Below are 60,084 nucleotides of genomic sequence, written 5' to 3' on the forward strand. Positions count from 1 at the left end.
CCATCGCTCTGCGTGCTGCCTTCAGGGAGTTCACTGCTGAAATACAGCACCTCCTCATTCAACAAATCTTTCTGTCCAAGGGTCAGCACTCACCCCCAAACATCTCTGAATGACTTTGTTAACCAGTAACCTTGCGTGTTCAGTGGATACGCAGCGTTTTTAGAAACCTCCAGACTGAATGCACTGTTTACCAACCTGTCAACTTTGAGGTTTTCCTCCCTGTGGGACAAAAATACAAGTTTAAGGTCAAGAGAACAGCATTTTTTGAAGTTGTGTTATTTGAAAGAGCAGAACCCTGTGGGACATCCTGGCATTGAGACAGTAAACAAACAGAAGGATAATGAAGAGATCACTTTCCACAAGCATTTATTGGAATGTTTTGTCTTCTTTTGGTTCATCTTTTTGTTTTAGCTTACGCTACCTATAAAGAGTATTCAGAGGTTTTGCTGTTTTATTGCTTTCAAGACTGAATCATGGTAGTTTAATTAAGCTTTGTTGACAATAATTTACAAAAAAAAACAATTTCATATTGAAGTGAAAACAGATGTCTACAAAGTAATATCAGTTGTCTAAAATGTAAAAGGGAAAATAAGTGATTGCAGAAATATTCATCCACTTCAAATCAGGATTTATGCATCTTTGGCCACCACTACAGCATTAGAGCCCATGTGGATAGGGCTCAACCAGTCTTCCACATTTGGACATTTACACCATTCTCTTTAGCAAAACTGCTAAAGCTCTGTCAGACTGCATGGGGATTGTGAGTGAACAGCTCTTTTCAAGTCCAACCACAAGTTCTCAATTGGATTGAGGTCTGGGCTCTGACTCATTTTTGGCCTCATCAGACCAAAGAACCTTCTTAGTTGACTTAAGAGTCTCCCACATGCCTTCTGGTGAACTATAGTCAAGATTTAATCTGAGCTTTTTTCCACGGAGGCTTTTTCTTTGCCACTCTCCCATAAAGCCTCAGCAAAGGAACAGGCTACAGTTGTTTGCACAGTCTCTCCCATCTCAGCCTCTGAAGCTCGCAACTCCTTCAGATTAGTCATAGGTGTTTTGGTGGCCTCCCTCACTAGTCTCTTTGTTCAGTTTTTGAGAACGTCCTGCTCCTCGCAGATTTACTCACTGGTCACATTACTTCCATTTCTTAATGATGGATTTAATTATACTCCAAGTGATATTTAATGACTTCTAAATATTCTTGTATCCATTCCCTGACTTATGATTTTCAATAGCCTTTCGACAGAGTTACTTGGAGTGTTTTTGTGTTTTATGGTGTATTTATAGCCAGGAGTGCTGATTCACCAGTGAATGTACCTTCCAGATTCAGGTGTTGATATACTATAACCACTTTAGACACATTTACTGCTCTCACAGGATCTCCCTTTCACTAACTGTATGACTTGCAGCAACAGTTGGCTGCACTTCTGTTGATTTAGGTGAGTCGGTGAAGGTTGTGAATCACTTCTTTTACGTTTTATATTTTAAAGTAGTCGACATTACTTTGCAGGAATCATTTTTGTACTTTGACATGAAAGGTTCTTTTTCTGTAAATTATTGTCAAAAACTTTATATTGACCATAACTCTGTGTTGAAAAGCAATAAAAGGAGAAAACATTCAAAGGGGTGAGTACTTTTTATAGGTTCTGTATTTTCTGCTTTCCACCTACTTGCATGCTTTTTCTGTTTTATATAAAGCACTATATAAGCACTTTGAATTGAATTGTTGGAATGATGGATTTTAAGTATATACTTGCAAAAGTAAACTTACATAAGAGCACATCTGATCTAAACCACTGTCACAACCCAGGAGCAATCAAATTTACAGCTTGTTAAATTGGCAAGCACACTATACAGACTGCTTGAAGTCATTCAGTGTTTGATTTACATTTTTGCATTGTTGTTTAAGCAATACCAATAAAAAAAAGCTGCTGTGAACACAATGCTTTCTTGTGGATGCAAGCTGCTGTTGAACACCGGGGCTTTTGATCTCATCTGAGGCAGATCCCAAAAAACAGCTCCCACTTTTGTCAGAGGCTTCAAGGAGACATCAGTTGTTGTATTTGATGCACACTGATACATGCTGCCAGTACGGGAAGGTCTATGTGTGGAAAGAGAAGAAATAGGTTCAAATATGTATTTATTTGAACAAACAATTTAAAACAAGCAGCATTATTAGTCTAGAAAGTCCACTACCTAATGCAATGCAACCAACAGAGCTAAAAAATATTCTCCTGCAAAAGCAGCAGAGTGGTTAGTAACCCAGACACAGAGCTGCCTTCAAGCAGTGGCTTTTTAGAGGCTCGTTTTTCAGCTGTCACCTTCCAGTGGTCCAAAAGATTGCCCAGAACAAGTCACACTGTCCAGCGCTATCTGGCCCACACTGAACACAGAGGTAAAGCACAGCCTGTCTCCAGAGAACAACGGCTCATAACTCAAAAATATTGGTGTCCTTGTCAATAAAATCACACATAAAGAAGATTGGGCTTAAATGAATGTGCTCTCCAGAGGAATATCTTGTCAGGTGAGGCTCAGTGCTCCTCTCTACCTCAGGAATGTGTCGGCACAGTTCTTACTCACCCTTCCCCCGCTTCCAAACCCTGCCATTGTGAGAGCTTTTCAAAAAGTCACTCCTTTCACAGTGAGGGATGTCTGGTGTCAACCCATTCTTCATCGAAGGCTGAAAGTAGGATATACATGCAGGTAGAGATTTCTTGCTAAGAAATGTATGTATGTATGTATGCGTTTGGAGTGGAACCTCCTGGCTATAATACACATAACAGCTCTGTGAAGTTAATTTGATAATCTATTATTATGTGGTTTGCAATGATCTTAGGGGTGAACAAAGAGAGCGAAATAGATATACATATTTAACTAAATGCAAAGGCAATTTTTTCTCTAATTGTAGTTGCAAATTGTATTTCAAACGCTTTTATGAGAACTAGTTTCAAGGGCTTTTGAAATGCTTCAGAGATACTCTGGCCCTAATAAAGAATGCGGTTTACTCCAGAGGTTTAGACAAAAATGAGGAAATTACAGCAGAGACTCATCAAATAATGAACACAAATCCCTTATTAGGCGAAAATCACAGGAAACTCCTTTATTTCATTTGCACGTTTTTGCCTCCCCCGGAGTTTTCCTTCAAAGCTTTAGAAGTAGATTAAATATTATGTCTGTTATGTCAATAAGACATCTAAAATGTGATGGTTTTACTATTATTCCTATTTCGTTGATCTCAGTAGATCTGGTAATACTTTCTCTTATATTTGCTCCCATTTCTGTGTTGATCTGTTCTTATTTTTAATATGTGGTAATAAATCCGCGCCACATGGCAGGGTGTGGCAGATTTTTATGACTGAAAAATGGGTGGTCCTACTCAGGTGCAGGCGTGTTATTGGTTGGTGCAGTCTTCTAAAACACCAATACCTGAATCAGGTGGAGAAAAAAGTCAGAGAGAAGCCTGATAGCACCCTGTCAGTTGCACCTTCGGTCCCTGGTGAAGACTGCTTTGAGCATTTTTGTTGATTGATGTGTTCTGCATTCACAGAGACACTGAGGAACTACAGGAGCAAATAAGGTGAGTAATGCATTTTAAGCAAGGTAAGGTGTTCATATATGCATGGAAAATTTAATAGATTTGTCTGAAGCGGCAACTATACCATAAGTAATAGTTTGTACAAAAGCACTTGTAGTGAATTTATTCAAATTATTAGCCCACCTAGAGAAATCATATGCTTGTAAACAGTATTAAAATTCAGCAGAATCAACCGAGATTTTCGGGAACAGGATGGTAGCAGTTGTGTGGGGAAAAAAATGTGCAAGCATAAGTGCATGAAAGTATGTCTATCTGCAAGCTTCAGGTGTGGGGAGTAAGCTAAATGTTGTGTTTCCCCAAGAGCAGGGCTCTGAGGCGGACAGATAGCGAGGCAGGCCGTGGTGTCTGGTGGCGGTGGTGGGCTCGAGGAGGGCTGTGGTGGGGTTGCATCACTGATGACTAAACAGTCATTCAGCTCAGGCCTGTGATAACGTGCCAGGACGCAGGATTCCAACGGCAGCCTGAAACCCTGGAGCCACAGAGCAGGGCAGGCCTGGTCTCGCTCAGGCTCAGGCTCAAACTTAAACTCAAGAAAAGGGAGAGGCCGACATCCAATTCCTCCTGCACTCATTGCCACCCCCTCAGCCTTGGAGGCTTCCTCATAAATCATATAGTCCCAACTGCCTGCACCAGGTTGGCCTCTATCCTGAAGCTTAACATTGAAAGTGAAGCTTAAGGCTTTCCTTAATGTAACTTAGCACCAAATGTTCCTTCAGAAACATCGTGATTGTGGTATATTACTTTTGGGAAACTGTGAAGAATCGGAGAGAGAAAGGGAATCTGAGAAGTTGAAGAAGGCTGTGTTCTGTTCTGACATTGTGCATTTGTGTCTTTAATTTCAGACACTGCAAGATTATTCCATGTGTTCTATCCTTCATTCCACCGGAGTCTGTATCTGCATTTAACCAGATTTCAGTGGTGTGAAGTGTAAGAGACATGGAAATACAACATCACAAGCTCTCGGCGATCAAGTCAAAAGTCAAGGAAGTAACTGAGTTTGTTCCTGCAGTTCTATACTTTTTTTCTACATTCTACTATATATTGTATGCATTGTTTCTGTAGCATATGTCGTGTATTTTCATCGATAAGGACTGCGCTGAAAACTGAGTGATATGAATAAATTTTCTGACCTTGTGCCCAGTGTTTCTTTTTTTCTAAAAGTGCAGCATCTCAAATCATTACAGAGCCATTATACCACCCACATCCGAGTTTCTGTGGTTCTCAGCCCCAGAGCAGGATTTTTTTTCATTAGCCAACATGGAGAATTTAAGACTCAGCCCACACAAACAACCTTTACTGTTTGGCAAATGAAGCTTATTAACAATTTAAAACATGCCCTCGCAGTAGCCCACACAATAATGCCATTAAACATGCTTCTCCCTGCTAGAGAGAGATGCATCTCCACTACTCCCAGCACACTTCTCTAAAGGAGTGCACATCAAAGGCGAACATAATAGTCGTTGCTGTTTTACTTTTCCATACCTCGACGTTGCTACTGTTTCAGCATTTTGTACAGATTCCATATGCAGGCAAGGCTTTTTAGTTTTTTTGTAAAGGTCAAACTCTTTGACTGCAGGGTTTTGCAAGCAGAACTGGTCTGGATAGAGCTTTTAAGTTCAGTGGAATTTTAAATAAAACAGAGCGTTGCATCTGGAGGTTTGTCAGCGTGCCTCTTGACCGCAGGGGTCTGTTTGGTTCCTGACAATCAATCCCCTTCAGAGAATGTTCAAAATGTGAAATAATAATAATACAACAGAGCAAAGCAACATATTTTTGGCCCATGGTTATGCATGTGGGTACACTCATATGAATATAAATGCACCCCCTTGTTCTCAGTGACTTCAAATAGATTTTCCCCCTCAATGGCCTCTGAAAGTATTTTAGTTACTTAACACTGTCAGGCTTTTGTGAACCACTCAGACAGCAAAAACGTATAGTAAGGAGTAGAGGCCACGTCCAAGCACAGACAAAATATCCCTGCATATGTTGTGCACTGCAGTTGTGTCTATGAAATGCTAGTCTATTGATGTTTACACCGTATCTAATTTTTATTCACAGCAACTTAGTGAAAATTTGCTGTGATAGTTTGCCTTTTCTAATATCTGTCGAATTAAGCTACTGCTAAAATGTGGTGCTGTGATAATTAATCAATTTACCAAACAGTCAGAGGTCCAAAATTTTGATAACTGAAGTGCTGTTGCATTCTTTGTTTGAGTGAAGTGTAATAGAAAATGATTTTTGTTAGTAATCATAAAATACTGATTAATAAGAAAGAAAAACAATAGTTTAGCTCCACTATATTTTCACTAACACTTGTACACAGAGCATTGACTCTTTCATAATAGCACAAATATCTTTTCCATGGTGATGAGCTGCTACAAAAAAAAGTTGCATTGTTTACACTTTAGCAAATTCTAGATCATTTTTAAAATTTGAAAACAAACTGCTGCGACTGTGAGCAGCTTGTACTGAACAGCTGATATGAAGGTCTGCAAACTCTTCTTCATCTTTCTGCTCCTGAGTTCAACGCTTGGAGAGGACACAGGTGAGAGGAAATGTTCCTACAGCAGGTGCATGTACATCAGCACAATAGGGGAAAAACCGAGTTAAAAAAAACAAACACCTCACTGTGACTCTGAATTTTGCTGATTGCCCTGCTGTGAAATGTGGATGATTCAGTTTCTATTCTCAGCAGCTGAGCAGTCTAATAAGACAGTTTCACGCCACACAAGTAGCGCTTGCTAATTGAAAGCACAGCCATGCTGCAAAATTGTTTTATTGTGTCAGCAGCGTGCTTCATTAGGGAGAATCTACAGCGTACTGCACGGTCATGCCTTTATGTGACAGCTGAGTACAAGCTAAAGTCCTGTTACCTGTTTAAAAAAAAACAACTGGTGTTCTTCCTGGAGTTTGTGCACCACTTTCATCAGTCTGTGCTTCGGCTGTTTAGTAGCGGACGACATCGGCGTCCATCAGCTGCAGCGTTTAGTGGAGATGCTGACGTCCACTGAGTGTGAAGACCTCCTGCTTGCTCTGTCTCATGCTGAAGAGAACATCTTCCAGCATCTTGAGCGTCTATCGCCAGAAAAAATCAACTAGATCTCGCGCCTCGAGTCAAGAGACACACCTCTCCGACTGCAGGTTAGGGCCCCTTATCAAGTGAAATGCAATCTCAGCTGAGACCACTTAAGACAGCATAAATCACACGTTGGATGTACACCACCTGTCAAAAGTTTTAGGACTCTTTCTCATTCAAATGAATGAGAAAGAGTCCTAAAACTTTTGACAGGGGGTCTATACATTGAAACACAGGTTCATATAGATACATAAGAGCAGAAGAGATCTGTCCATTGCACAAAAATGCATTTAATTTTCTGGTGAAGCTACAATAAGGCCTCAACAGTCATTATGAAAGTAATTCAGTGGGCTTCTTACAGGGTTTTTAGTACAAAATGTACTCTTCATGCTACTATCACTCACCTCAGCAAGAAAACACATCACAAAAATGAAACACTTTGCTAAAAAAATAGTGTAATATTGGCAGATTTTCAACCTCTCAGACTACTGTTTCCTCATATTAGGTGCGCGTATGTTGTCTATGCTTACCGTAACTGAAATTACTGTCTTAGGTAACAATTAAAGTAATCAATAACTTTTTCTTAATGTACATAAGGACATCCTAGTATTGCTAGAGGATGATCTTCGGAATACTCAATCTTTGAGAGTTACAGACAAGACACTGCAAAGACAAGAGACCTCAATGGCAGAAAAACACAGAACACTTTGAGCTGTAATAAGGTAGAAATGAAGGAAAAGTCCACCCTGAGACTTGTCCGTTTCTCACACGTCCAGCTCAGCTTGGAGAGTTTCCGGCAGGGAGCTGACTGTCAGAGACCTGTCTTTCTGAGGACCATATGTTTTGTGTTTACTAGATAGTGAGACTCAGTGCCGAACAGCCCTGACAGACTGGCTGCTGAGGTACGGCAAGGAGACCTACTACGACAGGCTTTCTCGCGCCTTGCAGCACATCGGCAGAACAGACATCGCCATTGGTGAGAATTAAGTGGAGACAGAAAGAACACATGCCTCCTGTAGCAATGAATGGTTTCCGCATAAATTGAATCATTTTGAGTGGTGCTATTAATGTGGTTGCTTTCACAAAAAAAAAAAAAAAACTCGCTTTTTATGTACACTACAGTGCTGTTGATAGCAGCAAATCCCTGTGAGCAGACATCACAGCATGTCCCTTGACAAAAGGAAATTGGAACAAAGCCTAAATTGGTTACATGGTGGTGCATTTTCAGAATGGGTTTATTTTGGTCAAGAAGGCCTCCTCAAGACTTTAACAACAGTGTATAATTGCTTCATTACTTTGAGATTTGTTTTAATTGGAACTTCAAAAGTGGCATATTTTGCACACTGCCAGTCTTTGGCATGTGTTGCAGTCCAGTGTGCACACAACTCCACAGCCGAGTGGCGTTGGATAGAAGGAGGTGTAAATGATCTGACAGAGGACTCAGTGGAGCTGACACCAGCCACAGAACAAACCATCTGCTCCTTTCATCAGCAGCTTCCGAGGGAAAAAAACAAAAGACAAGGAAAGGATGGGAAAAAGATGAGTTGTAAGACAAGAGTCTGGAAGAGGAGTGGGGAGGGGGACAGTGATGTCTTTGGTGAAAAAAACCCAAACTGTGGTTGCACTGTGCAACAATTATCGTACACTTGATTGCAGTTCTGAAGAGATTTAATCATACGGAGAAACTTGAGAGGTTCGTCTTGTTGTATTCTAAGCTGAAGGACAGCAGTTGCTATACTGCTAGAATTAATTAGGTTCAGGGAAAGAAAACAACTCTTAAATTCACGTTTACATCCTTTTACAGGATGGAATACATGAATATGTAGCAATTTACTATAAGGGATATAATGTTAGATTGAGCCTGTGCTTTTTTATTTTTATTTTTTACAGAAGTGGGAAAGAACATCAATCAGGACAAAGCCTTGAGTCTGAAACGCTACGTTGAAGGTTACCACAAATATGTCAGCTCTTTAAACCTTCCTTCGGTAAAATCAGACACACAGGACCAGCAGCGTGCACACCAGCGGGTCAGAACAAGAAAAGGTATGATTGTTTATCCCTAAAGCGCCACATAGTCACTTCAGTTTGGCTCATAGCAAAATAGAAAAAATGATGGAGAACTGAGTCCTCGCATGTGTGTCCATAGAAACCCAAATATCTTTTGGCTATTGATGTCAAGAGGCTATTTTTGGGTTATACCTCTGGAGACTGTCTGAATGACAAATGATATAATGTTTCACTGAACCCTGAATCTATTAAGTGTTTAGATGAGATGCTGGATTAGATTTGGTGGCCGTGGGCATGCTTCCAGCTCATTATTTCTCAACATCAACACTCTCACTATACAAGGGATTATTTCCCAGGACAGTTAGAAATTCAAAAATGTAATTATCACCTGTCCATTTTTTCCCCGTCTCCCGGGTGCCTCATTCAAGCTAAAACTTGACAAAAATGCTCCCGTAGTCCTTTGAGATGGTAAGTGTGTCTGTCCTGTTTGTGTGTGTGTGTGTGTGTGTGTGTGTGTGTTAGTGAGGGATCTGACATGGCGTGACCTGGATCTCATTGTGGAGCGACCTGCTGTACCTCCGTACCAGAAGGGACCTCTGGACGTAGCTCTTCCGGTCTTGTATGGCTTTCTGCTGGGCTTTGGAGGCGCCTTGCTTGCCGGCGTATCTTTCCACGTCATCATTGTCCACATTTCTTGTAGAAGGCAGCAGATCACTCCACGATCACTAGCAGTTCCAGTCGTAAAGTCACGGTCGGAGCTGTGAGGCTGGGAGATGCAGCTTTTGGGATGTCAGATTAGGTCTTTAGATTATCCAGGAAGGCATAAAAATTAAACTGACATAAAAAATAAATTTAAAAAAGCCTAAACAGATCTGTCATTTTTTCTTTTGGTGGCATTTAAAGAAGGTTTTAAAAGCCCTAAATCTTCCGGTCTCTTTATCCACAGTGATCACCGGAACCGACACAAGAATTCAATATCGATTTAACCACACTGCTGCTAATTATTACAAATATGACAAGATTAATGTTGTTTCAGATAAAATTATTATCCATGCTGTGTATTGCTGACTGGTAAGCATTATTGTCTTGCCAGTAGGAAGATGACTAGTAGTGTGACAGATGCGTTGGAACCCAGCCCTCACACCAAAGGTTGTTCCGGTGTTACTGTGATAGTGATGCCACTTTCCATTTCCCCTCCAAGTGACGGCAATGTGCCCGTCTGGCATCGAGGAACAACTAATTATCCAGCCTGGCGCCTGCTTCCCCGGAGCCTGCCGATACCTCCACAGGCAATCCAAAAGACTAATAACAATGACAATGCTAGCAGACAATGGAGCGCTCTCGCTTGTGATGGCAGCTTCTGGTGGGTGACAGAAGCCAAACAGAAAACACAGAGCTATATTTTTTGAAGGTGTAAAGTTGGGGACGATTTGTTAGCAAGCTGAAATAACTTGATGTATGAGATGCTACAGCAGAAGTTGGTCCATAAATTGGCGTCGGAAAACCAAACAGAATAAAAATGTCCATATTAGAAAATTCAAATTAACTTTGTTGACATGTGCAAGCTTTAATTAAGAAAAGCATTTGCTCACAACGGGATTATTTTCACATACTCTGCTGAGACAAACAGTTTCATAATAGCAAGACAGAAAACACGCTCATGGCACTGAAGTACTTTCGAGCTTCTTGTTCTCGGTTTCTTACACCATCCCTACTTTCTTCGTCATAATTGAACTAATTACTTCATTATACAAATCTGGCCTAATGTGCTTCAGGAGGCAGACAGCTTGGATTAACAGTGGCACTAAGCAGCAATTACAGACTATTAGTTCATAAATCAACATTTAAACAAATTATAGTGCCAAGCAGAACTGTTTGAGCAAAGCTCTGAAAGACCAAAAGAGCATGGATTTGAGTTTTGACTTATTACTGCAGTAGAGAACCAAAATAAACTTACAGCGCTGTGAGTTTCTCACTTTCTATTACTGTAAAATGAAAATCTTATTACTATACAGTGCTTGATTTGGATTTTGAAGAGGAAAATCTTTGAATTTCTGATATGTAAAACCAATAATACACAGTAATGACATTTCGTAACAGTTTGTCTTTCACGCCGTGCGTCTTTAGACAACTCTGAGTTTCACCTTGACCACTAAGCTTCCCAGGTGGCACAGCAGAAGTCTTCACGACAAAACTTCCTCTGTCCTTCAGTTTTCCCCTGCTGGCTGTTAGGATCCTGCAGGTGCTGACTATGACAGGTTCACCTGCTGTGGGCTCACCCGTATTTCTGTAACCAGTGGAGAGGAAAGCCAGAGTTCTGTATGCCTGAATGACTCACAGAAACAACATGCCACATGGGGCCTGCATCATGGTTGTGACACTCCTTAGCATAGCCAAGGTCCCACCAGGAAACTTTTCTTATGGGTAAGAAAACTAAAGATGCAACTCAGACTTGTGGAGGCACACTGTATAGCGACAGTAATATGGACCCCAGTGTACAATTTCATATCCCATAAAGCAGGGCCTGATCATGTGATTGTCTTCAGCCTCATCCTTTAAAATGCTTTTCTTTCACAGAGATCTGAAGAATAGGGCCACCGTCATTTCAAGCCATTCTCATGCAAAGGGATGAAACAATAACAGACGGCATGGATGAAAAGAGAAAGAACCTGACATGAAATTGACATTTACAGCCGAGGCAAAGCCGATGTGTGATGGTACGCTTTCCAGGCATACCCATTCTCATGTAAAATAGAGCATTTTCATTTTTTTTCATTCCTGTCGTTTCTTTGGGTCATTAAATAGTTTGTGGAGCAGCAGCTTATCACACTGGATTCTCCCAGGAGGACGCATCTGTCTTCTGTCATTGTCTCGGCTCGGCATAAGGAGTCAAGTGTTTGTCTGGATGGAAATGTAGATGGACTGGATGTAATGCGTGCCAAGGGGGCGCTCAGACGGAGGGGCCGTGTCCTTGATGTGCTGAGGCTGAGCGTTCTGCACCGCGGCCTCTGGGGTGTGCTTAGTGTCACTAAAGGCTTTAACTTCCCCTCCCTCCATTTGCATCTTCATTCATCTGCGGGGCCACTGAGGTGCCACAGTCCCCACTCAACCATCACTCTCCCTTTGCTCAATATATATGGATCACAGGAAACAAGATCACAACACCAGCTCTTTTAAAGTCATACTTTTTTTTAATCGCCTCGGCTCCAGCTTTTCACAACTTTGTCTTTCATGGTTTCCTTGGGGGAAACTGAGACTTCTTCAAAGTTTTTGGTGCTGATCAGTCATGAGCAGCTCTGTGGGTTTACACATAAAACCACATTGCCATCCTGTGGTCATGACAGGTCATTACAGCAGGCAATACACAGGATTTTTTTGCACAAAACAACCCTACTCCTGAGCAGTTTGAAATATTTGCAATACATGTGTGTGTTTTAATAGGAGAAGATCATTTGAAAAGTAATGATATTGAAATTTGTTTTATAATGACACTGCATATTGTGTTTATTGCTTTACCCCTAGCAGCTGTGGAGAGGCAGTTACACTTTGAAGAGCTGCAGTTGCGTTCAGTTCAAATGCGAGAGCGCTGTGAGTAGACAGCCATAATGCGGTGCAGTTAGACAGATGTTTTTAGTGAGCCAGACACACTGAATCACTGAGCAGCATTGTTGTCACCATAATGGGAAAATGCTTCGTACGCCTAAACACGGTAAACGGTCAAAGCTGTGATGTGTTGGGTAACAAAAGAAAACTTCACTTGCAAATCTACTTTATATGTTTGTGCTTTTCTTTTCAAACTGCAGTTAACATATGAAGAGCGAAGTAAAAAGACAGAATACAATCATGTTTGGATATATCTACTGTATATAATGGAGCACTGTGTGTTGAAAATTAAAGCAGTTCAATACTGCAATATATATTTAAAAATGTAATGCAGGTAATTAAAGACAGATCAATATCATATTTCCTCATATCTTTTCTCTTTAATATCACTACACACTGCATGAGCAATAGGCTTCGTGTCAATCTTTATGCATCAAATGGATGAATCTAGTTTAATTTGATGAATCACCACTGATTTTAAATCCTCCTGATGAAAACAGAGAGCTAAACAAATGTAGAAAAGAGCTTCGAGTAATGGCTGCTCACTTGTCAGTTTGTTGTAATTAAAGCAGGACATTTCAAACTCTGCTTCAGACAGGTGTGTTTCCTCAGTGTCAGCGTCAGACAGATTTACCCATGAGACATTAGGACGGAGACAGAGAAATCCCAAAGCGGTCTGAGGGATTCGTCTGAAATTCAAACTCAGCCTTTTCCACTTTATTTCCTTTATTTTTTAGCTTCTGAACATGGCGTTTATGTCGAACTGCATGAGGCGCTTTCATGTGGAACTCATTGAAATAGCAACATGCAAATGCTTGTGTTAATGATTCTAATACATTATGAAGCTGAAGCAAGGAGCTATTTCATCAGTGTGTGTGGTAATTGGTCTCAGACTGCTTAATGTGATAGACATTTGGAGACACTCAGACATGGATGGTCTGTGTCTTTAAAGCCAAGTGTCAGCTGAGGAACACAGTTTGCCGATCAGTTCTTTGAGTTTGACTTTTACACTGTGTGCCAGAGAGCAACAATGCATCTCAGTTGGCTTTTTTAGACTCCTCGAGTAATTGTTAATTCATATTAATTCATTATTTATGATTTATTTCATGGGGAAATTAACTGGAAACAGCTATCCAACGCAAGTATAATAGTGTTTACAGTGAATGCTAATTTGGAATACCCATCATGAGTAGAGGAGGTTTAGACAATGGAACAAAGAGAAAATAAACTTGATATGCAGTAGAATAATCACTCGTCAAACAACTGTGATTCTTAACAAACAAAAAAACAACAACATGTTAACATGGAGGATAAAGCGGTGTATAGAGAATGGATGGATGGATGGATGTTAACATGGGAGACATCAGGGCTGCTGTGGATGTAACTATGCATTCACATTCTGTCATTTTCGGCACAGAGATCTTGGCCTGGGAGCTTATCATGCATCTCTCAAAATTAATAAAGTAATTGTGCACAAGCTATTAAATTATGATTGTGTAATAACACTCACAACACCCCTGATGACATGCTGCAAAGCATCATGCGGCTTCTTCCCATGCTGTAGTGTTCTAATGAGTTCCCCTAGCATTGCACCACACTGCGTTGTTTTGCATTGTCTTGTCTAATTTCCCCACTGATACTGAACGGCTCAGTGAGGAGCTAGTATCTATAGTCATCACTCTGTGTTTTTTATCTAATGAGAAGACAGGAGCGCAAACAGTACCTGCCACTCTGTTTAATGAGTTGATGGGACGATAAAACACCTCACTCGCATGCCTGTCCAACACAGTAGCTGCAAATCTAGCCTCGTCTTGATGGCATGTTTAGAAGGAAGGTCAAATTTGTTTGTCTCTCTGAAGCTTTATCTTCTTGTTTCAGGTTTGCTTTACGATACTGCTGATGAAATTTAAATCAGTTCCTTCGCCAGCAAAAATACAGACATCTCTGAGCTTTTGTGCAGCCTTCAAACTCTGCTGTTTGTAGTTTGTATCATGTCCTAAAGGTCACTGTCTTCTGAAAATAATTAAAAGTGTGATTACTTTCAATGCAATAATGGTAGCGTGTAATGAAATAATTCATTCATCTGCAAGTTCTAAAGAGAAAAACAAAAATGGCAAGCAGGTTGAGCGGTATTTTCCATCAGACATGGGGTTGTGGCTTAATTCCACTATAAATAATTAACCATCCTTCATTCAGAGATGCAGACTCAATAATTTTATGCCTTAATTAATCACAAGAGAATGTTCCATTGTTGGTGCATTTAATAGCTGCTCAACTACTGGAATGAGACAATGCGTAGCATTAATTAATACCAGCTATCAGTGGTCAGATTTGCTCTATGCAACCCAGTAAACAAACCCTGTCCAAAGGCAATTTGCTGACATTACACAATCAAGATTTATGGTTGCCTAGCTGGAAACAGTTTGTAAATGAAGCAGAGTGGATCCCCAAACATAGCTCTGTAAAATGCATGCAAAGCACCAACTGCTGCCGCTTGATCAATGTCAAACACCCATTATTTAAATTTCCTGAAGTGATTTTTGCCACTGCTCTGTCATCCTCGTTCTCTCAGATGAGTCTTATAAGCCCGCAGCCCATTCGAGAAACAGTCTTTTAATAAAACTTGGCTGTGCGCTTCAATTTTAAATCTTGCTTCAGAAAGGTCAGAGCTAAACATTTTCTCAGGGAACGCTCTTCATAAAAGCAGGCGAGTGCTAAATGACAAGGTCCCATGACTCAATGAGAACATACCCTCTGACACCATGCAATTAGTCTCAATAGTATGAAACCACTGGGCGTGTAAACAAATTTAATACATAAATCTCTTGGTCTCAAATTTCTAAAAGGGACCTTGTTAATTAAACCATCATGGTCAATGAATGTGCAAGGGGTGTAAAATTAATTTTTGTGTGAACTTGCAATTACAGCATTGAGAAGCTAGTCTATTATAACAGTATCTCATTTGAAAAAGGATTTAGCTAGAGGTATTTCATAATTCAATGCAATCATCATTTGACCTCCAAAAAGGTTAGGCGTTTTTTCTACCTATAGCTTCAGTGATAAGAGGTAATTGTATGGCACAATATCAAGAGGGTTAAATTAAAAAGAAAAAGAGGCCAAAGCCTATGGTAAATTTAGATAAATTGAAAACTAATATAGTCCAACACAATGGCACAATACAGGGCTCAAAATATCCCAAGTATAAATGTAATTAAGGCAGGGAGAGGTGAAAACACCGAGCAGTAACAAAAGGTTGCCCAGAATTGATGGGTGTCTATAGGCCAGATGTGAGCCAGCGGCTGCAGAGTGTTACTGCTGTTAAATGCCTCAAACAGTGAAAAATGCCCCTGAGCAAGGCACGGCAGCCAGACAACTTCCCAAGTGCTCTACCTATTTTTTCATTGTAATGTCTAAATGACAGTATGTCTCCAAGTATTTACTCAATAAACTAATGTTCTTCTTTTCATGTATATATCAATACACTTTAGTGAATAATACAGTATGTGTGTCGAGGATCATCAGTTCAACTGCAATGGTGGATTACCACAGGGAATGAGAGCGCTAACAATGTTGGAATGTAACATAGGTATTTTTTAACAAGTACTGTTGCAATCCATGCTGGTGAAATCCTCTTTACATGAGTAAATCTGATTAGAGCAGGTCATCAAGAACAGAGTGACCATGCAAAAAAGAGAGTAGTGAAGAAGGCCACCAAGACACCTATGACTAATCTGAAGGAGCTACGAGCTTTAATGGCTGAGATGGGAGACTGTACGACATCCAAAGCTTTAAGGTAGAGTGAGGAGAGAATGCTAATGTTGAAAGCTCATATTAATCTCAATTAGAGTTCATCAGAAGGCCTGTGAGTGACCCTGAGGCCAATTGAAAGAAGAACGAACATTTTTCAGATTAGGCACTGCGCATTATCAAAACATGCCTTCCCCGCCATGAAGCATGATGGTGGCAGCAACATGATTAAGGGATGTTTCTCAGCAGCAGGTCCTGGAAAGCTTGTAAAGGTAGAGGTTACAATGAATGTCGTCAGGACAACCTGATGCAGTCTACAAGACAACTGCAATTTGGGAGAACATTTGTTTTCCAGAAAGACAATGATGAAAAGCACACAGCCAAAGCTATGCAGAAACTGTTTAAGACAACAAGGTAAATATTTCGGAGGGACTGAGTCAAAGCCAGTTCAATCGATAATTTGTGGCTGAACTTGAAAAGGGTTGTTCACTCCCAATCCCAGTGACAGTTTTACAAAGAAGAATGGGGTAAAATTGCAATATGTTGTATGCTCATTGTAATGCTGTATTCCCTAGACATCTGTTTGTTCCAAAATATAAACACAAATGTTCCTCCTACTTTTTATGTAGTTTTCTTATCGTCACTTCGTTATGATCTGTATCTTTCCGATGTTGACAAAGTGCACACTACAGGGGAGCCACGGGGAACTTGGCCCCTTTTAATGAAACATGACTTGTGAAATTTTGGGTCTTTGAAACCCTGATAGCGTATTATTTTTGTCATGCATTTCTATTCATCTGTATCCTCATCAGCATGTATGACGTTCAAAATTAGGCTAGTTTGCTGTTTTTGTAATCACCATCAAAGCATGGTGGTGCAAAATCACAAACTTCACTTATGTTAACTCAAAGGATAGGAAAAAGACTAAATGTGTTGATGCCAAACATTAACAAACCTAGCTCTCCGTGGAGCTAACAGATGCAGAGAAGCTACATCTGTTTTATTATTATACTGATACTAACGGGAACAATGAGAACTAAAAAGTCAAATGATTTAAATAGAGTGCATCTGTTGTTTTTGAAAATAACAAAGTCATAAAAGTTATTAATCCTGAAAGCCATGGTGTAGTGCGCACACCGAGTGTTGATAAATAGCTCATGACCATTTTAAAATTATTCATTGCATATTCACAAAATGCTGCAAAATTATTATCTCATCATTCCCTTAATTTTAACCTTTTTGTCACAGCAGTGGCCATTTGTATCTTCATGTGCATAATGACGTACTGTACTGGTACATAGCTGATATATAAAAAGATGGCAAATGTGGAGGACTTAATGATATATTAAGGGCTCTAAGAGAAACTTTCTTTTTTGTAGTTGTAGAAAACTCCTGTTTCTTCTGCGCACTGCATTTAGGAGGCGCAGTTTACAATAACAATAGCCCACTTAACGCGTGTTTCAGTATGCACAGTGAAGTTGCAACTAGAACACAGCTTGAAATGTAGGACAGAGTGACATAATGGCTCATAACCATGTGCCAAACGGTGGTCAGACTAATTCTCTCAATCAGAATATCTCTCTAATACACATTAATCAAGTCAAGTCCAAGCGGTCGGCCGGGAACACAATGAGGGAGAGAAGAAAGAGAAGGAATAAGCTGCAGGTGATGAAATGAAACACAAACACACGCAGACACTCACACACATTAAGTGATGACAGACTTTCCCAGGGCTCCAAATTAAAGCTGATGGCCATAGAAACCTTGTAATCACTTGTGGTGCCAATTTGCTGCAGAGACGAAGAGGAGCAGAGGAGCAGATGTGTGCCAGCATACCTTAGGATGATTTCTTAATAGCTTCATAAATCCATTCATGCGTCACAGGCATACCAACACCACTGACAGCCTGCTGCTAGGCTAGACACAACAGGCCTTTAAGCACCTGCTACACAAACACAAGTTAGTTGGCCCGCATATCTCTCTTCCTTACACTTTTGATTGGTGCAACTGGCATCAATTAAGAGTGTTATTTTGGTTGCTGTAGCTTAATTCTGCCTCGTGGAAAACTATAGAGACAGTGAAGACAACAAAGCCATGAAACTGCTGATACTATGTAATCTTCCTCTCATTTATGTTTAGCCCTTTTGCAGTGTCTCGCCTCCACAGGGACCTCGGCAGACTGTTCAGCTGGTTGTACCTCACAGCTGTGGCCATGCACACTCTCAGTTAATTACAGGAGCACCTCTGTATGACTGCGCAGTCAGCAGGTTCACTCCACAGTTATTGTCAGAGGTAGGCAAACCGAGCCTCCGAGTTCCCCTCATTAGCTGCTCAGCACTTAGCTGTTGTTGGGGTCTCTTGCGCTGGTATGTACCACCCCCTGTCAGCGGAGTGAAGTACTGACTACTGTGCTTAACCACAAAACAAAAAGCTTTATTTGGATAACAGATGTAAGATCAAGCACAGAATATATTTTGGTAACAAAACATGTTCATAAATTACAGTAACATTCAAGATTATTGCTAGCATCTTCGGTACGTTTCTTCAGCTCATCTTCACTGCAGCAATCAAAACATCTCCTGAAAAAGTAAAATTAGTCTCAGAAAGAGAATACTTTATTTTATGATGACAAAAAATAACTGTCATTTTGTATCATCTTGTGAAGACAAACCACTGTGTACCTGTTCCAGATCCTTCTCCTCATTAATGTTAAAAGCAAGTCCCTGCTTTGCTTCCTCAGCCTGCAGCCAACAAAGTCAAGTCACATATAAGTCAAACAGGCGTGTGCACAAGGTGATGGTATGAACACTGACACAACACAGAATAAAAACAGTGGTAGAACAATACGCTCTGCTTTAACTGTGTTTCAGCATTAATTCTGAGGTGCTCTTCAAAGTCCAAGAGGATTGCACTACTAGTTACAGTCTGTAGAGACCTAAAATGTTTGCAAGTCATGCCTAGATAAATGAAACCTCCAGATTTGAAATTATTTTGAGTATAGAACATTTTTTAAATAGCTCCTTTTCCCCCAGTGTCAACATGGTGACACATACATAACCTGTTTTATTTATTCTTTCTTTTAAATGTGGGCTGTTTTTCTGCTTTGTTGCTCATATTAACTGTGTTCCAAATCCTACTGAGGGCACTGTTTTCCTGTCAGATGCCTGAAAAGGCTGCCAGCACTCATGAAGCAATGAGAAACATTAGGCAGAACAAAAGAGACTAAATCAGACACACACAGCACACAACACGCGGCGTGACCTTGGTGGAACTTCCAATTTTGTTTGTTGTGCCGCTTACTGTGTCACAAAACCCTGTGTGACATTTCTGTTTACCCTTGTTGAACCAGATAAGGTGACAAAAGCTGCGCTAAAAGGAGGAATTTTTCACTTAGAAAATGAATCTAGTTTTCCTCCTCCTCTTAATCTCTCCCTATATCCCTAACCTTAGCGCGTTTAAACAGCGTGTGTTTGTGTGTGATGTTATGAAAAGGATTTGTATGATAAGGCTATTTTATGCAGTGGGGCCTACCTTTGAGGAGACTCGCCTCTCTCCAGAGGTCTGCTGAGCAAACAGAATGGCATCGTGGACAGAAAGGAAAAGATTACTGCGGGCAATATTGCCGTCATCAAAAGCTCCTCCAGCCTCCAGTTCCTCACACACCTGGGCTGCAGGCGGCAAGACAACAAATATTGCGCAAGGACATGTTAAACGTAGTGATTTTACCCAATGCTCATGTGGTATTACAATGACAATATTATAAGTTAAGAGAAGATTTAAAGTATTCAGGCACATTAAATTACAATTATCGCAGATTGTTGCTTTATTTCACTGGGAGAAGGAGGACACATGCAAAATAAGAAAAGTGTTTGCACATGTAATGTCTAACTAGCAGCTGTACCGGCGTCCTTCACAGACCTAATGTGCTCAGTGCTGTATGAATGACTTCATCTATGTTGCCATGCCAACTGTTCAGGAGAGCCAACAAATGTGAATGCACTTGGGTCATTTAAGATTTTACCTTGAACATTAGCCAGGTATAGTTTAATGCCCAGCGTCTCGTAGCTCGAGCTCATCTGTGTGGGAAATAAAAGAAAAAAGACTGTTCATGGGCATTTTGGGATAATTACAAACCCACATTGTTAAAGGCACACTAGGGTTTAACTCTCAGATCACACAGCAGTTTGCCAGATCTGTTTGAATATTAGATTTGCACAAAACAACAGCTTATGATTCAAATAAAATATCTGATTGAGATCAGTAGCTCTTTTTCTTTTTTTGGTCAATTTCTCTTATACATTTCTTTTGCACTTTATCTTTCTCCGTTTCTTTTCCATGAAAATGTCAACTCTAGAAAGGTAATATTATTGAATTATACTTTGATTATGCTTGTGTCAGCTGCAAGATGTCAGTTTCACTGCTATGAACCAGTGTCAGTAAACCTCTTCCAACTAACATTAACTGTCCACTTAAAACGTCAGCTTCTCTGCAATGGTACTGAAATTTAAATAAATTTGCTTGGTAACCAAGCAGCATATGGTAGAGCACAGAAATTTATGACATAATAGTTTCACTTATGGTAGTCTAATTCTAGCTGCTAAATGTTGCTACATGTTATGATATCTACATTTCATTTTATATTACTAATATACTGTCATTGTTAAATGGATAATACCGAATGTTTTATACATTTCAATTGTGTGAATGAAGATAACGAAGATACTATTGACATTATCAAATAATAGTGTTTCAGTCTCTTTGTTTCTTAAACTCTCAGTGGAAAATTGGAAATCTTCAACTTTTCTTCTGCTTTTTCTTCTATTATTAGTAAATAAAATAAAAAAGATTTTCTTTTAAATCTAAAATAATGTTTTCATGCTCACAAAGAACCCAAATTAAGAGTTTGTTTGTGCCTTTAAGTGACAGATATAAAATGAATCTTTTATGGGTACAAAGTGTACAATACAGAACCTAAAAACATTCAGTGAAGAACTACTAGCGTTTAAGCCTTAATCTAGTCAAAAAAAAAAGTTAATGACCTTTATCAATACTTTAATGCCCATCAAGTCTATGAAGCAAACCCCTGCCAAGTCGAGGATGAGGGTGTGGAAGGGCATAGGCTGCATCTCCAGGCTGACAGCAGTGGGACTTGGTGGCTCTGGTTCAGGCGACTGCTCCCCCAGCTCAATGTCACTGCAGTGGAAGTTGACATAGCTCGTGGGAGGCTCAGTTTTGTTGGCACTGCCGTTGTTCATATCGAAGTCATTTTGCAGCTCAAGCTGAGATATGGTCTAGATTAGGAGAAAATGCATACAGAAAGAGTCACAGGTTGTGTTTTCAGTATATCACCCTTAACTGAATGAGAAATATCGACAGTAGAATGACCCACGCGCTAAACGTCATATGTACTTGATCCCACCTGAGACTTCATGGTAACCAAACAGCTGAGTTTCCTCCTTCTTGTCTCTTTGCCCTTCTTCTCCCCTTTCGCTTTGTCCTTCTGCTCTTTTTCTAAAAACTTCCGCCTGGCCAGGATAATCTTGGCAGGGTCCAGCCCAGTCTAACCACAAACAAGTCTATGTAAACATCAAAATTCCACATGAAAACCTGGTTAACCTTGCCAGGAGTGCGAATTCTTTCAGCGTACCTTTCTGATGATCCTCTGGCGAAATATTTCAGCATTTGCAAAATAGAGTGGTGAGCAATAGTTCACTATTTTCACGCCTGTTATAGAAATGACCTGTGGAGTTATTACAAAAAAAATAGATGAAATTCCCCTTATTAAAGAAAAAACACACCGAGACATGTGCTCATCATACCTTACTGTACACCTTTGGGTTTTTGTAGATGTCTGTATCTATTACTTGGACCATTGCTGAACCATTACGACTACAAGGAACACATTGTTAAAATGAGTAACACACTTTCAAATCTTGATCCAAAAATGCCACATATTGCGCACAGTGTACTCACAACTGCGTCTTGAATATCACTACTAGGATGGAAAAGCCCACTCCGATAGCAACTCCATAAGGCAAGCTAAGAAAGAACGTGGCCAAGAATGACACAACCCACACACACTAGAAGAGAAGGAACAATAGAATAAGAAGAAAACATGGGGAAAAAAACACATTGCAGTGTGCTTCAATATTGCATCTAAACCTTTGACTTACACAGTCCAGTTTGCTCTTCTTCCATAAGTAGTAGGGATCAGAGAGCTGCAGGAGTGTGTTCTTCAGGTTGACTGCAATCAAAGCTCCCAGCACTGACTTGGGACACAAGGACAACATGGGTTATTAATCATGCCTCGATTTTACACTCACCTCTGTTTAAATGTTTTGCAGAATTTTTGATATCATATTGTTAAATGTACCTACTTTTGGAAGCGGTTTCAGGTAGGCTCCCAATGCGAGCATGGTGACCATTACAACCAGCATCACACATAGACTGGAAAACTACATGAGGGTAGCAACAGAGGAGGTAGTTAGTGGTTTCAGTTGTTTTCTCACAGTCTAAGCTGCTTTTCTTCATGAAATTTAAAGAAAATGGCAGTTAAAGTAACCACACAGGGTTATACTGGCTCAGAATAGGCTTTTGTGGATTGACGATACAGAAATCAACGCATTTTCTAATTATTTCTGACCATTTGATAAACAAAAATGTCTACAATATTTGAGCAAATGAAACTTCCCTAAACTAAGCCTGGTTAAAAATATAGATTTATTCTCAATTCATATCATTTTAGCACTGGTGATTTTCTTTCAGTGCTAGCCTAAACCTATTTTGAGAGTATCTAAAACCTCTTTGGGAGGACACCAAAAAGTCCTATATCCATGAAAAACCTTGCTACAGCGCCCACCTGTGATGTTCCTCCAGCACTGTCGACAGCCAGCGTCACAGACAGAGCACAGCAGATCACATGGATCTTAAAGAAGGACCCGAGGAAATTGCTGCAGCCCAGAGCCAACATTTCCTACACGAGAACATGCATTCAGTATTGACAAAGGAAGTAAAATAGACACGTTAAATGTGTACAACAGTTTTTCTACCTGGTTGGGATCCACATCATAGCCATGCTTGGCTGCCAGTGTCCTGCCCATAGCTAAGTTGATGACATACCCCACTATCGCCAAAGAGAAGGCTGTACTCAACATGTCGTCCCACTGACTCACAGTTGGAAGGATTGGTGCTGGAAATCTGGAAAACAGAGACAAGCAACAAATCTAAAATAAATAGTAAAAAATGGATTGGATTAGTGACTTCAATGACTGTAGCACCCATTCATTCTGAATATTCATGCTTTACCCTAAAGGGATTTCTCCCACTATGTCCATGTGATAGATCTCAGGAAGATGCAGAGGGCCTGAGATGGCTGTGGCCACCACCACCTGTGAAAAAATGGAATAGAAATCAGACACCACTATCAAACCTACACTGTCCATTAGCTCACATGTACAACCTACAAAAAGTGAATACATCTCCGTCAAAGTGAGATTTTTGGCCATAGAGAGGTGACAAACCAACTACTTACGATGATGATCTCCATAGGAATGGGGAAGGGAAGCTTGTGGCGATATCGGGCACTCAGCTCCTTCACTACAATCAGAACTCCACTGCTGACCAGAGCAAACACTAAGGAGGCTATGTTGGTTTTAGGAAGGCCGCGTACAATATCTATCAGAGTCTGTGTTAAAAGATCAAAAGACATATCTTATGCACAAATCATTTTATCAAAATATCTTGATGTTTTTCTTCAATTACAATGAGTCACTTACATATATGACAGCCAGTGGGCCGCTATAAGGTGGCACGCTGATGCCGAAGATGTACTTAAGCACTGAGATGAGGATCTGCAACCCAGCAGCAGTCATGAAGCCTCTGACAAAGGACTCTGACAGATAGATGGCTACAAACCCAAACTGCATGAAGCCAAGACCAATCTGCACAGACATAAATCATTTTCAATGTGTCACCTTTAAACTGTACCTCACATTGCTTTCAAGTTTCACTTTTAAAGCCTGAGCTTTTTGTGGTACAAATACCTGTATGATTGCAGTGAGGCAGGCCAGAGTTCCAGATATGGCCAGGCGAGCCTCATTCATCCTGTCTGTGTCCACTATTGTAGCATTAACAGTGGCATTGAAGTGACTGAAGTCCGACTCCGGGGCCAGCTGAAGACATACGATCCCCACCATTATGCTGAGGACAGCAAAAGTACCTGGACATAGAAAGCAGTGTGTCACATCTATTTTCCTTGCTATACTGCAAAGTGGGCAAAGTCAAGGCGGAGTGCAGCCCTGCGCAGCATTGGCAACTTATCATTGTCATCATACAAAATTGCTGCAGATAAATCACTCTGATTTACCTGGGACCATCTGGTGAGCAGTGCCCATGAAGAAATATGGGATGAGAGGGAAGAAAGAAGAATAGAGACCATTGACAGGAGGGAGGTTTGCCAAGAGGGCAAATGCCATGCCTGGAAAGAACAGAAGCTGTCAACTAAATCATGAAAAAAATAATACAAAACTATGTTATACAGTGCAGCAACTAGTATTAGTCAGAGGTTATACAGACGCATCGGAGTGGAGAGGATTGACTGACCTTGGGGAACCTGGATGGTACCGGCGCTGACCCCGCTGATGACATCACACAGCAGGTTTTCTTTCACTTTGTATTTGGGAAGCCAACGCAGTACAGGCAGATGTCTGAATAACAAGCCCTTCAGCCTTGGCACAGAGCATCTGACAGAAACAAACAAGAGGAAATCTTTGAAGAGCTCCAGGTTTCTACGTGTTTCTTTGTACAAAGTTCACAAAACAAATCTAAACTTTGAATTGAGTCGTAGCTGCAGCTCTCTGCACCGTACTGATCACAGCAGAAAGCTTGTCAGAGGTAGAGTTTGTACGACAGGAAGACGTGTTGTTCATGCTGACTGTGTGGCTCGATTTCACTTCTGTACCTGAAGAGCTTCTTTACTTTTTCTCCAACAGGGAACTGCCGACTCTTCTTGTCAAACTCACTGTCAAACTCTGGGAGATTGTATGCCGGCCTGTTAATCACATAACGTGGGCGTTCCTGGTGCATGGCTACAACATATTAAAACATATTAAAACCACTGAAAATTCACCTCAATACTCAAGGTGCAATTTGAAGAACTAAAAAATAAATAAAACACATCCCGTTATGTACTGTTTCATATTTCCAATCAATATCATGTAAACTTAGCAACAAACTTCATTGCACATTTGATTTTTCACATTGAAACAAAATTTGAAAATTAACTGACTTGAGCATTTTGATACAGTTATGGAAACAAAGGCATTTATAGGTTTGTTCTTATTCTGTTTTACATCTAAGGGGCAAACCTGAAGTGCAAGGTTCTTATCTAACCTTGAAAGATGAAGGAGCAGCTAACAGGTCTGGGGACTGCTAATATATTTAATCAACACCAAGTAAACAAAAGCACATGCACACGTTCACTCTATCGTAAGTAATCTTAAACAGCATGCAGCACAAAAATGAAACGATTACTTTCCATGTAATGTCTCCAGTGTAACAATAGCAATAGAACAGCAATCAAAACGTTGCTATTGTTGTGTTTGGAATGAACAGGTGGTCAAACAGCTGCCACACTGTTGCAATTTAATTAACTCTTAGCAAATTAATCTAAAAGAACTAAAGTACAAGAAACTGCAATAGATTAAAAAAATATTGAGTTGAAAGTATTTTTCACTGTCAACATTAAAGCATCTGTTCCACATGTGAATTAAAATTCTATTCCTACCAGTTGATGCATGCATTTTCCAAGGTTACTGATGAAATAATCTAAATCAAGTTGCAAGAAGTCAACACATCCCTTCCAGTGCCAGTACTGTTCAGAGGCACTGACTCAGTCTTAAAGTTAGACAAATATTAAGTCAAAAGTAAAAAAAGATGGTACCGTACCTAACAGTTGAGGCACAACACCTGCACGGATTGGGCTCAGATGTGTACGCTGCCCACTTGTTTGATTTCTTATCAAGCTTTCTAAAGAGTCTCTACACCTTCTGGGTGGAGCTTAGGATGACAAACCTTAGTGCATGTAGACTTACAGGAAAACCCCTTAGCGCAAAGAGATAATGAATGCATCTTTAATGGTTCAGTTTCTAGATACATGGAGCATCCACACATTCATTCACTCGTCAACAAAAATACAATTTTACATTTTATGGCAAAGGACAGACGTAAGCTACAGCAGGAACTAAACCAATTACAAAGCCTAGTTTAGCTTGACTGACAAAATTCAACTTTGTGGGAAAAAATGCATATAAACAGTGTACCATAACATTATAAAGGGTGAGACAGAAATGGGTAAAACATGATTTTGTTCCATTGCATCAGAATCTGTGCAAAACAATGGCATCAACATCATAGACTAAAGTGCAAATATTTATTAAATACATTTGTGTTTTCTCCAAAAGGGGAATGTAATATTCAAATGGACTATTGATAGGGAAAGCAAGTCTCCCTCTGGTGGAACAAAAGATGCAAAGCATAAATTCCAAATGAATGTTTTTTTCTTCAGGCATGGCAGACAAGTCAAACACTTTCTCGTCACTTTTTGTGAAGAAAACAGTATGAAGGATTTTATCTGAGTGCATTAACATCTCTCAAAAGAATGCTTAGAGTGCAGCTATTCACATGAGTGACTATTCTGAAAAAACTGTTTTTAAATTGCCAAACTGATGATGATGGGGGCTAAAAGCCGTTAGGGGATATTGCAGCAATGCCAATCTGGAGATGTGAGTATTGTGCAGTTTGGCTCTCCAACTATTAAAAAGCTCATTTAGATGCAAGCATACAAGCACTCCCAACAAACACTGTCAACCTGCTATGAAAATGGATTCAGGTAGAAAGTTTTGGTTTTGGTTTGAAGGATTTTCACTTTCATTTGAACAACTAATCACTGGATTAAAGTCCTGTTATAGTGGGGATTTCCTTTCACATACTGTTTGAAGATGAAATCTGTCTGAAAAACCACCATCTGCTTATCTCTTCACAAAGGGCCTTCAGCAACTCCTTTAAAAGCAGTTCCAGTCTTCAGAGGTTTTGATTCATGACTTTTTGCACAACTATAATATGTAGGTCTTTTAAAGTAGGAGAACAGGTTACAAGACAAATAATGAGCTTGTTAAGCAAGTGCAACAAGTGCAGCTCCATGTGGTTAAAGTCAGATGACTGTTTAATCTAGCCATGTCTGCTTCTCCTCCTCTTTGTTACAAAAGCTCATTGACCAGCTCCTGCTGGCCGCCTAAAACCCCTTAAAGTCCATTGCAGTCTATGAAGTCAGTACTGACTAGAAATCACTGAGGATGCTGATGTCTGCAAACTCCTGGCGGTATCTGTATGAGTACAAGGCCAAGAGAAAAGACCATTTGAGGGTCAGGAAGCTCCATACACAGGAGAGGTAGAGGCTCCTTGGATCAGTGATAGCTGTGGGACAGAATAAAGGAAGTGATTAGTATTTATATTAGAAGCATCCAAACCAGTCCAAACCAATGCTGGACATTAATTATTTTAAGCTAAGAACAGCAGAGATAGCATTACATTGCTCCTGCGTGATGGCCAGAGTTAGAAAGGTAATGAAGGCAGCCACAGCCAGAACTGAGAAGAGGACTCCAACAGCGATGAAGAACTTGAGACCTTTGAGCCAGGTGCGCCAGTAGTCCTGCAGGTACATGATGTGTGTCACAAGAGCCCAGAGGGCTAAAACTCCTGTCAAGAGAAAAACACAGACATTTTAATTGAGTGTATTTTTAAAAAGTCGTACACAGCCTTGAGAGTACATCCAAGTAGCTGCACTTTCCCATTCAGAAGTCCAATACATGTAGAGCTGCAACTACCAATTAGTTCTATCATTCACCTATAAAACATCAGAGACTACTGACAATATTTTAGAATTTCCAAACTCTCAAGTTTCCCCTAAACAACGCCAGAAACCTGAAAACAAAAATGTTACTATTGTAGTATAATATTAACAGATTAACTCCAAATAAACATCCATCCGCTACAAAATTAAAGCCACAGACTGATGACCTTAATAACACTGATTACGTCTTTACAATGGCACCTGTCAATAGGTGGGGTATATAAGGAAGCAAGTGAGCAGTCAGTTTTTCCAAACTGATGTGTTTTTTTTCCTTTATCAGCATGAAAACCCACCATGAAGGTCTAACTGGTATGTAAAATTCACTGAGAGTAGCATTATCTAGGTAAAAGTATAAGCAAAACAGTGATGCTGTAAGAGCTACAAATCTGGTTATGTGCATACGTGTGACCCAGAGAAGTGTTAATCCAGTTCACATGTATCAAAACTCCATTCAAACAAATAATAAAACCGCTTTGGAAAATTTCAGTACCTGAATGACAATAAATAGGGAAAGAGGGAGCACAACATACAGCATTTTTATGATGTGGTTATGGAGGTTACCGAAGCAGGCCTGCATTAGGATTAGGAAGTCTGAAACAACCGATCCAATATCACGTGAAAAAGAGAAATTAAGTTTGAAAATTGCAATAAATGTAGGTTTGTGTTAATATACCTGACAGGCCTCCCATGGCCGCCGTCCATGGCTGTTTATAAGCGATGTTCCAGACCAAGAAAGCCGAAAGTCCAACCAGAGCACCAAAGGTAGCATATCCTATGCTAACGTATATCCTGCTGCTTCCCATTGTAAACACAGCTACTAACGTTAGAGACGGTCTAGTGAGATAAACGCGTATTTCTGTCAATAGATGTGAAGCTACATCAACAGCTTACCGCCACATTACGTAATATCCTAAGCGAAACTAAAACGGCCAAATGAAATCCCCTTCAGACGAGCAGCCTGGAGTAAAACGACAAATATCACTGTTAGCAAGACTAGCTCTCGAAATAGCTCAATAATATCAACTTGTGCGCAATTTACGTCTCTTAAACAGCGCTGACACAGTTTAAATGTCTAGCTAACACTAGCTCTCGCTGCTAACAAGTAGCATCAAAATAAGTGTTTATCTGACAGACGCCGCAAAGATAACAAGCTGTGAGCGAGAAACACAACCACGGCGGATTACGGTCTTCAGCAGCCGACCAAAACACTCCTTTAAAGACGACTTTTCTTCGGTTTTAATGGTCTGTAAGAATCACACAGTTACAAAACACAGACGTAGAAAAGACTTGACGCTGCGATTTGGAGAAAACGAATCTTTTGGGTGTATTTTTAGCCATTTAAAACCACAAAGTTATCTATCATTTTTTCTTTAAATATCTTCGTACAGAGCAAAGCCCCAACTCACCGACATGCTGCCCCTAGTGGAGCCAAGAGGAACAGACATTTCACAGCTCCTCTCTGCAGGTACAGTAAGTTGAATTACATTTACAGCACTGCATGGGTGTGGATTTAGTTTGATCACTGGAGGACACATTTGAGGTCCTTCCTCAGGACATTTTGAGCATCAAACGTTTTATTTCCTTCTCTCTGGTGAATTTTAATGCCGAAATGTGTCCCTTCTCTACATCATTTTATAGTGGAAATAACTTTATTAATGTTAATGAAAGCATAAAATTCAGGCACCATAAATGTTTCAAAATATAGGAGCGTCTCTGTTTTTAAGCATTTGTCCTTCCGGTTTTTCTCACTTATTATTATCCCTGTCGAGTCAGCATACACACAGGAATGAATTACTTCATTGCCCTATTTTTGTAATTATCTTTTTTCACATCAGAGAATGAGCAATTAATGCTGTTTCATTTATAGCCCCCTGGATTTTGAAAGCCGTTATGTATTTCATCAAGTTTTCTGCTCATTTTCATAACTTTCTGTAAATTCTGAACATATCACACATATCTGTGTTCAATGCACTCAAGAAAATAAACCTGTCACTGTCAAAGGCATTTTTGCATCTATAAGTAACATAGTGGTTCTGACTACTGACAGGGCTGTATCCCCTCTGAAAACTATGCCTATGCAGTATTGTGTTGAAGTTGAACACACTAAAAGTAACATTTGGATGCGAACAAAATTATGCCTTTTTTATTTTTTATTTATCTTCATACAAAGTGAGGTAAATAGAGAAAAACTAAATAAAATCAATATCGGATGTGAAAACCCTTTGCTTTTTAAACATCATCACTTCTCCTATAGGTACACTTGCTCACATGTTATTTTTTAAGGTACTTGACAGGCAGGTTGGATCTTGACTCACAGGCCAGACCATCTGTTGCAATGGACTCCTTGTTCTTCTTACAGAAAACGGTTTGTTATGGTTGTATTTCTGGGCTGTTTTAATGCTGCAGAATCAATTTTGGAATTGATCAGATGCCTCCTTGAGTGTGGTGCATCATGAATACAAATCTAAAGCATGGAAAAGTTTTGCACAGCGCTGTGCACGAGGTACATTTGGACTAAATGAAGGCCATTGAGTGTTTGGTGGGAACTTTTTTGATGCTTTTTTTATGAGTTGCAAACCTCTAAACAAAAATGGTGTGTGTTAATGTTGTCAGGCAAAGACTTTCAAAAAAAATCCCCTTACGACATAGACACTTTAATTCATAACTGCCAGCTTGTTGGGAATAAAGGCGGCAATAGTTATAATTCTACGGAAGAGACGCATTAAAATAAGACCTTGACTGGATGGGGCAGGCTTGAAGTGAGATTCCCTCAGGAAAGAATATTATTGTTTACTTGGAGCAATATTTGCAGTCTGACTATAAATGAAGCATAAGAATGCATTATGTAGAGAATTGAAATCTGTGCCCCAAAGCTGAGCTTCAAAGCGTTCCCCTCGCTGTCTGCGGATGTGATTCAGACAGTGTTGTTTGTCACAGAAGAAAACCACAAAATACATTTGTATGTGTGAAACGAAAGCTGTGAACTGAAAGCTGTTGCGTATATTCTGATGCCGTGTTCCAACGCTCACATACACTGCTGTGTGTCAGCGCTGCCCTCGGGCACTCTGTTCATGACCAATCAGAAAGATACAGGAAGCTGTGTCCAGTAACACTCCCCACATCTCACACAGACAACCCTGACTGAGAAATCATCTTTAGACATATGAAAGAGGGCTGGAAGAAGAGAGCAGGAAACAAACAAAAAAGAGAGTTGAAGTCATTGAACTGAAGAATCTTACAAGAGCACACCGGCGGTGAGTTACTCATAATTCATCAGAATATTGCAACCAACTTGCAGATTTTCAGGTTGATTCTACGGTTTAGAAATATGAATATATATTTTTATACCTTTGGGTGAAAATGTTATTTTATTAATAGTATGATATGTAATTCAGCATAACTAGTTGGATGTGCATGACAACATTTTAAGAGCAGTTTTTGATTGACGGAGACAATATTTCATCACAGTTGTTCCAAATTTGAAGGCAAAGCTACTAATTCTGTCTCTGTATTCTGAATTCAAGTTATTTGTTGCTTTTTAGTATTTATAACTGAATTAATCTGGCAGATAGAGAGACATGTGGCTGTGTGGCAGGGGGTGCACGTGAAATGACGTGGCTGACAAATTCGAGGCTTTGTGAGATGTAGACTTTATTGTCTCCATCTTCTGTCTGTTTCATTTTCTGCTTCAGTCCTCGTTTGACCATGGGGTCAAACAGATGAAATATGTCTTCCCCTGTCATTGCTAACTAGCTAGAAGTAAGGAAGGAAAAAGTGTGTGTGCATGCATGTGTGTGTGTGCGAGTGTGTGTGTGTGTGTGTGTGTGTGCGCGCTTCACCAGACAAGCACAACAAAGACAGTTGAAAAAGTACATTCCATGGGCGTAGATGTGTTGCAGGAAATCCCACTCCCATTCCCAAAGGATCTAAATAGAAACACACACACACACACACACACACACACACACACACACACACACACACACACACACACACACACACACACACACACACACACACACACACACACACACACACACACACACACACACACACACACACACACACACAAGTAAATATAGAAAGAAAACAGACAGACAGAGATAGACACAACACACAAAACAGCTTTATTGGTTAGGTGCGAAACATGCATCTCTGAACCCTAAAATTTTATAGCGTTTTCTGATATTTGAGTAGATTCTTCCAGTTCGTGCATCCTGTACAAAAATCAGCTCGGCTCATAGATCTCTTTATGTATTTATTTCGTGCATTCTCAGGAGTCAGTAGCAAATTTGACTGTTAAGTTTTACACCCGGCACACATGTACATGCAGGGCATCTGGGTTCTCAATAGAGGGCAGCATTTATTTTCAAAATACCAGACTGACATGTGAAAAGAACTTCACGCAACATTACTGAAGAGTTCAAGGAGTCAACAGCCTAATTTTGGTCTCTTCTGTGACATTCTGACTTCTGTGACTGATGATTATAGCTGCATGATGTTCCCTGAACATGAAACAAGGTCACCCAAACCTGCAGCCCAGTTAATGAGCTTTGATTTAAATCCCAGGGCACAAAGCAATTACAATCCATGAATTTTCTGGTTTTCTATAATCAGTCCTGAGATTATCTCCACCCACTGAAGATGAACCTTTGAGAAAACCATCGGCTGCGTTAGTGTATTTTGTATTCGGTACAAAACAAACAGAAATCCCCTGAAACAGTCCCATTTTTCATAATGATTTGAAGTTGTGCTCAGAAGACATTCAAAACAGTCGCTTTGACAGATACTATCAAACACGCTGTTGCAATATGCCCTTCCTTATCAGCTGAACTATTGTGTTTATTTTCCCCGAGGAGGTCATAAGAAGCAAAACTGGATTCCTTCATTGTGAACATTCTTAACTTGGCATCACAGAGCTCCCGTGAGGCATTTGGAAAAGACAGAGAAGGACACAGTATAGCCAGAGCACTACTTTTAGTATGGTTTGATCTGACTGCGTGCCTACTTTTAACACTGGCTTTTGGGTGAGCTGCAACTGGAGCATCCTCATGACTCCACAGAGGACTATACGTGGTAAGAAGTTGTTATTGTTTTATTTTCTGCACGATTGCAGTAAATATGGATCAGAGTACCTTTCATAAGATTGGGATAATTAGCCATCTGTTGTGTAACTGAAATGAAGAAAGGCTCATTCATTCACTCAGCACACACTAATGGAGTGAGGCTCAAAGAAAAAAGCAGTAATGTCTAAAGCAGAGGTGAGCAACAGGTGCTGGACTTTTAATGATAACATGCACAAGAGACTGTTTTAATACACTGCCCATCTACAACTTTCCATCTTGAGGAACGACCCAACCAAAGCAAGGAAAGCAGAGCAGAATAGTTGTTCTTGTCAGTGTGTGTCTTGTGGAAAACCTTGGCAAACTCACTCAGACACAGAGGTCAGTACAGGAAGGGCAGCCCTGCACTGGAACAATAGCTGGGATTTAAACAATTCTTGCGTAATGTTTCCAGCCTGCAGGACACAGTTGACTGTGATCCAGTTATAACTGGCGGTGCATGAGAAATTAAGTTAAATAGAGGGGTCCCTTGTCCTTGTTTAATAGTCGGTGTATCTACATCAGTTTGTTTTGCTTTAAGTTACTGATAAGAGAAAAAACATGACATAAATTTGATTACATAAATGAATGCTGTTTATTCTATGTTTCACACAGATACTGTTCAAGCCATCTTCTCTATGGAAAACTTGGTCAAATCCATCTTTTCTCCACCAAGACGGTGTACACCAGAGATGGAGGGAGTAAGTCATCTGCATTTATAAAACGATACAATGGCACCATAGCTCTGAACCACAGGTAATAGGTCTGGACTGCAGACACAGAAAACCCTGAGACCACCCAAAGATTGTGAAATGCATTCACTCTGCAGTGCACCTGTCAGGAGTTTTACGATTCCATAAACCAGTAATGAGTGTGTAACAGCTAAACATCTGTGAAAAGGATGAACACCTGCGATCGGACTGAGGACTGGACAAAAGTACTGCTGAGAGACCTCAAGTGCTGTTTTCAACCTAAATTGCTTTCTGCCCTTGAAGCAGTTTATCTGTGCCTACAGGCTTGCTTGAGCCAGACAGCTGGACAGCCTGATAAGTGTGTATGCAGAGTTGTATTGCTTATGTAGGCTGTTCTGTACAAACTAGATCGTACAGTTCCTGCTGTAGAACATTATGCCTCTTTTAATGAACCCATAATTAATCCCTAACCCCGTCCTATGAACCTACAGTGCCAGGTAAACAGGTAGTGTACAATCCTGGGAGCCTGTTGAGAGTGTTTGTGGGGAATTGAAATTATTTTTATCACAGGGGTGAACTTTAGGCTGTTTTTCCACAAATACATAAAGTATTAAATCCAAATATTTTTTTAGGTCAAACTTTATCACCTTTGAATGCTACATCTACCATCTGTCAAGGAGCCTGTGGACGCTTGCCTATTCACTAATTTAGGGTACCTATTCTCACAAATCAATTAAATGCATATTTGCAAGAACAAATATCAAATTTATTGATTTAGATTGACCTTTTAAGTTGCAAGCATTATGTTGATGAGTTGTATTGACATAATTATGTTGATAACTGCATCAACTTAATAATGTTTGCGACTCCAATTTCTGTTGATGTGTTAAAAAGTAAATTCAAGTTGTAGTAACTTAAAATGGCACTTAGAAAGTGCATAAATTGTTTGCTAAATGTGCCAGGGGTGTTGTGCTATTTATTTGAATTTCCATGATGATCCCAAAATGAAAAACCTAAGATATATGAGCATTTTAACTTTTAAAAAAAGGTGTTTATCCTGCTAATTATTCAAGAAGTGGTCATTAAAAACGCCTTGGATTGTTAAGGAAGGGCTGATTCTCCTAACTCAATAGTTGAACACCATTTAATTTGAAGTTGTCTGAACTCAAAAAGGTTAGTTCAAACTGTGAATTTAAATGTTTGTGTTGAGCCCAAACGTGTTATTCGGACGTGTGTCTGTCTGTCTGTGTGAAGGCTGTCCACATACACGGTGCAAGCCAGTGTCAAGACTAATAAATCCAGTATCGGTAATGAAGTAGTAAAAACGTCAAAAGAAGCTCTTAAGCAGTTCCTTGCCAAAGCCAAAGTGCGCACACACGCAGCTGAGCAACAAAGTGCGCCTGTGCTGGGAGGGATGACTGAACATGACACAGTCGGTCCTCACTGAGCCTCACACAGCCTCAGAGTTCGGATGTAGGGACCGTATTCACGATCCTGTCTGGATTTAGGGGACAACATGCGGAGTCCAGAGCTGGCAGTGGGGCTGAGCCGAGTCGTGGTTGTGCAGCAATGAGCGGGTTACGGATCGACGCAGACAAAAATGCCCGGAGTTACCGAGTCCGTGCGCAGATCTTCTGACTGGGAAACTTGTTTGTCGGTTGTTTTGATCTGAGGCAAGATGCATCTTTTTCGGAGTCACAATTACCAAGTGTTCCCGGACCGGTACTCATGGGAGACGCCGACCATACGGGGCATCAGCTGGGTATGCTGCTTTATGTTTATTTACTGAGGAGAAATACCTGCCGGTGTTGTGTGGTGGTGCCACATACAGATCACGAGCAGATAGGAGGAGATTTAAATGATGATAATAATGATCATCATTCACCACTGTCGTTCCTGTTTCTCTTTAAAGAAAGGAGATTATCTATGTAGCTCACAAAAGTGGCAGGTCTTGGGCTTTAACACAAGCCCTCCAGGATGTCACTTGCTTCCTGTCAGTGTCTTAAACTAATCTGAATTCACTACTACAGAGGCTGTTCAGCTTCTAAAAGACTATAATCATAATTTACTCTGCAATTGGGTGTCTAGTAAATGCCTGACACATTGAGGCTTAATAGTCCTAAAAGCCCCAGATTTTGTTAAAGAGACAAGCACCCAGCATACAAGGAAATGCACTGAAATGCATTTTGTGCTGAAAAAGAGCAAAGTTGTGGGGAAAGTAAAAGGAACAGCATTTGTCAGAGGCAAGGTAAAGTGTGCCAATGTGGAAAACAGCTTTAGTTGTCTCTCTCCACTTCCTGTCACTAGTGGTGAAAAGTAGACAACTGCATTTAAAAAAAGTACTGTAGCTAAGAACAGTTTGAGGTTTTTGACTTTTACTTTTATACCTCTACAACGAATGTCACAGAAAAATACTGTGCAATTTACTACACTGTTTAGGGTAAACTGGGGTTAGACCATCTTAAGAAAAAGTTAAGTTTTCTACACCAGAAGTATGCTCAAGTGAATTAATGTAGAGCAAAACTGGATCAAAATGGCCTACAACTTTTTTTTTATAAAACAAAATGTAAATTCCTTTTAAAGGGTTAGCTCAGGGTTGGTCATTTTTTCCTATCTCAACTTGTTACTTATGAATAATGTCAGCTTTATTTTTAATCAGTCATTAATATTTAAAGTCCTGACATAAATATAATGTCACATCACGAATCACCAGGGAGCCGAGAGTTCCATTTAGCTTGCTAGCACCACAGTAAGCTAATTTAGCAACATTATTAGCTGAAAAGTCAGCTAGTTAGCCATTTAAACATATATAAGAATACATGTTCTGCTGCTGGTTAGCTTTTATGGCACTGTATTATATGACAGTGTGCATAATTTAACAGAAATCTAACACTAGCAGGACTAAAATATTGAAAATCATTGCTGTCAATGTCAAGCTTCTTACCTCGTATCATGGAGGTGTCTTATATTACTAAAAAGGATTTGTTGTTTTGTGTTCAGATTTTCTGAACAATATTCCATATGACTCTTATGTTAGTACGATGTTAATTCTTTAAAAACACAGAATTATTTTGTTCTTTAAAATTCTTACATCAACATAACTCAAAACCACTTAATGGTTTCAGTGCTATTTTATCATTAGGAAGACCACTATCGTCCAAAAAATGCTAGAAATGAACAGCAAATGTCACTAGTGGTCAGGAGGGAATATATGTGGTTTACTCCACACATTTGTGTCACAGTTACTTGCTCCAAAATTTAGATTTTTGCATTCAAACATATAAAGACCTAATAAAAGACATGTTTTATTCATGAGCCTGCATCACAGTATATACAAGTGTAGGTGAAATGAGTTGTCCGTACATCAGTCAGTCCACAGGCAATAAATCTGACATGTTGATAAATGGAAGTGGATTTTTTTGCAGAAATGCTACAAAAATACTCCAGTTTCATGATTGCAGCCTCTGTAATGCAACATTTCCTCTGTTATTTTAATAGTTTGAGTAGTTGTTTGTAAGGTTTTGAGCTTAAGCACAACCAACATTGTGATGGTGCAACTTTAGACTGACATTTCCCACCGTTTTCTGAATTTTTATCCTCTAAACAATCAATCACTTAATCAGCGTGTTGATGCTTCATGAAAGTAGTCAGAAGTTGTGGCCCAGGACACCATAGTTAAACATTAGCTCCCCCTTAACCAGCCAGAGCAGTAACATGCTGCTTAAACATAAATACATAAGTCTAAAAATATTCAGTAACATTTAATAGTCACAGGAGACTTTTTCCTGCATAAAGTATTTTTTTCTGATTATACCTGCTTTACTAAAATAACATTTTTAATGCAGGGGCTTTACTTTTCATGGAGTGTCATTGTGTAGTATTGGTGCCTCTCATCTCCACTCGGGCACAGTTTTGGTCCCCCAAAACAGCACTTTACAGATATTTCAAGACTGATTCCAAGTTGACTAGAGCAGATTTTTCTATTGTGTTACCAGCTCAGGACGCAGGAAGGTAACAAAGCGCAAAGTTTTTTTTTCTTCCTTATTAAACTCAGGTTATAAATAGTGTATTGTTTATTGTTCACCTCCCCTGCAACACCCCAGCTCAGTTTACAGAAGAGTTTGTAGAAGAATGTGCAAAGGGAAGGTTTTTTGTTCCCCAGGCCACAGGAAGACACATATTACTGCTGAAACTCATTGGTTCTAAATTTACTTGACGTTTAGGAATCACTGGGTCAAAGACAACAGTAAATCTCAAGAGACTGTATCCTGAATGTCCTGTAGTAGTCCATGTAGTTCAGGTTGAATGCATGCTAAATCTTCCTAATCATAAAATGAATGAATGCACTTCATACACATGATTTTCTTTTCTGTGGGGAACATTGTTTGTATTGCACTGTATACCGAGACGCTTCCTTTTGTAACTGCACACTACATATCGTGCTTGGTGTTGCTTAACCTCTTACCATTTACCCACCAACACATGGGCTGAGTGAAAATGCTGCTGCTTTATTTTTAATGGCATCAGCCCTGATTATACGTTATTTGAAAGCGCAAAGCCTCATGATTCTAACGGTGTAAACAAACGGATACCATTACCACAGCTATAGTAGCAGCAGCAGCAGTTCCTACTTTGTAACTGAATCATGTACACAGCAAAACTGTAGCTGCTTACCTTTTTTGTCATTTATAAGGGTAAAAACATGTTGAGCAGCACAAGATTTTCACTGTACGAGTCCAACAGACAAAATCGTTTCAAGCTTTTAGTCTTTTTTTGAACAAAATTGATGGAGAATGTTAAGGAGTTGCAGTTCATTTTTCCCTGAAGGGTGTCCAGTGTCTCTGTTCATTGTGGTGTGTTATCAGCAGTACGTCCAATTAAACAGGCCCTGAGGCATAAGATGATTCCTTGTCTGTGCACGAGGCAGATAACTCCAACAGAAGCAAAGCTGAGCTCATTTTATTGTCATCATTAGGAGATGCCAGGGCAGCATCCCTCCTGTCCTTCTTGCTTTTGCAAGCAATACTGACACACGGAGACAAAGAAAAACAAAACTCCTCGCATACTTAAAGATTCCTCACTGTGTCTGTCTACAGACCTGGTTACTCTGCATTCTTTGTTATATTGTCACTTCAGTTGAGTCATATCTGCTAAAACTTTATAGAGTCAATCAATTATCCTTCAATTAGGAATAAACTCCTGACTGATGACAGGTTGATGTTTCTTTAGTCCCACGCAGACTTAAAGTGGCAGCTAATGAATTTTTTCAAGTTAAAGAATTGGCAGTCTGCTGTTCAGGTTATGATCATGTGATGTAGTTGGCTGTGCAGCAGGTCAGGCAGAACATGCCACAAAGTCTGTCTGCAGGAGTGGAGACACAGATGTGTATCAGTGATGTGACAACTTTATCACAACTTCCTGATCAATACAGCTACTACTGTATGTGTGAGGGTCAGCTGTGTCATGTGATTACTTTGCATATTTTAGATGTTTTTACAAGCAGTTCATGCAATCCACCAGCACTGCACAAAGACAGAAACCCGTGTAATATACTGGTGCCCATATATCATCTAGTAAAACTGTTATCCTTGCAGCATGAGAAATATGAGGAAAATTGAAATGTGGCATCTATAAATCAGTTTTCCTTCATTTTTTGGGGCCCAGACACAACACTGAGTTCTCCTAATCTGCCAGATCTGGTGAGAAATATTTAATCATAACTGCCTTGCAAAGGCCTTTATAGGGCTATGATTTAAATTCACTGAAAGCACTTATCTTGGGAATGCAGGAACACAACAGTAGCTACACGATGGTAATAAAAACATAAAAACCAAGCAACAAAAAGGAAGTCCAACTTCGGCCAAAGTGCAGACGTAGGAATGTTGAATATTTGTACGTGGTCGGAGATGTAAGTTGTGGATGATCTGATTGCAAGTAAGTACAAGAGTCTCCAAATAACGTGCGATTAATCCAACAGTAGGTATCTGCGGTGGCGGCAGCACTTTTTTTCTTTAGTAATCTGGATTTTCAAAAGCCTTTTCATAAGAAAGGATAGTTCGTAGTTCAGAGCAACTGTTTCACTTAACAAAACGTGAGGCAACAGGCCGTGTACTTTCTGTGTTCTCTTTCCACCCACTTCATTACACTCACTTGATGCCCACCCACATCATAGTGGAGACAATGGTAACACATCACAGATTCAGATAATGTGTTTGTTTTGACCTTCATCCAATGAAAAGAAAATAATTATTCTTTCTATCTAGACGGTCCAGCTTGGTTCTGTTTATTTGGTGCAACCACTGCAAGATTATCATCATCGACCAGTTCAGCTAGTTTCTGTGGAATACAGTTCCAAAGCAATTTATCTGCTTTATTTCAGAGGGTTTTTGATATGGAGAAATGACTCAGTGGGAATAAAGTCTCTCTTTTTGTTTCTTCTAGACTCCACTGCCAGAGGCCCTGAATTCAAAGGACACTATGAAGCAGGTGTGTATGCCAGAAATGCTTTGCTACATCACCTCCCCACAGCCAAAAGTAATCCAGTGTTCTCCCTGGTGTTTTTAAACTCTTGCTGAACATAAGGAGAGCAGCAATGTCAGAGAGCTTTATGTCTAAAACAGGTGCCTGCTGTAATCTGCCGAAATATAACTTTATTAGAAACTTTGCAAAAGTGCATAATCAGGTTCGTAAACATCGATCACGCTTCTCTTCATGTCCGTCACTCTGACCACACACTGACACTCGTTGGCAAAGCCTTTGGAAGTTTTCTCTTTCCTGGTGGCTCTAAGCTGTACTGACCTCTGCTATTATCAAAAGTTGCAGTGCTTGCATCCTTTCAAACTGCTGAACTTGTTCATCTGTTGTTATAATATCCTGCATTACTACTCAAGCGAGTCTTAAAAAAACACATTCCTAGCAGGGTCAAGCAGTCATAAGGAGTCTAAAGGGCACTCCAAGGCCCACAGTTAATTGACCCTCCCCACCCTCCTGAGCCCTACCTCACCCAGTCCAGGCCCCTCGTGCTGCTTTATCTCAGCGTCTTCAACTGCATGGCAAGGAGAGAGCTTTAAAACACTGATAACATGGTTTGACATGGAAAGTGTCTCCTGTTTAGGTTCAGTGGTCTCCCTCTGATGGGGGAGGTAGAGAGCAGGAGAGAACTTGTAACTCAGAAGTAATCATTGTCTGTGAATTTTTTTTTTTTTTTTTTGTGCGCTGAAACGACACGATGGGGGAAGGGAGTAACTGAGTCTGCAGGAGGCAGGTGTTGCTAACCTCTTGGAGCTTTGTGTTGTTGCTTAGCAAGTGCTGGCTCCCAGTCGTAAAAGTCACTAATGAGCATCATACATTATGATAGCACTGTACAAGATAGATTGTTTTTAATAAGCTACTGTAAGTCAGTACAGCAAAGTAGAATTCAACATTGAAACAAAGCTTAAATGGTTACTGGCATTGATCACAGTTAAAAAAAAAAAAACTTTTTATGTCGCATGAAGTACTAAAAGGTTCATACTTTCTGTTTGTAAAACATATTGCATACTTTTCACATGTCTTTGCCTGGTGTGGCTATAAGTTGAACACATGCTATAGATTGTGTACTGTAAATTTTTGTTCTTAAAGCAACTTTCCCACGCACATCACATAGGTTCACATAAAGTTCTGTTCTGATGCAACTGGAAGGATCTGACTTTTGATGCCAAAAGACCTTATCACAGGTTTGGAAATTTCTCCTCTCTAGTGGTATGTTACAGGATGGAAGTGCTGCCCGCAGAAGTGTGGTTTTGTGTTAAAGCAAAAGGGAAAAAAGTCAGTCCATAGAGCTGCATTAAGCTGCTTCCCATAAAACATCGCCCACCAAGGTCACAGACAGAGTAAGAAACAAAGAGATGTCTCATCTACAGAGGAGACACACAGTGGATAACTGCACTCATCATCATCATTTCATGCCTTTTTCTTGCCGATGAAAAAGACATGAAATTGCTGCACCCTTTAAAAGCAGTTTCATCCAGGATCAAATAAAAGTTAAAGAGGATATGACTGAAAAGATAACAGACATGTATTCTTCCTAGTGACTCTGCTGAAGCATCTGTCCTGCTGAACAGTTTATGAGCAAACTATAGAACAGCTGCTTTGGCTTTTGCATAAGAAAAGTTGGGTGTAGTAATTTAGGACCATAGATAAAGATTATATATGTTTGACAATTTTAGTGTTCTCCAATACAAAATTGAGTAGTACATCTTGCGTCATAAGACATTTTTCAAATATAGGCTGTAGACTGTAAAATGGGTTCAGCAGCAGAATGCACCCCACTCATAAAACAGGTTATAGCTGGCTGTCCAAACCCTACAGATGGTCCATACATCAGTGCTGGTTGCTGCACAGTGTGTGTTGTGGCCTGCTGTACTTTGTGTCATTGACTGGTGCACCTGTGAGAAACATGTTTGCTCTGTAATTTGACTCACTTGGAGCTCTCACCTGTGGATTATAGCTCCTAGATAACCTGATTAGATGCCCTACATGGAGACAATCTACCACACAGACTCCAGCACAGGCAGCCTGCAGCAGAGTGAATTGCATAAACAGTCTATATTTTTCCATTTTCTGCATGTTTACATGATTGTCAGTTTCAGCAGCCAGGGGTTGACCTCGCAGTGAAATATGGCATCTGATATTGTTTTGCTAAGGACTGGCTTAGGTAATGGAAAATCACCTCATCAAGAAAATAGGTTTTGGAGCTGACATCCCTGAGAATGTGACTATAGGAGTCCCAGGGGGAAATGGGCCCCTGGGAATACTGGTGACCTCGAGACAGCATAACTCCAGCAGGGCACAGCAGACGCCACAGGGCACATTTACTCCACTGATGTCAGGTCTGGGAAGAGGCCAATGTGGGAATGATAGGTTGAAGTGTGTTTCTGTACAGTGTTACCCAGAGTAGTCATTTATAATTGGGCATTATTATTAACATCCTTACAATCATTTGTTTTGGCCACCATTGAGGTGAAAGAGCAATGGCTGTGCTGGCATCATCAAGCCCTGGGGTCATTAGAAAGTTTCAGCAGGCGTTTTTACATCCTGAGGGAGCTGCAGCAGATAAGAGGGTGCAAAGTGTTTGATTTCTGTCACTGGCCTCCTTAAACTCCACTCATCATCAAAGTACATGGGAAATGGTCATTGCTGGGCTATGTGTGCGCCTCTCAAGACCACCACCTTAGGCAAACAACAGCATCTTGGAGGGAATCCAAAGCACAAACAGGCGACAGCTTGAGTCACTCATGTGATCACAAGACACTCAGGAGGTGCTTGTGGGGAGTCGACGAGGGAGGAGCAACACTGCTGCCAGTCATTAAGAGAGTGAATATTGTTGAGCGGCAGTTTAATCCAAATTGTTTTTGAAATGCGAGCAGAGAATCAAGCGTGAAAAGGCCTGAAAATGGGACAGCCACATCACTGCGACAAACAAAGCGCATTCTTGTTACATAAGCTTTGCTTCTGCATCAGTGGCTGACAGGGTTTTGCTCCACTGTCTGCACCCTTTTTTGGCTTTAAAACTAACCTCAGTGAGTCGTGGCTTGTGCATGTGTGCTTGTATTACTCATGCTGTGGACACATAGCAGTCACATTTTTGGCCCTCACCTCAAATTAAGAAACACAAAGCATTACATTAATTGCTAAATTAAAGTAGGGGGACGTGCTGCTGTAGCATAAAGCTGCATTTAGGCTACATTTAGGTTTACAGTAAGTCTCTTAGGAATGAACGCAAGTCAGTGTTATGTCCTCTGAAGTGATGTAAACCTAACTCTCAGTGTGCGTGTGTGAGGGGCTGAGAATGAGGGGCGAAAGTATGAAGAAAGGTTCAAAGGAAGTACGTTGGGGGTGGCCAGAAAGTGAAAGTTTGTTGTCGCTGCGTGCCAGTCGGAGAGTTAGATGTAGAGGCTGGGAACTCAGTGAGGTGTGGGAGAACCATTTTTAACACATTCTCACCTCCCCACAAACCCACACACACATTAAATTCCAACGCCTACATAAACCTCCCCTCACGCTGCTGACGTACACGCCAACAGTGCCATCGCATGCAATCTCCAGACTGAGGTTAAATGCAGTGAAAACTGTCTCCCTCTCCTTCACTTACACGCAAACATTTGTCTGAACATTTGTTTCTTTTGCTGACTTCTGTTTGTCGCCATCACAGAAGTTGGCTAAGCAAGACCATCTGTGTTACCTAGAATAGAAATAGAAGAGAATAGAGTTGCTTTATTGTATTGCACAGTGTACAATGAAATTCAGAAGCAGTCCTGTTTGTGCGTTTACGCAGTTAGACAGCAGTTTAAAAAATAGTAGTAGAATTATAAATGTGCATATATAAACATAGTAAGATATTGTAAAAATAATAGGTTTAAGTGTAACCTATGAAAACAGTGAGATACCTTTTGTTATATGAATAGCTTATTTGTTGTATTAGCAACACTTTAGAAACAGCGGTTTTCTAACGGATGTTGCACTTATGGATATTGCACATCACTGTCATTTGCATGTAAACATATGTGCAGATTCAGTGTATGAATATAAGGGTTCATATACATATATTACAGATTGTGTACATGTAACAGTAACAGAGTGTAGTGCTGATGGCCACTCAGGTTCATACAGTTAGTGTCAGTGTCTGGCAGAGTTCAGTTCTCTTGTGTATCAAGAGAGAAAGCTATTTAATCGCTCTAGAGGGAACACAACACAAAATGTGACAGTATTGATTAAGCTGCTTAACCTTCTGTCTTCTCTGTTTATTCAGTTTCTTTCAGATCGTGTTGTGAAGGCAGCAAGATCAGTATACAGTGTCATGATCGAGAAGAACCCTGGTCTGATCCGAGACAGAAAGTATCACCTCAAAACATACAGGTACGTACACTGGTGCTATTATTTTCTCTCATCTCAAAATGTGACGGTGTCTACAAACTAAATACACTGATGTGTTCAATTTCTCTCACAGACAGTGTTGCTCTGGTAAGGAACTCGTTGACTGGTTGATGAAACAAAACGAATGTCTCCAATCCAGAAGTCAGGCAGTTGGAATGTGGCAGGTCTTGGTGGATGAAGGAATCCTTGTTCATGGTAAGAAGTGAAGAGTAAAATTCTGAAGAACTGAGTGAAGGGAAGGACACATTAACATACCAGTCATCCTGTTTTGGATGAAGATTGTGGAATAATTTCATCAATAAATCCTGTCATATTTAGAATTTATAATATATTCTGATGTTAACGTCTTCAGCAGCACTCAAGCATTTCCCAGAAGTTCTTGAATAGCTTGAAATCTGGTGACTGAGTCCGTTATAGCAAATGTTTTACAATGTGTTCTCACTCGGTCGAGTGTTCACTAACCACTTATGGTGTTTGGATGAGACACCGTCCTCCTGGAAGAGACCACTCCAATCAGGCCAGAAATACTTAAGCATCAAATGAAGGGAGTCACTCAGAAAGCATTTGCACTTATTTCCATGCATCTGCTCAGTGTGGATTTTAATAAAGCTCCTCCATGAAAACCAAATTCTTCCAAAGGTCAAAGTTACTCATTTACTTTGTTTATTTCTAAACAAATTTCTGCATCTTTTAGTTAAATAGCTTAACTAGTTTCATGTAATCACTCTATCTCCATATTCTTACATTCATATCTCTGTGTTTTTTTCTTTTCTGTGTTCTGTCTAAATCAAGTGAAACATGAGCTGAACTTCCATGACAAAGACACCCAGTTCTACCGCTTCCAGAACTCTGAGTTTGGCCTGAACCACATAACGAACGAGAGGGAGTCAGAGGACGAGCTCCAGGAGGGTTTATCACTGCTGTCTCAGCTGGGTCCTGATGCTCTGCTCACGATGATTCTACGCAAATGGTCAGTATGTTTAACGATTACAAAATGATTGCTCATGAAAACCTGTTGCGTTTGTAGCATTATGAGATTTTTGTAATGTGTGACAGCCACATTAGGTTCATAAAATACTCCTAAAGAAACCAGTACAAATGGATATTATCATTATTGATCATCAGTTGCTTGTATGCCTGCTTACACCATTTTCCCTTAACGTCTGTTGTATTCAGCCCCAGTCAGAGGAGTGCTGAGGACCTGGAGGTCATCTATGAGGAGCTTCTCCACGTCAAAGCTGCTGCTCACCTCTCCACCTCTGTCAGTCCCTGTTTTCTCGTGACATCAAAAAGCATCTAACAGAGAATTTTCATGTGATAGTAGCATGTTTTAGAATTTTTTGATGGCACACATTTTTGGTGAAATTCAGAAGTTTATTTTGCTAAAGATATCTGATTTGAGAGCTCCATTTGAGTCTGTTTTCTAAGTTGTTATTCTCCCTGCAGATACAGAATTAACCAGAAAAATCTTACCATTTTATGCTAAATGAAAGATGTAATCCATACATCTGAAACGTAACAGTTCCCATCAAATTCTGTTGTTTTTTTTTTTTGTCAAAATAATTAGTTTGCATTGCCAGAAAATCAACCAAGCCTTATATCCATTTAGCTGTGTTTCTTAAAATACTTTGAGATCAAACAACCACAGAATAGAAGTCATCAATGCAGTTCAGTCTTATTTCTTGCCCTGTTGTGCCTGTAGGTGCGTAAGGAGCTGGCAGCAGTGCTGGTCTTTGAATCACATGCCAAGGCCGGAACAGTCTGTGAGTGCGACAGTTTTGCTGACGTTTGAGCCTGGTAGAGAGTCTTACCACAAAAACACACACACAGTTTTATTGTGTAGCCTGAACAACACTAAAGTCCTCTACAGGCATTTCTTTTCATGATTTGCAAAAATTTTTTAAAACTTAGCACAACACACCTTTCTTATGACACCTCATGTTATGACTGCTATGCCATTTTCATGTCAGTATGAAAGTTGTACAGTTCAGTGACATATTAAAGGAAAAAACAGCACTAAGGTGTCTTAATCCGGTGCTAGGCCACCATGTGCTGCCAAAATAGCTTCAATATCCCCTGGCATTGATTCTCCAAGTCTCTGGACTCAACTGGAGCAACACTATTCTTCCAAAACGTATTCCCTCATTTGGTGTTTTGATGATGGTGGCTGAAAGCACTAATGCAGTGGAAAATCTCCACTCGGAGTTCAGTTAAGTTGAGATCTGGTGAGTGCAAAAGCTATAGCATATGTTTGACAGCATTTTCATGGCTGTCGTTTTCATCCTGGAAGAGATCACTCCCATCAGTACAGAAATACTTCTTCACAGGATAAAGTGATCACCCAGAACAAAGATGGACAAATAGACCCCAACAATCAGATCACTACTGAGTTCAGGTTTTCTTTTGATTTGTCACCGTCTGTACGTAATAAAGTAAGGAAGGAAGGTGCCCTTTAAGTGTGATCATCATTGCTATTATCGTGTAAAATTCAGATGTTGGCGTTATCTTTCTTTCTTGTGATGTAGTGTTCAGTCAGGGGGATAAAGGAACCTCCTGGTACATCATCTGGAAAGGCTCTGTAAATGTGATCACACATGGAAAGGTAAATCTATACACCGGTTCCAATAAACAAATAAATCTCATTAATTGTCGCTGATAAAATGCTTTGCAATTCGCTGTGAGTATAATTTATTGTTGAAAGCACTGTGTACACAGGGTCTGGTGACAACACTGCATGAGGGTGAGGACTTTGGGCAGCTTGCTTTGCTGAATGATGCACCTCGTGCAGCCACCATCATCTTGAGGGAAGACAACTGCCATTTTCTCCGTGTTGATAAACAGGACTTCATCCGGATCCTCAAGGTTTGTCTGATTAACTCATTACTACACATGTATCAATGTAGCTTCACGAATATACATTCTATATATACTATACACCAATCAGGAATAACATTATGACCACTGATGGGTGAAGTGGATAACAGTAATTATGTCTTCATCATGGCACCTGTTAGTGGGTTCGATATATTAGGCAGCACTTGAACATTTTGCCCTCAAAGTTAATGTGTTAGAAGCAGTAAAAATGGATGTGTCTGTGACTGAGTTTGACAAGGGCCAAACTGTGATGGCTAGACAACTGGGTTAGAGCATCTTCAAAATTGCAGTTCTTGTGGGGTGATCCCGGTCTGCAGTGGTCAGTATCTATCTAGTATCTAAGTTGGTGGACGCATTGTGGTGCTTTGGGCAATGTTCTGCTGGAAACCTTGGATCCTGCCATCCATGTGGATGTTACTTGTACCACCTACCTAAGCATTGTTGCCGACCATTTACACCCTTTCATTCTTTGATGGAAACGACGAGTTTGAGGTGTTGACCTCCAAATTCCCCAGAGCTCAATCCAATCGAGCATCTATGGGACATGCTGGACAAACAAGTCCAATCCATGGAGGCCCCACCTTACAATTTACAGGATTTAAAGGATCTGCTGCTAATATCTTGGTGACAGTGGAGTCCATGCCTCCATGGGTCATGTCTGTTTTGGCAGCAAACTGGGGACCAACATCATGTGCGGCAGGTGGTTATAATGTTATGTCTGATCGGTGTGTACTGAAATAGATTTTTAACTGGTTTGTCATCCATTTGTGTCCTTCAGGATGTAGAGGCTAACACAGTGCGACTGGAGGAACATGGGAAGACTGTGCTGGTGCTGGAGAAGAGCGCAGACTCGGCCTGTCAGGGAGGAGCAGGAAACAACAGCAAGTGAGAAACTTTGACGCAACTTACCTCAACAAGCAGGTTGACAATCATTGTAACACTTCACCTGGGTGTGGGCAGATACTGAGCCGTGCCAAAAAGACAAACACTGCCATTATCATAACACAAAGAGGGACACTGCCATTCATAAATCTTTTTGTCAGATGTAGGTAAGGTCCTGGTAATATCATGTTATCTGACATTCAGGAAAGAAATGAACTTTACCCAAGTCTTGTTGAATGACTTGTTATCGGTCTTGAAGCATTTTAGCAAACATGAAGGTGAATTCAATTGCTGACCTCTTATTTACGTCATAGTTAATTAGTTTTATTCAGCTTCTCCCTTTACTTGCACATCCACACGCGGTGCAACTATCTTCTCTTGTTCAAAGCAAGATTTTCAGTCTGAAGAACCCCATAAGTAGTACATTTTCGGGCCCAATGAGACCACCTGAGGAGCCCTTAAATGCTCTTATAAAGAAGTTGCAATATAGATATGTTATGTGCTAGAAGGCCGGGCATTGTTTAAAAAAAAAAAAAAAAAAAAAAAAAGAACCATAAACTTTGATCTTAAACAGACAGAATATTGCTGTCCACTCCGCTGTGATATACAATACTCCCAACCTGCCAAGTGCTGTAAACACAGTTTGCTGGTGGACAAACTATGCAATAATTATGTCAAGGGCCTTTTTCTGCTTCTTCTTTTCTGGTGAAACTATCAGTCAACGCTGACGCAAACCGATAACACGAGTATATCTAGTACGACAGTTCTCATCATTTATTGGTTCATTTAACAGTGACACTAGCACATGTTGACTGTGTTTAGTGCTAATTTAGCATTTATTAGCATGCAAATACACTAAAATTCACTATTTGGTGGAGCTGTTAACAACTCATAGAAATCTGAAATGTGAGCCCGACCACACACTGCTCTTTGTGAACCAACAAGTTGGAAACCACTGGTTTCATATTTAACTATGTGTTGTCTTTTTAAAGCCTGCATGGTGTGCTGTGCAAACTCTTTAAAAGTAACTAGTAACCAAAGCTGTCATGTAAATGTAGTGAAATAAAATAAATACAATATTTTCCCCCCCGAGATGTAGTGGAGTGGAAAGTAGCATAATATGGAAACACGTGAAGTGCAAGTACCTCAAGATTGTACCAAAGTATGTTGTTTGATGAAGTGTTGTTAGTAGCTTTCCACCACTGCTGACAGAATCACTAACAAAATTGTAGACTTACTTTTATAAATATGTAGTAGCTAGACAAATGTGACATAGTCACCCTGTATGATTATCAGATACCTAATTAGGTTAGTCCATGTCAATTTGGACAGAATTCAGGAAATATGTCGCTGCACCGTCTCAGATTTACTCATTTGCTATTTGGGGCTCAGAACTAAGTTCTGTAAAATATTTTGTTTGAATTCTGAGAATTTCATATGTTGTCAGAGCTGAGAGGTTTGGTATTTCCGTCCTAAACCATCTTAACAAGAAGCCATTTTAAAAGTTCAATTTCTCCAAAAACTTGGCCTTTGCTGGATCCCTTTAATCACTCGGATCTGCTGGAAACAATTTTGTCTGTGTCCTCATCAAATATAATTTGCTGTGGGAATTTCTGGAGATAGTGAACCCTTAAATTGGTTTCCAAGTTAATGTTTGTTTCTTTGTATGTGCGTGTGTGCATGTGCGCGCGCGTGTGTGTGTGTGTGTGTGTGTGGGGGGGGGGGTTGTTAAGACAATGAAGCAACATTGCTTTCTTAAATGACACAGACTGACCCACACAATATGTGCATCAGAACAAAGATGATACAAAGTTATGAAGAATTTCCATGTTCTTGTCATGCTCTGTGCAGGTACACAGTTATGTCTGGAACACCTGAGAAAATCCTGGAACACCTACTGGAAACAATAAAGCTGGACTCAAATGGAAATGATGCTATAGGTGGGAGTCTGCACTCATGTTCTCATTTTTTCCTTGTTTGCTTGTGAATGATTCGGGATGTGCAGTTGTGATGTTTTCCTCCTCCAGACTCCTGTGTGACTGACTTTCTGCTCACCCACAAAGTCTCCATGCCCTCCAGCCAGCTGTGTCCGGCACTACAGCACCAATATCCTGTCATGGTTGTTAATGCTGATAAGAGTGATGGTGATGCCGACAATAAGGATAATTTTGCTTACGATTATGATGATATCTGCTATTTAAAAAGCAGTGTAATTGTAATGTAACATAATTTTATTCTCTGTCATAGAATTCATTAATTTGTTTAACTTGGATTCGAGAGCAAAGACAACTCCTCAACCTAATTCAATTCCCCATGCCCATCTTTATCAGCATGTCTTACTACTTAGTCTCAGTTTATCTCAGGTCTCAAACCCTCCCTTCCCACAGCTCTTTTCCTTGGCATCCTCTTTCCTCTTTCATTAAAGGAGCCATGACACAACAAATCAAAGGTCCTTGAGACATGCCCACTCTCTGAGTCTTGCTCCCAGGGTTCCTCCACACATTAAGATCCTCTTCCATCTCCACATTCGACTCCCTTTCTCTCTGCCCCTTGGCTCTTCTTATTCCCTCCCCTTTAAAAGGCTTCCTCAGAGAGGATCCAGGCAATTCTTGGATTTGTTGGCTTTCATTAACATCAAACATTAGCTGTATAGTACCCAGATGAAACTCTAATTAATAAGGCTTCGGAGTCCTGGCCTTTAAACTAGTTTATATAAATTTTGTCAGATTTTTAATCTAAATTATGACACACGTTAATTATACTGTAGGATCTTAACCCGACGGTTTAAACTTATTTAGTTACTTTTGGAACGGAAATCATAATCTTTTTTTACTGAAAATCACTTTCTTGCAACAGCTGTTGTCCTAAATATGCTATTTGAAAATGTTTACTTGATGTTTGAATTTTTGAAATTATTTTTCTAAATTAAAATTTGTTCGGAAAGCATTTCATAACATAATTTTCAAAAGGGTTATACAAATTAAGTTAGTATTATTAGTAGTAATATTTAACACCTTTCATCCCTTTACCCCTTTCACTCCTCTCCATTTCCCTGCATCCTGGCAATTAATAAATCATTTCTCGTGTGTTATGCAGTAGTCTTTGTTAGTGAATAGTTTGTTAGTAATGTTTTTTTTGATAAACCCTTAACTATCATTGCACCTATCGGGCAGAGCTCTCTGAAGGCTCAGAGCAGGAGAAGGCTGCCTACATCCTAAACATCAAGCAGAAAGTAGTGAAGCTGATTGGCCAGTGGGTGGCACTGTTTGGCCTTCTGCTGAAAGAAGACCCTATTGCTTTAGACTTTCTGGAGGTGAGATCGCACTTTGTGCTTTGTGTATCAGAATATTTTCATTGAAATTTGAAAATATTAAATTCGTGAGGTGAATCAGTTATTACATTCATCCTGTTTAATTTTAATTGTTGGGCTAAAACAGAGGCTAAAGAAGGAGGTGGCAGCTGATTACCGTCTGTCCAGCGTCCTGAAGGAACAATTCAGGGAAAGGAGGAGAACAAAAGTGTAAATATTATCTGATAAAATTTTCTATTTCTACCCAATTCTCAATTTATAAATCTTATGCCATTCTATCTAACACTGTCTGTCACCTTTTAATACCTTGGCAGGTTGGAAAATGGATATCAATCAATGAGCAGGGTAAGCTTCTCATAGTTGTTGTTTTTGCAGGGAAATGTTTTGAGATGATGGTTTTAATGTCATTCTGCTGTCATTTGTCAGTTTAATGTCACTGACTTGCCGAGTCACTCTGATACTGTTGACAGAACCAGCCGTTTGATTGGTTTGCAAACTGTGAGGAACCAGTTGGGAGGTTACAGCCAATCAGAGCTCAGGATAAAGGTGAGTCTCGGGCACGAAAACTAGCACATCTAATCAGTCACTTAAATCAGTGATACTATGCAGCTTATCTTTGAATCTATATCACAACAATATGTCACAACGTTAGCTCATGCTCACCGTCTTTGGAGGCCATTTGTGAGTAAGACATCATTACTCATTAATCATCAAATCAGCATATCTTGACAGTTTGGCTTCTGTCCTTTCTTGACGCAGTGTTGTATGAGATCTTCAGACCAGACAACAAACCTCTCACTCTGATGCTCCCGGTGAACATGTCTGTGGAGGATGTAATGGCAGCAATCGTCAAACCTGGTGGTGATCACGTCCTGGTCAAAATGAACTCCGCAGGAGGTGGGACTCTTAGTAATTTCTAGATGTGCTCAGCAGATATTTTTCATTCAAACTGCCAGGTCCTGTGAAATTGCTAGAATAAAGCATTCAGAGATAATTATTAATTCAATTTCCCATTTAGCCAAAGTCTTATACATTTTCTACTGCTGGGTCATTCCATAAAAAAGCAATCAGTCTGTCCCGCCTGAACCCTAATAATATATTCAGAGTTATAGGCTCTTGAAGTACAAAGAAGTGGGTTGAAATTTTGCACTTATGCATAAATTATGGCAGTATTAGAAAACGGTTTTAGCACTGAAGGGATCATGGCTGGCGGATGAGCCTGATATTGCAATGTAGATTTTTAAAAACCCTTTCATATTCTGTGACGTTTTGACCTACACGGTGAGAGGATGCTTGCTTGTTTACCTAAAATGCACTTCTTAAAGTTTTATTCAGTGAATACCAGCAAACCGATCCACAGTATCAATGCTTGTTTCTATTGCTCTTTATCAAAGACAATAAAAAGGTGCAGTTTTGCTAATGAAAATGCGATATTTCCCAAGATACTGATGTTCAGAGTCGGTTGGTGAAAAATACTGATCACAAACAGCTGTGACAGCTGGAGTGGATGTGAAGTTGATTTGGGTGCAGTTTTTAACATGGCTCAGATGTGTTTTTCAGCGCTTAAAAGTTTGTGTCTATCTCCTGTACTTATGAAGATATGAGAGCTGAAAAATGCAGAAAATTTTAAGTAAAAAGCAGCAATTTAGTCCCAGACTTATGTACTTCTAATACCTCTAACTGCCAAAATAGTCATAGTATGAAGGTAAAATTGTGCATGGCTTCATTAAATATATTTAGTTACTTTACATAAAACAAAATCTGCTAAATCTGAGGGAGTTGGGTAGGAATTTTTTTCAGATTTGGGTCAGTTTAAATGGAATTAACTTTTTGATGCATCCCTATAAATGCACACAGAAAGAGCTCAGTTAAAGCTGGATGCTGCCGCCGTCTACACCGCTCTGGGACTCAACGAGAGACTTTTCATCTGCACAAGCAGCCAAGTGGAACAACTGGTGAGGAATAGGAGCCTTCTGTACCTTTTATACCATTTTTTGTTTGTTTTCCTGCAAACACCCTGAGACATCTCATTATGTTTATTGTGTATCGTGGGGCGTACAGTTTGGTTTGGTTTCAAGCAGCTTCCCTGCCCATAAGGAAAGCTGTCAAATGCACACCCAACATCTGCTCCCTGCTCATTTTCTCTCTCTCTCTCTGTTAATCCCTCTTGCTGCCTCCCAGGTGCCACTGAAGGAGCAGCAGGGCCCAGAGCGAGGAACCACTGACATCCTCGAGCAGATGAGCTCTAAAGACCTCGCCAATGAACTCACTAAATATGACTGGGAACTGTTCACTGCCATGCATGAGGTAACTGAACAGGTCTTTTACATCTGACCACAGCATTCTGCTACATATCAAAGGGGAAACAATGCCTGTTTACACATTAAAATACCTCTCCAAGGACACGTTCCAGTTGTCTGTCTTTACAAGGAAATATAAAAACAGAAACTGGCATTCTTACAACAAAGAACTGGATATCTCTTTGATGAAAATACATGAGTCATGCACCTTGGCACCTGTTATCTGATAGAACCGTCTTTGTCATCAGATAATCCACACAACTTCCTACATGCTTCACATGCTTCTAAAGCAGGTCTACCATTAAGTCACCTGTAAAATCTGTCCGTTCTTTGATTTCCAGATTTGTTTCTCCACATCATGTCAGTGGTTGTGAGTCACTGTCCCTGTCTCTCCAGGTGGAGCTGGTCTACTACATATTTGGGCGTCATAAATTCCCAGGCGCCATCACGGCTAACCTGGAGAGGTTTGTGCGTCGCTTCAATGAGGTGCAGTACTGGGTGGTGACTGAGCTGTGCCTCTGTGAAGACCTTGTGAAACGGGCCATTCTGCTCAAGAAGTTCATCAAGATCGCTTCAGTGTAAGAGTTAGACACATGAAGCCTAACTTAAATGTAGATCGGTCAGTTCACCACCACCACTGGTCCTGAAAGAAGCATCTCAACAACTATTGAATGGACTGCCAATAAATTAGGTGACCTTGGTGATCCATCAGCCTTTCTTCTAGCAGATCATAGTTTTCATTTATTCTGTAAAATACCTCACATGGATTGGCACTGACATGTATTTTTTTTCCAGATAATGAAAGTTAATTGACTCTTATTGATCCCAAGATGTTTTCTTTTTGAGCCACCATCATTTATGTTTTTTGTATGACTCATCAAGAGCTGAATGGATTGCCATGAAATTTGGGACAGACATTCATGCTCCTCACAGGATTAATTGTACCAACATTAATAACCCTTTGGATTTTCGTCTAGTCACATCATGTCATTTTTTAATTTTAATTACATTCACATCCCCCATGTCAATGCATGTCGTTTAGCATCAGTTAGCAAATGTTAGCATGATAATATGACTAAGGTGACTCATACGGTAAACATTACTATCCTGCCTAACATCATTTAATGTCAGTATATTAGCATTTAGTTCACAGGATGATTTCTAAACCCTGCACAATCCAACATCACTTCGACAACAGCACTGGCTCAGGCTGAAACCTGTTGTTCATAGCCGTGTTTTTTCTTTGTCCCAGATTAAAGGAGCAGAAGAATCTCAATTCATTTTTCGCGGTGATGTTTGGGTTAAGCAACAGTGCAGTGCAGAGGCTTTACAAGACCTGGGAGGTAAGAAACTGCTGAATGCAGCTGTGATGGTGATAATGAATGCATATTTTGGAAATAACTTGTGCAACTTTTTGCTTATCGATTCCAGAGAATTCCCAGCAAGACAAAAAGAATTTACTGTGCTTACGAGAGATTGATGGTAAGTTGCACTCTGTTCTCTCCTTTCCCAAACTCTGAATCTATTATTCTGCATGATAAGTTTTGTACTTCTTTTCACCGGAAGCCATCTCCTGTTATCTCCTGTGTGTTAACCTAAAGATTGATGAAAATACTGTGTCTCTGGTTGTTAGGATCCCTCACGCAACCACAGAGCCTACAGACTGGCTGTGGCTAAACTCGGTCCTCCGTACATCCCCTTCATGCCTCTCTTGCTTAAAGGTAACAAATACAAGCAGTCAAGCAATCATGAATCCACAGACATCTCTGACTAAATCTTCAGGCTACTAACCTATCAGCCTCTGACTTTATCCAGACATGACGTTCATCCATGAAGGAAACCCAAACTATGTAGACAAACTGGTCAACTTTGACAAAATGGTAAGACTGCCTTGATTGTTTTCTAAGTTAAATCTAAGTAAAACCTGAAGTTAAAATGTTTTTTCTTCCTGTCTTTGTAGCGAATGCTCGCGAAGACAGTGAAAATTGTACGTGGATGCAGAAGCCAACCTTATGGTAAGTGATCCATTTGAGGGTCAAACAGTCGCACATGCATGTCAAAGTCAATGATGCAGTCCCGTTTGTTCCTTTATATTTGTATATGTCATGTATAAAATCCTCTGTCTCCTCTGCAGTGCCTTCATCTCCACAGAGGGGTCTGGCTGATCGGATGTTTCTGGAAGGGCCTTCTACTCGCATATCAACGTGTAAGCTACAGTACATCTACAGCATCACTAAGTGGCATTTATTCATGAGGTTCTTGAATAATTACTTTTTCTGCAAAGTGCCTACAACACGTTTTATGTAGCCTTGACACTTATGATCACCAAAGCCGTATTACCTTTTCACAGTGTCAGATTTGCCACTACAAACACTTAACTGCAAAGCTTATCAATCACGTTGTCCTCACTGTCCTCCAGACTCCGACCACGCTCTTCCTCTGCGGAGTCCCAGCAACATCCGACACTACATTCAAAACCTGAAGGTGATGGACAACCAGCGCAAGCTAACGCAGCTATCAAGAACAATCGAATGCTAGGACGTCGACCTGCAACTGTACAAAGACTGCGAAACTGTAGCAAAATTGGAACCAGAGAAGAGACTGTAGCAGGCCACACTGGCCTGAATAAGATGAGCTTCTGGAAGAGTTGAATGTTGTGGAAATGTACTGTTATTGAAGGAGCTCAGACATTCACAGAGATTATTTCTGCGCAGCACGGTACTGTGAGTGAAGATGTGCAGTGGGCACGGTAATGACCTCCAGCGCTAATCCACAGAATTTGACTCTGTGTCCACAAATTCATTGGACAATTTTTATACAACAAGCCTTACGTCGCACTGGTATGGATACACTTGTAAGGATCCTCTCAGAAGGGCAATGTTACAACATGTACAGTATTGTTCTTTAATGTCAAAATTCATCATATATTTGGGTCATTCATCTCAGTTCATTACATTTTCAGAACAATTTCTGCTCAACCTTCTCTGATTTGCCTGAAATTCTAATAGCAGAAAATATATATATTTATAAAAGTACTTGTAACATTTTAGCCTGATATAGCAAATATTTTTCAAAACAAAATTTTTAAATTGCCTATTGTTCCACTTCTGGCACATTTTCTGTGCATTTTTTGTTATTTCTCATTATGTCACAGATGACATTCAGACATTGAGTAGGTCAAATAGTGATTACAGATGATTTCAAATATGTAAAAAATGTAACCCCTCATGAAACATCTGATCTTTCAGCAAACATTAACAAAAAAGTGACCATGCAGAAGTCTGCTAGTGATATTTTCTACACCAGATGTCGTTGCATGTCACAATACGATAAGAAAAAGCATATGGAATACTGTTTAATATGAAACACTTGGTCACAAAAATGAAGTTATTTTCTTTGAATTTTCATAACTGATTGAGCAGGGATGGCAAGTTGTATCACAAAAGCACAAAATATTTTGGTAGTTAGCCTGATCCAAGTAGAACAGAGTTCTGGAGTTTCAAAATCCATCCCTCCATCCATTATCTACAGGCTCAAGTGTATTCCAGCTGACTTAGGTGCGAAGGCAGGGGACACCCTGGACAGGTCGCCCGTCTATCTATGATTTAGAATCATCAACTAACCTCAGCATGACTTTAGACTGTGGGAGGAAGATGGAGTACCTGGTGAAAACGCACTGCACAGGGAGAACATGCAAACTCCACACAAACCGGGGAGTTTCAGAATGGTTCTTCAAATATAAATGAGAAAATGTTGTTTTTAAATACAAGCACATAAGCAATTAATTTTCAGTCACTTTGAACATCACATATTCAGCTCAGTGCATTGATTCTTAGAATAAAACATGCTGAAGGGGGGTTTTAAAAAGAAACTTATTTCGGAAAGTACTTGATACATCGGTCTAAAATTTACAGATACCATTTAAGTTCTGTTTCATAGTTTAGGATTTTTAAAAAGGTTTCAAGCAAATCAGATAGTCGAGAGTGACTGTGATGATATGAGATGAAAAATGACTCATTACATTTCGTATACACTTCTGTCTGTGGAAGACTCACACCAGTGATTCCAAAAAAGGGCCATAAGAACACATATTACACATCTGTGCCACAACTTATCACTTTAGGTCAGTTTATCGTGCACTAGTGTTTCACAATAAAACTAATATATTGTATCAGATCATTTTTGGTGGCAAGGTCACTGACTGACATGCATATAATTTCATACAACGTTGTTTTCTAAATAAATTATTTTCCCAGTTATGTGTAGTCAATGAATACGGAGCCCCTCTGGTGACATGGTAAAAAAAATAAATAAATTGTGGCCACAATTTAGCTATAACGTGCGCACGAAATACTAATTCGTGGCCACAAAACACTAATTTGTGGCCACGAATTAGGTACAACATGCACACGAAATACTAATACTATTAATATCATTCCTGAAGAGCTGGGTAAGCAAATCAATCGTCTCGACAACCTGCAATAATCTGTGTACGGCCTGTACCAACCTGACAGCCCTAAAGTGAGTGTCTTTTCTTAGCTGTTCTAGTCCATATCTTGTTATCCCGCATTTCGGCAGTTATTTATTTAGGCCTATGTTTAATACTTTGTTGCAACGGGTAGCCTATCTACTGGCGTGTCTCCCGATTTACAAACTTTTTATCATCATCCTGTTACCACACATTGTTTTGTTGTGCTAATATGTAGCTGTAAACTCCACGGGCGGATCCAGATTATTATCCCCCGCCTCCACGAAGTGGAAAAGCGGGATATAGGTTTGAAGGTGTCCCCACCATGAAGGGGACAGCTTTTCTCAGAAACTATTACAGCTAGGATTACGAAATTTAGTGTGTAGCTTCACACCATGGACACCTTGATCGAGTTCGGAAATGAGACCTGTGCGATAATATTTAACAGAGTTATGGCCCTTGATCACTATTTTGGATATAGACTCATACACATCACATGTGGAGGGGGATATTGATGACCATGTCGTCTTGTTTTTAGTGTGTGTCGCTTTTACAAAGTATTTTTCATGTTGTTGTTTTTTTAGCTCTTTAACCCAATGGGAAAGCTGTATATAACCTTTTCATTTTGGACTGTTAACATTCAAATTATGAAGGACTTGTTTCCTTGTTTATGTGAATTACAGCATCATCAGCTGCAGCATCTGCCTGTTATTTAAAACTGGTAAGCTCAGCAACCGTATCCTAAGGGCAATTAAGGGACAAATATTGTGCAGGAACAGCACTATATACAACCCTGTCAATTTCCACTTCTATATGTTTACTGACAATTATCACACCTAAAATAAGAAACAATATTCTGTACTTTTAGCAACTAGTTCTCAGCTGTAAACCAGAATCATCACAAGGTTCTGTTTACTAATCAGTCTAAATCAAAATGAGTACTACCCAATAAACAGAGAACAACAATCTGTACCCTTGATCTGTGGTAAAATAATTTTAAATTTTTTGTGCATTAATGTAAATTTTAAAATACAATAAAATACAGTAAGTAGCACTCTATATATTTAATAGTAAACCTGAGAACAATAATAAACAGCAACAATATTCCATATTCTTAAATCAAATACAATAAGCAACACTCAATAAATTTAACAATAAACCTGAGAACAATAATAAACAGTAGCAATATTCCATATTCTTAAGTCATTCTACATAGAAATCACAAAAAGCTGCTCTCAATAATCTTTCACAGTGAGCAGATGTTCTTATGTTGCAGGTCCATGGGCCAGACGTGACCATCGAACAGGCCGGGGGGGTCTGGCACCGTGGACTTCCTAGAGCACCTCCTCTTTTTTGCATTTTTCATATGGGATGAAAATAAAGTTACGTTGATTTAGCACGTCGATCAAAGGCCTGCAGGTGTAAAGCAGGAAGCCCTCCACAATGAGGATGTGAGTCTCCTCCTCCTCCTTGTGGTCGGACTTCAGGACGATCTCTGTGTCCAGGGTGTTATTAACGCCATGAGACTTTTCAAACTTCACCGGGTTCTCCAGCAACACGTAGATCCTACTCATCATGGCGTCCATGTCCAGAGCAGTGATGACAT

General features: G+C 40.0%; 3 protein-coding genes across 3 annotated transcripts; 2 read left to right on the plus strand and 1 right to left on the minus strand.

The window, feature by feature from the left end:
* Positions 1-6,076: 6,076 nt before the first annotated feature.
* On the plus strand, positions 6,077-9,442 carry LOC127534493 (transmembrane and death domain protein 1-like). Its single transcript, XM_051949745.1, is given in 6 exon segments — positions 6,077-6,140; positions 6,546-6,671; positions 6,674-6,736; positions 7,528-7,647; positions 8,562-8,714; positions 9,201-9,442. Coding segments are annotated over 6 exon segments (768 nt in total).
* Positions 9,443-18,440: 8,998 nt separating this feature from the next.
* LOC110953909 (solute carrier family 26 member 9) lies at positions 18,441-25,307 on the minus strand. Its single transcript, XM_022198122.2, has 20 exons — positions 24,988-25,307; positions 24,630-24,769; positions 24,394-24,504; positions 24,071-24,246; positions 23,804-23,968; positions 23,560-23,712; positions 23,334-23,416; positions 23,078-23,225; positions 22,888-23,001; positions 22,406-22,483; positions 22,202-22,297; positions 22,002-22,108; positions 21,848-21,917; positions 21,676-21,768; positions 21,448-21,588; positions 21,068-21,319; positions 20,050-20,104; positions 19,560-19,696; positions 18,710-18,769; positions 18,441-18,607 (listed from the first exon to the last, which is right to left on the minus strand). The coding sequence occupies exons 1-20, from the start codon at positions 25,110-25,112 to the stop codon at positions 18,596-18,598; spliced, it is 2,316 nt and encodes a 771-aa protein (XP_022053814.1). The 5' UTR covers positions 25,113-25,307; the 3' UTR covers positions 18,441-18,595.
* Positions 25,308-35,090: 9,783 nt separating this feature from the next.
* rapgef3 (Rap guanine nucleotide exchange factor (GEF) 3) lies at positions 35,091-58,269 on the plus strand. Its single transcript, XM_022198132.2, has 27 exons — positions 35,091-35,492; positions 40,172-40,216; positions 44,520-44,626; positions 44,718-44,839; positions 45,437-45,614; positions 45,821-45,905; positions 46,347-46,407; positions 47,170-47,246; positions 47,360-47,506; positions 48,297-48,403; positions 50,252-50,340; positions 50,428-50,506; positions 51,563-51,713; positions 51,838-51,920; positions 52,025-52,055; positions 52,181-52,256; positions 52,470-52,607; positions 53,568-53,665; positions 53,892-54,017; positions 54,407-54,588; positions 55,263-55,353; positions 55,442-55,492; positions 55,644-55,731; positions 55,826-55,890; positions 55,971-56,025; positions 56,145-56,216; positions 56,430-58,269. The coding sequence occupies exons 1-27, from the start codon at positions 35,409-35,411 to the stop codon at positions 56,546-56,548; spliced, it is 2,607 nt and encodes an 868-aa protein (XP_022053824.2). The 5' UTR covers positions 35,091-35,408; the 3' UTR covers positions 56,549-58,269.
* Positions 58,270-60,084: the final 1,815 nt, after the last annotated feature.

Source organism: Acanthochromis polyacanthus, chromosome 6 (genome assembly GCF_021347895.1).
Source record: "Acanthochromis polyacanthus isolate Apoly-LR-REF ecotype Palm Island chromosome 6, KAUST_Apoly_ChrSc, whole genome shotgun sequence".
NCBI classification, from domain to species: domain Eukaryota; kingdom Metazoa; phylum Chordata; class Actinopteri; family Pomacentridae; genus Acanthochromis; species Acanthochromis polyacanthus.

Bases quoted from the DNA above. Each gene is read 5' to 3' on its own strand.
- LOC110953909 (XM_022198122.2), bottom strand. From the start codon at position 25,112: ATGCACCAGGAACGCCCACGTTATGTGATTAACAGGCCGGCATACAAT. The intron at 24,505-24,629 runs GTCAGTCAATCC...TGTTCTTTCCAG, and splicing joins TACCATCCAGGTTCCCCAAG to GCATGGCATTTGCCCTCTTG. The intron at 21,918-22,001 runs GTGAGTACACTG...TGTTCCTTGTAG, and splicing joins GTGATATTCAAGACGCAGTT to TCGTAATGGTTCAGCAATGG.
- rapgef3 (XM_022198132.2), top strand. From the start codon at position 35,409: ATGCATCTTTTTCGGAGTCACAATTACCAAGTGTTCCCGGACCGGTAC. The intron at 50,507-51,562 runs ATATCCTGTCAT...CTATCATTGCAC, and splicing joins TGTCCGGCACTACAGCACCA to CTATCGGGCAGAGCTCTCTG. The intron at 52,257-52,469 runs GTGAGTCTCGGG...TTCTTGACGCAG, and splicing joins AATCAGAGCTCAGGATAAAG to TGTTGTATGAGATCTTCAGA.